The sequence below is a fragment of the Cryptomeria japonica genome, chromosome 1 (genome assembly GCF_030272615.1).
Source record: "Cryptomeria japonica chromosome 1, Sugi_1.0, whole genome shotgun sequence".
NCBI classification, from domain to species: Eukaryota; Viridiplantae; Streptophyta; class Pinopsida; order Cupressales; family Cupressaceae; genus Cryptomeria; species Cryptomeria japonica.
Genome location: NC_081405.1, coordinates 355233090 through 355305178, shown reverse-complemented (window position 1 = coordinate 355305178; position 72089 = coordinate 355233090). Strand labels below are relative to the sequence as shown.

The 72089-nt window shown below is 38.1% G+C and overlaps 1 protein-coding gene across 1 annotated transcript; it reads left to right on the top strand.

Annotated features, from left to right (window-relative positions):
* Positions 1-30731: 30731 nt before the first annotated feature.
* On the top strand, positions 30732-56637 carry LOC131069136 (cyclin-dependent kinases regulatory subunit 2). The gene is made up of 4 exons (XM_058004475.2): positions 30732-30899; positions 31359-31449; positions 55867-55927; positions 56125-56637. The coding sequence occupies exons 2-4, from the start codon at positions 31397-31399 to the stop codon at positions 56290-56292; spliced, it is 282 nt and encodes a 93-aa protein (XP_057860458.1). The 5' UTR covers positions 30732-30899; positions 31359-31396; the 3' UTR covers positions 56293-56637.
* The last annotated feature ends 15452 nt before the right edge of the window (positions 56638-72089 follow it).

Genomic DNA, 72089 nt, shown 5'->3' with positions numbered 1-72089 from the left:
AGATTGTGCTTAATTTGTTTAATCCGGTGAAAACTGATTCACCCCACCCCCCCTCTTAGGTTTCCTTCATTTTTGTTGCCAACAAGTGGTATCAGAGCTAAATCCTCCAGAAGAAGATTGACTGCTTGAGGAGATCCAAGATGGAAACCTATGTGTTCAAGAAGGAGATTCTAAGATTTGATGGAAGCAACTATACTGTATGGAAAGACCGGATGGAAGTTCACCTGAAGTGTCTTGGAGAATAATATTGGAAGATTACAAAGAATGTTTACAATGTTCCTCATAATGGACCAGTTTCTGTTGCTGAGATCAAGAATGTTGAACATAACATAAGAGACAAGGAAGCATTGTTGAGTGCCTTGACTGATTCAGAGATGATTGATGTGATGGGTTTGCAGACTGCACATAAAATCTGGAAAAAGTTAGAGACCTTATATGAAGGAGATGCATAAGTCAAAGTAGCTAAGTTGCAGATTTTCAAAGGGAAGTATGAGGCATTAAAAATAGGAGAAGATGAAAACATAACATCCTTTATGGCTAAGGTGAATTATCTTGTCATGAACATTAGATGTGCTAGTGGAACTCTTGAAGAAGATGAGATTGTTGCTAAGGTGTTGAGATCATTGCCTCCTTCTTACAAGCGTAAAGTAGTTGTTATTGATGAAATCCGGAGTGCGACCACTATGACAAGAGACATGTTAGCTAGTAAGATTGTTGCATTTGAGTTGAGTGAATTTGGAGAATTACATGGTAAATCTGAGACTGCATTTAAAGCATCTGTATCCGGGAAGTAGAAGTATGATCTGGGAGAAAGTTCATGTAGGGTTTCTAGATATGAAAGAGAAATGAGAGAGATGGAAGAACATGAAAGGGAATTGGATGAGCTTGAAGCACTTATTGCCTAGAGATGGCCTAAGGGAGACATTAAGTATGATGGTAAATTACCTTTGAAATGTTTCTATTGTAATAAGATAGGACATTTTGCTTCTAGGTGTCCTAAAAGAATGTCTAGATATGATAAGAATGACAAATTTGAAAGGCATGGTAGCTCTGACAAATATGATAGATATGAGAAGCATGAAAAAATGATAAGCACTACAAGCCTAACCAGAAGTTCAGATATCAAAAAAGATGTTACTATGATGTTGATGAAGGTGTAACAGATGAAGAATCAGAGAATGGAAATTCAGAAGATGAATTTGTATTTATTGCTATCAAGGAAGAAGATCTGGTACCAGTAAATTCTACAAGATGCATTGTTGAGGAGAAAGATTTGGCTGCTAAGATTGAAGAGAAAGATGAATGGGTAATTGACAACGGTTTTTCACATCATATGATAGGTGATAAAAGCAAATTTGTAAATATGAAAAGGTATGATGGTGGTATAGTGAGATTTGGAGATGATAAAGCTTGTGTGATCCATGTTAGGGGTTCAATTTCCTTTGATGGTAAGCATATTATTGATGATGTCTTGCATGTTGAAGGCTTGAAGAATAATCTCTTGAGTGTTGGGTAGATGGTTGACAAGGGATATGATTTGCAATTCAAGAATTGCAAGTGCAAGATCCTAAATGCCTCTGGTATAGAGATTGCATCAAGGACTAAGACTAAAGGTAATATATTTCACTTGAATCTCAATGAGAAAAGTTGTTTGGTTGCTCAGATTGATGAAAGTTGGTTGTGGTATAGAAGGATGTGTCATGTTAATTTTGACTGCATGATAATGATAAGTTCTACTCAGGCTGTTAGAGATTTGCCTAAAATTGTGAAGCCATCTAATCCAGTATGTAAAGAATGTCAAATGGGAAATAAAATAAGAACTACATTCAAAAGTAAGCTATATTCATCCAATGGATTATTAGATCTTGTGCATACTAACTTGTATGGTCCTACTAGAGTAAGAAGCATGCAGGGTAATATATATTTCAGGTTTCTGATTGATGACTGTTCTAGAATGATGTGGGTTACCTTCCTAGGGGAGAAATCAGAAGAGTTGGAGAAATTCAAGATATTCAAAGCTAGGGTGGAGACTGAGACAGGGTTGAAGTTGAACTGTCTGAGATCTAATCGAGGAGGAGAATTCACATCAGGTGAATTTGATACATTTTGTGAAAGGAATGGAATTAGAAGACAATTATCGGCTCCTAGAACCCCTCAGCAAAATGGAGTTGTTGAAAGGAAGAACAAAACAATTTTGGATGCTGCTAGGACTATGTTGATTGAAGGAAATGTTACACAAACCTTTTGGAGAGAAATTATTAGTATTGTTGTTTACACATTCAACTGGGTGCATATAAAAGGTGATTATGGTAAGACTCCTTATGAGCTATGGTTTGGTCATGTTCCTACAGTAAGATATTTTAGACTTTTTGGAAGTTAATGTTATATCAAAAGAGATGAAGATATAGGAAAGTTTGATGCAAGATGTGATGAAGGAAGTTTCTTGGGTTATTCTACTAAGAGCAAGACCTACCAATGTTACAATAAGAGGTTGACAAAGATAACGGAGAGTGAAAATGTGAAGGTTGATGAATGTCTTAGAAAGCAGATTAGATCATGCGGATATGAGTTTGATGATGAAGATGTTATTTCAAAGCCTATGCAGACTGAGATCTGCAAGTAGAATGCTTTGGTAGAGACAGTTAATCTGGATATTGCTGCTTCTGGTGAAGAAGTTCAAGAACTTGACAACCAGAACAATCAGAAGACTCTAAGGTATGTAAGATCGAATCATTCAGAAAATTAGATTATTGGTGATAAAAATAAAGGTGTGATGACTAGGAGAAGGATTGCTACTGAAGACATATATTTGATTTCCAAGATTGAACCTAAAGATGTTGCAGAAGCATGTAAAGATAAGAATTGGATAAAAGAAATGGAAGAAGATCTGAATTAGATTGAGAAGAATAACACTTGGCAACACAGCCAAGGAAAAGGTTTTATTTATCCCACGCGTTCCCATGGGGATAAGGAAAGGGCCGCGGGATAAGAAGAAGATAGAGGCAAAAGACAAAGGGCTTATCCCACGAAGGTAAAAAGATTGTTTTTGAGGGCCACAGGATAAGGAAACAAAGGAAAAACAAAGAAAGGGCTTATCTCACGGGGGTAAAGTGATGTCTCAAAGGAAGCGCTGGATAAGTAAAGACAAAGAAAATGATGTAGCTCGTTATCTTTGTCTAATACACATATTATGCGACCTGCAAAAAATACAAATCAATGGTCAAATTGTCCATGTGGAGGGTTGACGAAGGTTGACCAGAGGACGAAGGGGAATATTGTGAAAATGTGGTGTATGATGATTGGTCAAATTCCACTTGTCGGGCGAAGACGCTGCCGATAGAGAACTCTTGTGCCGATGTATTGCAGGTAGATTTTTGTGGCTAGATCAGATCGGATTGCGATGAGAAAGCCCAAGAGGGAGCTCACATTGAATGAAGATCGGATGGAGGATCAGTTCAGTGGCTCCATAAGATCTGATGATCTTCTGTAAGTAGGATTTTGCAACCTCGAGCACTCCAGAGGGACAGTAACCGAGAAGATGAAAGGACATAGGACAAGTGTGAATTACTAAAGGTAGTAATCCAGATTCAAAAGTCAGTCAAAGTGCAACAGGGGAAGAATTTAAGGCAAATTTTTGTGTGGCTCGAGACACCTCCCCCTATTGTTGTCCTCAAGCTCATGATCCCAGATCCCAGAGGCTATCTTCATGGCCGCTTGCTTTGATTACCTCAGGATGGATTGCGTGCAGAATAGGAAGAGGGACACATCATTGTGTATTTTGTCCCATGCAATTAGATTGTGACATGTGTGTCTCACCTGGCCTGTAGCTTATTTTTCTCCCTTGTGCTTATAAAAGGGAATCCAGGGCCAGTGTGAAGGGGCTGATTCTGAGGGCAATTTCTCTTAGGATTTTGAATGTAATTTCTCTTAGGATTCTGGAAGCAAGGCTTCCATGTGTATAGTACAAGTTTTCTCATGATAGATTAGTGTTAACTTTCATTTTGTAGTATTTTGGCATTTCAACAGTTTGCAATCTGAATACAAGCAGATTTAAAGGTTTCATTTTTAGTTGTCTTTGTTGTATGCACATTATTTTATGGAATGAAATGACCAAGGGTCTTTTGCTTTGTCTCTACAAGTCATATGTTTACTTTGTTGTTTGCTTCTCTTCAAGGAAGAGATTAATTTGCTTATCACAAGGTAAAGAAATAGTGTTGTGTATATGAGATTCTCAAGCATGGTTGTGGGTAGAATTCTAAAGGATAATGTTACCGTAATGAATTAGCAATTCAAACTCAAGGGTTGCATGTTATTCTATTTTACATATCAAATCTGCATATTGTGAAGTTGACTCTATTTCCCATACAAGGCACTGGTCATGGTTGTTGCTTTTAGTTTTCAAAATCTTTTCATAAAGAAGTCTCTTTTATTTCTGCATTTCCTTTCTGCATTAGGAGTAGGATTAGTGTAGAAACCCCCCTCCTCAACGAGTGCTTAGATGCTTACAAACTAAGGTTAAAGCCATAACTAGGAGTTTATCCATCTTCCTTAGTATCTTTCATTGGGATGATCTGTTGTAACATGTAATGTTAAGAGTGTTTCAAAGCTGAAAGTTATAGGACATTGCATAGGTTCACCCGCCTTGGTCTCGCAGAGCCAAAAGAGTAGGAGATCTTAGTCTTGTGACTGAATCTTGTTTAGTTGGCCAAAACCCTTCCTTGAGTTTGTCGATGAGTTAGTGGCAATTACTCTAGGATTCAGAGACTGTTGGTTTGGGAACCAACAAAATGGTGACTCTATTGAGGATAGTCTTAAATGAGAAGCTTGACAAAGCTTATTAAGTTACCCATGAGTTTTTGGTTAAAGAAAATTTCAAATTGGAAAAGGTTTTGTAGAAGCCTTTGTGAAGAAAAATGAAAATGATTTTGTTGGTGAAGAAAGGATCTAGAATGTTAAAAGACTTTGAATAGCTACCTGTTGTACAAAGAATGTTCCTCTACAAGGAGGTGGTGACTATGTATAAAATAACCTCACATAAAGTTGAAAAATTTGTTGGAAGAACACAAAAAGTGTATATCCCAAAAAAACTTCTCCATTCGAGGTTGTATCAACTAGAGGAGAAAAGGTACACATGTTTTTTCTTTTTCTTTCTTTTTGCCCCTGTAGTGTCATAAAATTATGACCCTTGCAGTTTTAACCATATTTGAGGTCCTCACCTTGGCGACAACATCTTCCTTCCCAACTGAGACCCCTTTTTGCACCTTCACCCTTGAATTTCTCCCGTTTGAGCCCTGAGATGGCCTCAAGACCATGTCTGGGCCCCAAGATAGGCCAAGATAGGGGCATGGCACCCTTGTCCCCGCCTCTTAGGGTGGCCCCAAGATAGGTCCCTCCAGTCCTATCTGCATTTTAGGATTCCAAATCCCCCCGATGTTGGCCTTTGGTGAGATAAATTAATCTTCCGAGGCATGTATAAAAGGAGAGTTGGTCCTCTCATTTGCACAGATACAATATACATGAAATACAGGATAGGTGAAATTCAAGAGAAAGGTCTTCATCAAGCATTCAAGTCTTCAAGCATCCATCAAGTCTTCTTCTTCATGTGTCTTCTTCATTCATCCATTGGAGCAACATTACAACATTCATTTGCAAGAATGTGTGTGTGTTAGGGTTTTGTCATGTTACATTCCATTTCATGCGACACTTGTGATTATATTCAAGAAGCAAAGAAACCATCATCAACAAATTGCAGATCTACAAGGTATACATTTCCATCATTTACATTTAAGTATTTTCAATTACTTTCTTTCAAGGTTGATTCCTCAACCGAGGTTTGACTAAGGCAAACCCCTATCCACAACCCTTCTTCCCTTCTTTTTTGTGTGTAGGTTACAAGTGTGCAGCTATAATTGCGGGTTTGGGCTTCATTTGCAAAGATGGAAAAACCCTTTTCATTTGGCGGATTTTCCAGAGGATCGTGCGCACTTTCAACACGGTCCCGATGACTTTTCTCCAAATTTGTAGGGCAGATCCTTATTAGTCTAAATACCTTAGATCCGAAGGTACAATGCGATCCCAAACCGGTCGCTCCTCATTTCACCCATTTTATCTCTCTTTTCTGCATAGTCAACAAGTCAACTCTTCTACTTACAAAAGAGGGCAAATTACATTCCAACACTTGCAATCCACTTAGAATTCACATCCTTGTTTCCCTTGGATTTGGATCTAGTGGATTCAACCCCTCTTTTGATTGTAAAGTATCTCCCAAGTGAAAATCATCCTAGTGATTTCCTTTCTCTCTCCTAGGTGGGGAATCACTAGGGTTCAATTTTCCACTTTACAATTTGGTGAACCCGATGTCTTACATCTTAATTCTGATTTCTTATTTGTTAGATATAAATAATTGCAATTTGAACTTTAAAATTTCATTTCCAAGTTTGATCTTTTTGCAAAATTTAGAGGTTAATTGCATAAAAACCCTAATTTTTCATTTTGAGGAAATTAAGCTTGTGAAGTGCAACATTTCGGTTGCATGTTTCAGCTCTGATTTCTATTTCAAAATTGCAATTCAAATCTATTTTTTTCATTCTAAAAATTAAGTGGTTAAACAGTAAAACCCTAATTTTTAAGAATCTCCTATTTCGACCTTTGACTGCTAATTTGGCCTATCTAGACATCTCCAAATCAACTATTTTTTTGGATTCTGCAATAAAATCATAATTTTTATCATCCCTGAAAATTTTGAAAAAAGTTGGTCGAACCGTGTTGAACTTGCACAGGGTCCCTATCTTTTTTCCCAAAATTTCGGGACTCGAAATTTACTATATTTTTCTACTTAAATTTAGGAAATCGACTGATTTTATCAATTTTTAAACCTCCTAAGGTCCAAAACAAATTCAAAATTGAATGTTTGATTTTCTTGAAATTTACAAAAATTTAGATTTGAAATTGAATTTGTGCATTACTTGGATCTTACTTCAATTTTCAAATTTATCATTGTTTTCAAACCTGTCTTCTTACTACAAAAATTCAAATTTTCAATTTCCCTCCTTTTTCCAAAATTCAAAATTTAAAAATTAAGTGGTTAGGTCCTAAAACCCTAATTTTCCAAATTAATTGGATTTTGTGCAAATCTCAATCATTTTTCCACAATTTCAGTTTTCTAAACATCATCTAAGGTGACCTTATCCATTAGGTGTGACCTTTTTCAAATTTGTAATTCAATTCCTCATTTTTCTCAAAACCCTAATAGGGTCCTATTTTCACATTCAAACCTTAATTTCACCTATCTAGAGATCATAAAATCAATCAATTTTTTGGGGTCCGCTCTCAAATCATCATAGCTTTCATCCCTGAAAATTTTTGAAAAAGTTGGGAGGACCGTGTGCACTTTCAACACGGTCCCTGACTTTTTTCCCAAAATTTTGGGAGACTGTTATGACTGTATTAAATTGCTTAAATCTAGAAATTTGGCTGATTTTGTTGAATTTTGATCCTCCTAAAATAAAAACAATCTCCACTTTCAACATTTCAATTTTCAAGATATAGTTTAAAATTAAGTGGTTAATTAAGAACAACCCTAATTTTAAATTTCAAAATTTCAATTCAACAACTTTCAATTTTTAAGAATGGATTTTCTGGATGGCGAAGTGGGATATGTTGTGTCGAGCTAGGGCTTTTGTTCCCTAGCCCATGATCATCCTTTGTTTGCAGGTGCATAGAGGGGGGGTGTGGTGGCTTTCGCACAGAGGAATGACGATATTTGAGCGGTTGGTGGCAGGTGGTTTGTTTGAGCAGCGACGATGGTGGTGTTTGGGTGGGTTGTGCAGGGTTCCTGGGGTCTGTGGTAGCGTCAGGGGGTTTGTAGTGTGAGGAGAGGGGGCTTTGATCCGTATTTCTCTTTGGTGGTGCTCAGGTGGGGTGGATGTTCGGTGTATTGTTGGGGTGTGCCGTTTCTCTTTCATTTCCCTTTGGGGTGTGTCGTTTCTCTTTCATTTCCCTTTGGGGTGTGGGTTTGTCATGAGGTGTGATGTCTAGATCTGGAGGAGAGGCCTTCAGGCATCACCTAACATGGATTTTCATGCAGTGTTGGGTTTGAAATCCCCATCTCAAGGTATTGAGACCTTTGATAATAATCTTTTTATTTCAAATTCGAGGTTTGGTAGTGCTAGTATGCCTGGTGCCCCTCGGATTAAGAAGATCAATGGCTGTCTGGAGAGATGTAGTGAGAGGCCAAAATTGGTAATTCCTCCGAAGATAATAGCCAAAGATGTTGAATACTTTTCAAAACACTCGTCATATTGCAAATTTGGGGATGAGGGTTTCTTTGCAGTTTTTGGAGAATTGGGCTCAGAGGAATTGGTCGCTAGAAGGGGAAATGGATATTATGTTGTTGGCTAACAATTATTTCATGATTACTTTTAATTGCATGGATGATAACAATATGGTCTTTGGAGGAGGCCTGTATTTTTATAACTAGGTGGGGTTGTTCATCAAACCTTGGCATGTGGGATTTAACCCTTCGGAGGAGCTCCTGAATCGGGTGCCAGTATGGGTTCGATTACCTTGTTTTCTAGTGGAATGTTGTCAGGAGGATGTGTTGTGAATGCTAGCTTCATTGCTTGGGAAGCTTGTTGGATCTTCAACACAAACCATGGGGAGAAAGGTAATGACTTTTTTGCGTATCTATGTTGAAATTGATCCTAGTAAGCCTTTGCCAGATGCTATAGATATGTGTGTGGGCTCTTACTCTTGGGTCCAACAGCTTGATTATGAGACTTTACCATTCTGGTGCCATCTATGTCATGAGTATGGTCATTTGCAACGCAAGTGCCCTAGGTCTAAACCGGTTGAGCATCAGTCTCAACTGCTTTCCTGTAACCTTGATGGGACCGATAAAGGCAAAGCTTCCATGTCTGGTGAGGCTATGGGTGTTGATGGTTTCGTCCTAGTTAAGACTAAGAATATGAACCGAGGTCAAAAGAGGTCTTTGCAAGAGAGATAGGAGGAGGATTCCTTTAACAGATTTGAAGCCTTGGATGGCCTTAGCCAGCAGGAGGTGAATATGGGGATGATTCCTTTGGATCATAGTGTAGTAGGGTTGATTCCTGATGGTGTGAACTTGGATCCTACCCAGGGTTTATAGGAGGTTGGAAGTCAACAGATGGAGATGGATTGACAGGTTTTGGCTCAAAAGGGACCCATCTCTAGTGCTGAAGTGAAGATGGTTGGTGGGGATGTTTCTCCTGCAACAAAAAAATTGGACTCTATTGGGGTCAAAAGTAATAAGATCTCTTTACATTTGGGTCTTCTTCAGAAAGACATTAAAAAAGGAGCAATGAAGAAGATTTCGAAGGTTGGCAGAAAGAAGGACTTGGATAAGATCAAATTGATGGGGGAGAATTTGGTTGAGTCAGGGTCAGTGACGACTCTGGATTCTCGTTTTTCTAATCTCCCGAAATGATTGTGCTTTCATGGAATGTGAGGGGCTTGAACAGTGGCCCTAGACAAAAAGTTTTTCGGGAATTGATAAGGAGTCATTCTCCTGATGTCCTTTTCTTGCAGGAAACTAAATTATCTGTGGAAAGTATGTTGGGTCTAGTGCCTAAGCTATGGGGGAGAGGCGAATGTCATTGTATTGGGGAATTTGGCTCCTCTGGAGGTGTGGCTTGTCTTTGGAATCCCTTGAGGATTCATCCTATATGGTGGGTTTCTTCCAGATCATCTTTATCCGGGGTTGCCTCTAGTCTTGAGACTGGGGAATATATCTTGCTTGCTAACATTTATGGCCCCATTGATCTTCAGGGTAAGTAGAATTTGTGGTCTCATATTATTTTTATGCATGGGTTTTTTCCTTTCCATCTATGGATTATGGCAGGTGATTTCAATGCCATCTTAGAGTTGAGTGAGAAGAAGGGTGGTGTTATGTGGTTGGAGCCTTCTTCCTTCCTTCTTTGGGATAGCATATCAACCTTGAATCTTGTTGACATCAAGCCTGGTAATGGTCCGTTCACTTGGAACAATAGGAGATTAGGGGAGTATTGGATTGCAGAGAGGCTGGATCGCTTTTTGTTTTCTAGTTTTTGGGTTAGTGGGGATGGTCCACATGCTCTGAGATTTTAGATTGGAAAGGTTTGGACCATTGGCCCATCAAATTCGTTTCCTCTTCTACTCGGGTCGCTCAAATTCCTTCATTCAAATTCCATCTTATATGGTTGCGAGGTTCTTATTTGCAGGTTCAAGTTGCAAAGTGGTGGAAGAAAGGGAGGCCAACCGTTGGCACTGCCATGTACACTTTTGCCAAGCTGCTGCAATTTGTTAAGTTTCAGCTTAAATGATGGAATCATCAGTTTTTTGGTAATATTTTTCATGCTAAGATAGATTCTCAATTAGATTTGAATGGCATTACTAGAGAGATAAGAGAGCATGGATTGTCAAAAGCCTTGCTTAGGGAGGAAGTTAGGGCAGTCAAGGTTTTAAAGGAGTGGGAGCTTAGGGAGGAAATCTACTAGAAACAAAGAGCTCGTATTGATTGGCTTCAAGCAGGGGATAAGAATACTGCGTTCTTTTTTAATTCAATGAAAGAAAGAAGACATTGCAATTCCATCCCTGTTCTGGTTAATGATAGAGGTGAGCAGTGTTTATCCTTGCTGGTGATTTCTAGGGAGTCTATGTAGTATTTCCAATCCCTTTTTAGTGAGGATTCTCGGGGGGAATCGAAAGAGGACAATTAGTTTCTTGCTTGTATTCCTTCTCTAGTTACTAGGGAGATGAATGAGCAGCTTATGGGACCTATTTTGTTGGACAAACTTGAGAGGATTGTTTTTCACATGAAGAAGGGGAAGGCTCCTAGACCAGATGGGTTTCCAATTGAGTTCTATCAAGAATTCTGGGATATTATCAAATTGGACTTATTGGAGGTGGTCCAAGAGTCCCAAAAGAGTAAACAAATGCTTCGGGCTTTGAATGCGACTTTCATTGTGCTCATCCCCAAGTGTGATGGGGTTGACTAGTTAGGCCAATTCCATCCTATTTCTCTTTATAATGTGATTTATAAGATTATTTCTAAGATGATAGCGGAAAGTTTGAAGAATTGGCTTGGGGAGGTCATTTTTGAAGAGCATAGTGAGTTTGTGGAGGGGCGTCAAATCTTGGATGGAGTGGTCATCGCTACTAAGACCATTCATTCTATGGTAACTTCCAAGGAAAAAGCTACATTTATCAAGCTGGACATGGCAAAGGCTTATGATAGAGTGTAATGTTCCTTTCTCAAGAAGATTCTTAGGACCTTTGGTTTTCTTGATGAATGGATCCAATGGGTTATGAGTTGTGTTTCGTCTACCTCATTCTCTGTGCTAATTAATAGAGATCATACTAAGTTGTTTGGTGCATCTAGGGGTCTTCATCAGGGGGGACCCTCTTTCCCCGTACTTATTCATTCTTCTGGCTGAGGGTCTGGGGAGATTGATTAAGTATAATGTGGGACTGGGTATTATTCATGGTTGGAGTTGGGGTAATGACATACCTCCTTAGTCCCATTTGCAGTTTGTGGATGATACGACCCTGATGGGATTGGCTAGGATTAGAGAAGCTATAAATTTGTGTAAAATTTTGGATGTCTATCTTGTTGCTTCTTGCTAGTTGATCAATGAGGCTAAATATTCCATTCTCTTCTTCAACACACCTGGAACTATTCAGTTAAGGATTTCTCATATCTTGAGATTCCAGGCCGATTCTCTTCCCTTGACTTACCTAGGTAGTCCAATCTTTGTTGGTAATCTTCCCGAGGACTCTTGGCAGGGTGTTCTGGACAAATTTCGCATGAAGGTTGAACATTGGACTCATAGATGGTTATCCTTTGCTAGGCGGGTTCAACTGATCCAGTCGGTGGTTCATGCTCTTCTGATTTATAGGTGTATGTTCCGAGTGGCCCCAAAGTGGTTTGTGAAGGAATTGGATTCTTTGGCAAGGCAATTATTATGGGAAGGCAACCTGTCTTCCTATAAATGGAGTCTTGTCAAATGGGGCTTGGTGTGCAGACTGAAATAGTTGGGTGGGCTTGGTTCAAGGCAGCCTTCTTTATTTGGGGAGGCTTTGGCAGCTAAATTGTATTGGAGGTGGTGTGTTGAATAGGATCGAGGTTGGGCTAGGATTTTGTCTTTCAAGTATATGCAGAGGATCCTGAAGGAGGAAATCCCAAGATATCCACTTGCGGGAAAAGGCTCTACGATTTGGAGTACTCTCAAGAAAGGGGTTGCACTGATAAAAGGACTTTTTTGGATCTGTAAGAGGGGGGAAGAGGTGTTTTTTTGGTTTGATTCTTAGGATGGCTATCCCCCCATTATTGATAAGTCTCCTAATTTAGTGAATCTTTGCTAGAGGTTCTTGGAGGCAGGGTGGTCTAGAGTGAGCGACTTTAAGTCTGTTTATAGGTGTGGGCAATTGGAGATGGTGTGGTGGAAGGTTCCTAATGAATGGTCGGTTGTTGATATGGAGGAAGACGGTGTTGAGCTTCATGGCATTTTGGCTAGTAGACACTGTAGTTCCATTAAGGATAGGGATAGACTTGCTTGGTCCCTAAATCCTAAGGGTGTTTTTATTGTTGCCAGTGGGTACCAGGAGCTGTTGTTCTGTAGCTTGGAGGGGAGGGAGGTGCATTGGTGGAAATATGTTTGGAACAATTTCTCTTGGCCAAAGTCTAACTGTTTTGCTTGGACTTTGGCTTTGAATAGATGTCTAACCTAGGACAATATTTGCAAGCGTGGGTTCCACGGGCCTTCCATCTGTGTTTTGTGTGGTAATGGAAAGGAGGATTCCTCACACATGTTCTTCAGATGCCCTTTCTCATTGTTTCTCTGGCATTACTAGCGGGGGGCATGGAAGCACCCCTGTGTTCACGTGGTTTCTTTGGTTGAGTTTTGGAGCAATTTGGGCAGGCCTCCTATTGAGTCCTCTTTTCTCTAGATTGTCTAGCACATTGGGCCCATTTTCATACTTTGGTAGATCTGGTTAGAGAGGAATAGGAGGATCTTTAGGGAAGTTAGATTTTTAGTTAAACAAGTGTGGAATAGAATCATTGGAATGATCCAGGAGATGGTGGAAGCTAAATGTGAGGTGAACTTTCCTTTGGATAGAGGAGAGGCTGATATTGTGAGTAGGTTGGGTTTGCAGGAGATGTCTCCTATCTCAACTTGTGTCAGGAGAGGTAGACGTGCTAAGAAGAAGGTTCAAAGGGTGGGAAGATCGTTGCCCCCTCAGGATGATTCCATTAAGATTAACACCAATGGCTCCTCTTGAGGTAATCTAGGTCCTTCTGGGATTGGGGGTGTTGGTAGGGATTGTATGGGGGATGTGGTTTTCTTCTTTTCAATTCATAAAGGGTAGCAGTCTAATAAATTTATGGAGGGACTAGTAATTTTCTATGCCTTGGAGCGTGTATATGAGCTGGGGTGGCATAAGGTTATCTGCGAATCAGATTTGTAGATTATTGTTAATCTGTTGATTGAGCATAAGGCAAGTGGGATTAATTGGCAACTAGCATGGATTGTGCACCAGATTTTTCAAATTAGTGCTATGATGGAGAGGAATTATTTCACCCACATTCCTCGTGAATGGAATAGAGCAACATATTGTTTGGCTAAGTGGGCTTCGAATCATGGTGATGATTGGAAAGTTGAGGGTTGGGAACATCTTTCCCCTGATTACTGTCAGAACTTGCATAAGATCTTTGCCGAGGATATGGATAGTTATGAAGCTGGATTGATCTCTAGTCGGGTTTGTTGTTCTCTTTTGGAGCGTTGTGGCTCTGGTTTTCTTGTGTAATGTTGTTTTCTGATTATTAATAAAGTTTTTACCCCTTTATTCAAAAAAACTTTCAATTTTAAAAATTAAGAGGTTTTTTTCAATAGGCCCTAATTTTAATCTCTTTTGGATAATTTTAAAATTAAGAGGTTTTTTTTTTACACAATCCTAATTTTAAATTTCAATTTTCTAGGAGGTTGCATTATTATTCTTTCAATCAATTTATTCATTTAATTGAATAATAATTTTTTCTATAATTTTGAATTATTAAATTATTTTACAAATTTCAAAATTCAAAATCCAAATTCCATTTTCCCTTCTTTATTCAATTTTCTATGCATGTATGGGGTGAACATTATTATGGTTAAATGACATATGAGTTTCTTGTTTGATCATAAGTGCATATGGAGTTATTATCTTATTTTGCTAATTCAATTTCAAGTTACATTAAAGATGTTCATGATGTTCCCTTTCATGCATATGATGATAATTTAGTTCTCCCTTTCATTCATACCTATGATTCACCCTCTCCCAAAATTTATCTCATTAATGAGGGCACATTGGTGCAAAAAGGGAATATGGACACTTCTTTCAAAGATCTCCCTCCTAAAGATGAATCTTTGGAGAATTGTGTTCCTTCTTCTCCTAAAAAGTACCTCCCTCATAAGGATTATCTAGTGCAAGAGGATGATATTATGGCTACTTATCCTAGTGATACCATACCTTGTTTTCATGATCTTCCCCCAAAAGATGAAGCATTAATTACATATGATAGTCCTTTTCCTAATGAGTGTCTTGAACATAAAGATACCTTAGACCAAGAGGATGATATTATCTCTCATCATAATTCTCTCTCTCCCAAAAATCAAGAGCCTAACAAAAATCAAATCAATTCCATTCATGTTCATAGGAAAACAATTATTCTTCCTGATTATCATGTTGTGCCTCACACATATACTAATGAGGTAGTTGATGAGAACATAAGTGAAGCATCATATGCTTCCTTAGTTCCTACAATCCTCTCTTAAATCCACTCAAATACACCATCTCCCACTAAATAAGTTCCTAAATAAAAACTCTTAGAGGATGTTTGGGGGTCCTTAGATTTCACTCCTACCTTTTCTACAAAGTATAAGATGCCTGAATTTCATATTCTAATTTTTTCTCTTAACACAAATCTTGAAATTGATTGGGTCTCTTTAAACTTCAATCCAATCCCCTAAGAGTGAACTCTCTTTTGAACATACACATAGATGCGATAGACAAATGCTTGAATGTGAGCTACAAAGTCGTGAGAAATAACACTTTCCTTTGTCCACATATTCTTCTCCATTGTCTTGTAAATCCACACCTTCTCATTCTATTTTTGAATCGCAACAATAAAATGTGTTGAACAAACTTCTAAATTCTAACTTAATATCTCATGTTTGTCCTAAACGAAGAAGAAAACATAAACAACATTCTCAAAATTCTTCTTTTTGTAAATATCATCAAACCCATGGCCATTCTACTAATGAGTGTCAAACTTTGAAAACACAAATACAACATTACATTAATTCAGACATGCTAGAAATAACATCTGACAATGAATAGCTTATTCATCATGATCATTTAAAATAACATTCAAGTTCCTATTATGTTTCTCCTCACTATGTGACATAGTTAGCCTACCTATTGGGGTCTCCTTGTCATTCATGGTGGTACAATTTCAGGTGCAATCATACTTAGTAAGCAACGTAATAGTCTATTTATTCTTGTCTCTATGCTTGGAGGGAAGAATATTCATTTTCATCTTTCTAAGGTTTCACTATTTTCTTTGTGGAGTACATTATTCATAAACTTGTTGTCCTTTCTTGCATGGATTTTTCCTTCATGCGAGCGCATGTCTATTCCGTGAGTGGGATCTTCTCCTTGCTTGAAACGGTACGTCTATTATGAACAATCTCTCCTTAGCAAAATTTTGTGAATCTTCTTCTCTCTCTCTCTTTGAAAATTACCTCTTCTATTGTGTTTTTCATAACTTGATGTCCTTTCTTGAATGGAGTTATCCTTCATGCGAGTGCATGTTTGTTCCTTGGTTAGGATGTATTCCTTGCTTGAAATGGTATGTCTCTTATGAGTAGTCTCTCTCTGGAATTTGTGTAATTCTTCTCATTTTCCTATATTTGGGGGGCAATGATCTCTCTCCCTCTCTCCTTATATAAGGATCCACTCTTTCCTATGTTGTGGATGGTGCAAGTTTTATTACTTGATGTCATTCCTTGTGTGGAATTATTGTTGTTCACTCAAGGGTTCTCTCTTATACAAGAGGTGCAAGTCCTTGAATACAACCTCTTCCATACTTGGTAATGTACATCTATAATAAGTTCACCCATCCCCATTGGGATAAAAGTGAGTCATCCTTCATCATTAATCCCTTTCACCTAGCCATAGGAGGAAGGATTGAATTGTTGCTCTCTTCTTTGCTCTATTCTAGAAGGTGTTATATTGTATAAGACAACTCCTCTTGCAGGTAGATGTCTTTTGAGCAAAGATCTCTTCTCCTCTAGGGATCTCCTTTACACTTACAACAAGATATCTCTTTTCAACTATCTTATCCTTGCTTGAAGAGTATTCCCTCTCTTGCTTGGATTTATGACATTGTTGCATAGCGGATATCTTCTTTGTGATGAAGGTAAGTATCCTTGTTCTAGTTTTATTAAGATATCAAAATCAACCTATGTTAACATCTTAAAGGGGGGGGGGGGACCCACACTGCTCCTTTGTACCATACTTCTCTCGTGCATTGTACAGTGGGACATTCTTGGAACCAGAGGGCAACCTCTTAGAGCAAGATGTATTCACTTTTCTCTTGTATAGTAGGTCATTCTTGAAACCAGAGCACAAACTCTTAGAGCGAGATGACATTGCTTTTTCCTGGTACAGTGGGTCATTCTCAGAACTAGAGAACAGACTCTTAGAGCGAGATGTCATCACTTTTTCCTTGTATAGTGGATCATTCTCAGAACCAGAGCACAAACTCTTAGAGTGAGATGATGTCACTTTTCTCTTATGTAGGGTGATTATTATCGAAACCAAAGCATAAACTCTTAGAGTGAGATGTCACACCTTTCTTGACATTTGTACTATACATCTTATATATGTTGTAGCATACTTGGTAATAGACTCATACGAGGCACTTCGAACCTCACTTGCACACATGCGCATGAGGTTGGGTGGAGCTAATGGTGTTCTCACTCTCCTCCCTTACATGGATCACCTAGAAAGACTCTGGGGGATAGATTTCCTTGTCCTTCTCTCCATGGATCACCTAGTTTTAGGGGTGAGATGTCCATGGTTTCTCTCTCGTTTTCCTTCCTTCTCATGGATCACCAAAGTGTATATTCATGTCCTCTATCTCCTTCCTCTCATGAACCCATAGTTTTACTATTGATGGTTCATGGATGATGTCAAATTTTCTCTTTTATGTGATCACTCATGTTTATGTGGTTGCATTTGTCTTTGTGTTTCAATTAGTTGTTGATACATTTGGATATTAAGGTCTCTTCGGCTAGTTGGTTTGTGGTCTTGTGTCTTGTCTTTGTTGTGTGTCTTTTGTGCTTGGGCTTGTTCTTGTTTGTCTTGTTCCTTTTTTGTTTTGTGTTCTCTTGCATATGTTTGAGTGAGTTAAGATCCTAGGATTGGGGGCTTTTGTTCCTCAAGATTAGTGACGTCTTATAGTCCTTGTGGTATTGCTCCACATATCTCATTTTCATCTTTATTTCTTCTACATTACCACCAGTATTGGCATAAGCCATACTCCTGCTAAAGTGGGGGCTAAATATAGTGTCATAAAATTGTGACCCTTGCAATTTTAACCATATTCGAGGTCCTCACCTTGGTGACAACATCTTCCTTCCCAACCGAGACCCCTTTCTGCACCTTCACCCTTGAATTTCTCCCGTTTGAGCCCTGAGATGGCCTCAAGACCCTATCCGGACCCCAAGATAGGGCAAGAAAAGGGCATGGCACCCCTGTCCCCCCCTCTTAGGGTGGCCCCAAGATAGGTCTCTCCAGTCCTATCTGCATTTCGAGATTCCAAATCCCCCTGATGTCAGCCTTTGGTGAGATGAATTAAATCTTTTGAGGCATGTATAAAAGGGGATTTGGTCCTCTCATTTGCACAGATACAATATACATGAAATACAGGACAGGCGAAATTCAAGCAAAAGGTCTCCATCAAGCATTCAAGTCTTCAAGCATCCATCAAGTCTTCTTCTTCATGTGTCTTCTTCATTCATCCATTGGAGAAAAATTACAACATTCATTTGCAAGCATGTGTGTGTGTTAGGGTTTTGTCACATTACATGCCATTTCATGTGACACTTGTGATTACATTCAAGAAGCAAAGCAACCATCGTCAACAAATTGCAGATCTACAAGGTATACATTTCCATCATTTACATTTAAGTATTTGCAATTACTTTCTTTCAAGGTTGATTCCTCAACCGGGATTTGACTAAGGAAAACCCCTATCCACAACCCTTCTTCCCTTCTTTTTTGTGTGTAGGTTGCAGGTGCGCAGGGAATATGAAGCAATGAAAAGGAAGACCTTTAAGCAATCTTAAGTTACCAAATAGAATTTCATTTTTAACAACCTTGTTATCACAAATGATAAGCCAACAATTGTTTCCAAGGTGAGAGATACTTACCTAGTCGGGAAATTTATTTTCCCACAACTCTGTAATTTCTGTCAGGGGGAGTATCGGTCCACACCAAACCACAATCACACCTCGCTCCTCAAATCAATTCCACTGGTGTTGCAAGAATTCTACTTTAATATCCAGTGAAGTCCCCATTTGTTTGCCGCTAGGGTTAGAGTTCACCCTTCTATTGATAGGAGCAGAACCATCTGATAGAGTTGTTCTATTTTTTGCTGCCCTAGACTGCACATTGGGATGACTTCGCCCTCCAAACTTTGGCAAATGGTGTCAGGATCTTCCCTTTGAGACAACCTTGTGATTACCAGGGATACTAGAGTTATAATTAAAGGCCACGAGTCTTGACCTATCAAGCTGAGGACAAGCTCTGATTGCTAAAAACATGATGCCTCAAGGGAAAGGACTTCGACTAGTAACCATTATGCGTCCCTCGACGAAGGGAGGAGGAGGGATGACTGTGGATTGATGAAGAGGAGATCAAATTAGGGTTAGTAGCAGACTGCTTCCTAATCCCAACCAAATCTAAATTTGCCCCTGATAAGATTGGTATGGAAGGGTAAAGATGAGTAGAGAATCTAGATCACCTTCTGGCCTTCCTTCCTGTGACCAATTGCCACTCCCCATCTTCGTCACTGGAAGTGGGTTGGGGTTTCTGAATATGGAACTACATTAGTCGCATGATAACGCTTCATAATTTCACTATGATTACTACAATTTTGATAATTATATTTTAATTATTTATTTACTTTTTTTTAAAGGAATATTGTATTATGAAATGATGGATTATTTTTAAATATATTTGTTTTTATTTGATATTTATATATCTATTTAAAACTTATAAAATGAGGGTATATTTTTGTTTTGTATGGTATTTATTTCAAAAAAAGAAGTTTATAATAAATATTAATTGTTTCTTAGGGGTAAATTCAATCATAAAAGATAATCAGATATGAAAGAGCGAATCACAACTCTAAATCCAATTACAATTTAATTCCTAAATGACAATGAAATAATGCTTAAATCAATTGAATAGCAAAAAATCTAATTAAACTCCCTCAATTGATTCAACAAAGCTTCCATTGCTCTTCTCCGAATTGTGTATGTAGGTGGCTTTGAGGTGTTGCACTGGGATTTCCTACATAAGATAGACAATTGTTTTGAAGATAGTGATTCTCTGATTCTAGATTGAAATTGGGAAATCAGCCTTGCTTTTATAGATTTTCAGGTGGGATGGGGTGAGAAATAGAACTAAAGTGTTGATTGATAGATAACCGATTTTGATTGATCGGTTAGGTGAATTGATTGATCTGTTAACATGATAAATTGATTTGTTAACTCATTAGATTGATTAGTAGACTGAATTGATTAGGGAGATGACTGAATAAATTAGCCAGTTGACTAGATTGATTGAGAAGACTGAATTGATTGATTAGTCAAAAAAAGTCATTTGGAATGAAAAGGGGAGATTGGAGAGTTAACTGTTTTGATGGGCCAATTAAGATTTTCAACATGTGTTGTAGGAGATTGAATTAAAATTCATTTTCATTTTGATTTGAATTTGAATTTTGATTTTTGAATGCTGAAATGCACATGAGATTAACTGAAGTTCATTGAAATTCAGATTTGGTGAAATGTGAATTTGGGAGAAATGAAATTAGATGGAATTAGTTGAAATTCGAATTTGGGGATTTGGAGGAATTAATTAATTGATTAAATAATTTAAATGAAATTATTTAATCATTGGAAATGGAATTAATTAAATAATAAAGATTATTTAATTACAGGGATTAATAGTAATTAATTAAATAATTAACATTTAATTAATATTTGAAAAGGGGGTAATGATGAATTAATTAAGAAATGGAAATTGAATAATTAGTAATGATTGATACTGATGATTGAATTAGTTTAGAATAACAAATTAGCTTAATTAAATAAGTAAAGAATTATTTAACTAATAAGACGATAAATTAGTACATGATTGACAAGACATTTTTAGGTGTCTACATTAATATTTTGACATGTGAATGATTGTCAAATTTAAATTAAAAGATAAAAGTTAACATTAACACGGTTACACAATTTCACTCCACCCTTGTTGCTATTGTAGAATGCCTATCAACATTAAAGAATGCCTATCAACATTAAAGAATGCCTATCGACATTAATAAAAGGTTTTTTTTTGCTTCTAGTTTTTATTAACACATATTTGTGCATCCATTGTGTGTGTGTAATATGCCTTCGACATAATGGATGTAAAATTTACAATAATTTTAACACCACTACAAATCCTTGTTGTCATCCTATGGTTGTTGGTGTGTATTTTGAAGATTTAATTAACTTAAATGTAGGGGGTGTGGATGAGTAGGCAGTGGAAAATTTACTAGCGTGAGACAATTTTGACGGGGGTTCTCCCTATAAAAGAGCCTATTGGCTAATAAGTCAATAATGCACAAATAGAAGTGACCTACCAAATATAATTTAATATTAGATAGACCACATTTGGAAATTCTAAAAAAGGATAAACCTTAGGACAAACTTTAAATCATCTAAAAAGGTTAGGTCCATCGAAAAATTAATAAATCAATCAATCAATACATAGTTAACTTAGATATGTGAGCTAACACTTGAAAAATATGGTGAATTAAATAAAATTGAACATGAGATAGAAGGTATTAGAATATTTTTTCATAATGTTGGATTTTAAAAGTAAGAAAATAAGGCAGAAGATGTCAGGAATAAATTTTCTGTAATATTAGATTTTATTGCTTGTTCAAATGTTTGTCTAACAATCTATAATTTTGTAATGTTTTACTTTGGTTTACATTCGTTCTCATGGAAATGATCTAGTATGCATGTCTAAATTGCATCTATGAAAATGAACTAGTAGAAAATTGATTATTGGATGTAACACACCTCAATTTTCTAATATTTGATATTCTGAAAGGACTAGTAGTATCTGTTAGAGTTATCTTGTATTAGCTAATAATTATTTATTTAATTATTAGTCTATTATACTCTACGCTTAAGCTAAACTTAGGCATTTTTTATTTATTTATAATGGTAAGTGCTATTGTTAATGGGGATAGCACACTATATTAATATATAAAGATTACAAAAATTGGCATCAAAGCCTGATAGTAAAAACACAACAAACACCATTACCCATCCACCACCCTGTATACATAAGCCCGAGGCCTAAATCAACACACCAAAAGGCAGAACCAGACTCAGTCTAAGTACAAATCATGCACCACCATTAAAGGTCTGCATGATGACCCCAGGAAATTCTCCAACATTAATCACCGTTTCAGTAGCCCCAACCGAAAACCACCATCCCTCTGAGTTTGTAATCCTGTGAAATGGAGCCATATTCCCATTCTGCACAACACACCTAAAAACTTCCCAAGCATTCTCACTGAATGTTTTCATCATCTCCCTTAACTCTTCCTTCTCTAAACATCTGCGTTTGGCCCTGCTCCTTTCACTATCGTCTGAATCATCACTCCCTTCATTCTCAATCTCCTCCCCATCGTCTTTAGAATCAGAGGGCAAAAATACATCCGGTTGGAAGTAGGTCTTCGGGATACTAATCCATTCATTCTTTGACAAGCTTAAAATGGAGTTGGCGATGCTATTCCCATTGACGAGTTTGACAAATCCGACAAAAACTCCACGGCTCGTTCCCTAGACTCAATGACGTCCACAAGAGGCATAAGAACAACTTCATACACAGTGGAATCACACCAGTGGCGGTCAAAATTGAGTACGATTCCAACAAGACCCTTTATCATGTTGTAGGCATGTTCCTCTGAGATAAACAAGCTGTGGAGTTGAGCATCCAACATCTCCTCATAGTTCATGCATCCAATGTTGCCGAAGTGTGCCATAGGCGAGACCTAAATCAAGCACAACCAGAAGCTTGTGACCCAACTAGCAACCTTTCCAAACAATGAGGCCAAGACTTGAAGAAATCCAATTAATAGGCACTCAGATATCTAGAAGATTCCATATGGATTAGCACATGCCAAATCAACCAAGATCACATAAATTGCAAAAATTTGTCCTTCTATCCCTCTTGTCTATCACATGTTTGCTCAGAACACCGTCAATGCGAGTATGAGTAGCCAGCCTACCAAAATTGTGTGAATCCTCTGCCACCTATCCTAAATTCGCAGGCCTAGCTACAAGGAACATTATCCAACCCCATCACATTTCTTTTCCAATAAGTCTTTTCTGCTCAGATTCGTAATCTCCATACTTATTGATGTAGAATCCACTGACACTTCTTGACACCAAGATTAGCAAAGAGATCTGCCAATCGATTACCTTCACGATGGATGTGAGATATTTTGTATGGTCTAATTGCTTGGAGTAGAGTGAATATGCGTGGAATCCATTTACCTAGCTTCCAATTTAGTAATTTGGAGTTAATCACACCATTTATAATTATCAGAGAATCACCCTCAATTTGCACATTAGATAAACCTTTCTGTTTGCATAGCAGCAGACCAGCCTCAAGGGCTCTTATTTTTGCTTCATTATTTGTAGCACAGCCAATATGTCCATAGGTATCAAACAAAATATTCCCTTCATCGTCCCGAATGACTGCTCCATAACCAGCTTGCCCGGGATTGCCTCTGCAAGCCCCATCAAAGTTTAGTTTTACCCAGTTGCTATGAGGTTTTTCCCACTTGACTTCTTTCCCATTTATTTTCTTTTTGGGGTAATGGAATATAGCATTTTTGAAGGACCAATTCTTTTCCATTTCCAAGTTCCAATCATTGAACCTGAATTTCCTGACATTCCTTGATTTGCTACAAATAACTTCTTCTATAGCTGTCTTAAGGTTTTCAATGACTAATTCAATTGGTCTAGATGTTTCTTTGAATATTAGTTTGTTTCTTTCTTTCCAAATGAGCCAAACAACCATTCCAGGACCAACCAACCACATAGAACCCCACTTTGTCTGACTAAACATAGGCCAAGAGGCAAGGAATTCTTTTAGAGACACATTTCTAACTGTGTACAAATTAACCATATTTAAGAACCAATCCCAACACCTTCAAGCAAAAGTACAATTGAAGAGTAAATGATCCACCGATTCTTCCCCATCTTTGCATAACACACACCAACTTGGTCCATGAATACCTATGGATTTAAGTCTGTCGCCAGTGAGGATTCTCCCATTTAGAGCTGTCCATAAAAAAACCCCTGCTTTAGGCATCACCCTGTTATTCCAACACAACTTGCTAGGCCAATTCGGGTTGATAACTCTATGTATTTGAACTTCATAGTCCAACTTAGCACTGTACTCCCCAGACTTAGATGCACACCAGAATATACAATCTTCTTCATCTAAGGCTAAAATCGTTCTGTTTCTCTGAATACCTTCAAGCCTTTTACATAACTCTGGGTTGCCAGTTGTTATCTATTTCCAAGACCTCTTTCCATGTTGATCTACATCCTATAAATAATTAACAACCTGCACTCCTATAGCAGATTCGATCGTATTAATCCAATCCTAATCATCAAATACTTCTGTCAGAGGTAGTTCCCCATCCCATTAGTCCCGCCAGAATTTTGCCCTACACCCGTTACCTACTTTCCAAGAAATATGGTTCGTGATGATATGCCTGCTTTTCCAAAGGAATTTCCAGGTAGAAGATCCCTTATCTGCATCTGCAATTCTACTTTTTCTGGAAAATTCTGCACCATAGTTTATTGGGATTTTTATACATTTTCCAAGACAGTTTCACGCCAAGGGCCAAGTTTTGAGCATTCATTTTTCTCAGCTTCGCTCCCCCATCCTCTTTCAACATGCACATGGTGTCCCATTTTATCAGTGGAATCTTCCTTTGGTCTTTAGCCCCATCCCAAACAATTTTTTTTAGAAGACCGTCTAATTTTGCACCAACCAAATTTGACATTTGAAAGCATTGCATGCTATATATTGGAACCGCCGATAACACAGATTTTATCATTAATAGTTGACCAACCTGAGTAAGCCATCTATTCTTCCATTGCTCCAATTTTGCCTTGCATGAGTTTAGAACATCTTCCCATATTTGGGTTTGTCTATTGCCCATATTAATTTTGATCCCAAGATATTTAAGGGGAAGTTCAGCAATACTGAAGCCAAGTAGATGAGCAATGCGATTCTAATAAATTTTGCCTGTATTGAAAAAGAATAAATGCGATTTATCCTTATTCATATCCTGACCCGACAACAAAGAGTATTCATCTAAAACTTCCATAATTCCTTTAGCTTCCATTAACGAAGCTTCTCCAAATAGAATTGTGTTGTCAACGAATTGTGAATGGGTAATGGGCTCCAACATATTGTGGACTCGAATACCATTCCATTGCCTAACTTCTTGCTTTGTTTTAATTAGATTCCTAAGTACCTCTTCCATGAGAACAAAGAGGGCAGGGGATAGGGGATCCCCTTGCCTCAACCCATTCATAGCTTTGAATAAACCACATACTGCACCATTTACAAGCACAGAAAAATTAACTATGGAAATGCAAAAACTAATACAGTCTATCCAGTCTTTTGGAAAGCCGTAGCATTTTAGTACCTTAATAAAAAATTGCCAAACCACCTTATCATAAGCTTTTGCAACATCTAGCTTTATGACCATACCTTTGATTTTCTCCTTGTGTATGGAGTGCATGACTTCAGACACAAGGATAATGCTATCTGCTAATTCTCTTCTAGGAGTAAATCCATTATGGTTCTCTGAGATGAGGTGAGGTAAAATATTCTTCAATCTAATGGCCATTGCCTTCGAGATAATTTTGTATACAGTATTGCATAACGATATGGGCCTGCAATCATGCATTGAAATACACTCCCCTTTTTTGGGAATTAAGGCAATGAGTGTATTGTTAAATTCTTTTACAAATTTTCCTTTTTTCCTGAACTCTTCCACGACCAACCAGATGTCATAACCCAGAAATTCCCAACATTTCTGGTAAAATTCAGCAGTCATCCCATCCAAACCCGGGGCCTTATATGGATGAAGTTTGAATGTAGCTCTCTTAACCTCCTCCAATGTATAAGGCTCGCTTAACATTTTTGCCTCTTCCTCAGAGACCAACTTATGCAAAATTTTGGATAGCCTACCATCTGATGCATTACATGTCTGATTGTAGTTCCCCAAAATTCTCTCGAAATGTTCAAGTGCAGTTTGCTCAATCTTGGCCTCAGTGATTCTCGACGCCCCATTGTTATCTAAAATTGAAGTGATTTTATTTCTAGCTCTTTTGACTTTTGAAGAAGCATGGAAGAACTTTGTATTTTGATTTCCCTCTGCAATCCATAACGCTCTCGACTTATCATGCCAATAAACTTCTTCTCTATTTAGCAGCTCAACATATTGTTCCTTAAGTAGTTTTTCTTTTAGATAATCTTCCCTGCCCATCCCCACAAGCATAACTCTATTATTGATATCTTCCAATTCCTCTTCAATTTTGAGTTTTTCTGTGAAGATATTTTTTCCAATGTTTGATTTTGTTCTTAATAAATTGGATTCTCTTAACAAATCAGAAGCTAGGGGAACCTGAAAATGCGTTGCTCTCCAGCCACCAATTCTTAAGAAGGTCAATGAATTTAGGTTCCCGCCACCACATGCTCTGAAATTTAAAATAATTTCTGTTATTGGGAGACTCATGATTGATAGACAAAGAAACAAGTAAATGATCTGACCCAGCTTGTGGAATAATGTTAGTGTCAATGGAGAAATTGCTATTAATCCACCATTCCCCCATAAAAAAATGATCCAATCTTTTAGAAATTTTTGAGAAATTAAGTCTTCTGTTAGTCCAAGTGAGCTTACCATTTTTGGGAATGACATCCACCACTTGACAGTTCGAAATGAATTCTCTAAAGTCTTCCATTACTTTTGTGCTCTTTTTGAGGCCTCCTTCTTTATCATCAATATCTAGTATTGCGTTGAAGTCCCCAGCCAAGATCACTTTGTGCATCTCCAGGGATAGTAATTGGTCATATATCTCCGACCACACTCTTAATTTTTCATCAGTCTTAATCGACCCATAGATGTTAAACAGGAGAAAACCAATACCTCCGGGTTTACATATAATGTTGCAGGCCATCCAAAACTCGTTGTATGCAATTGGAACAACCTCGAAGACCTCAGAGTTCCACAAAATTCCAAGACCCCCATAGGTACCTCTAGCATCTTGAAACAATCCCTCCCATTTGTAACAATACTTAATGAATTCAGATACCTTCTCACCACTCAATTTTGTTTCCTGTAGTAAAAACATATCAGACCCAAGCTTGCTCAAAGTTCTTTTGACCAAGCGTCTCTTGTCAGGGGCAAATAAGCCCCCGTCATTCCATGATGTGATTCCCATTTCTTCCCAAGAGAGGGGCTGCCTCCCTTGGAGCTCTTCATGTAGTCCAGAACACTGACAATACCTTTTTCCATTGCTTTTTCTTCTCTGATCTTCCTGTTGCTCTTTCTTCCTTTAACCCCTTTTGCTCTTCCCAAAAGAGTATTAGTAGACTGACTAATGCATCTGGGATCGAGGTTGTTTAAAACATCTTCCGGGTCTGAATTGCTTGTATCAGTTACAACTGCGCAATCACCAATGGATTTTTTAGTCTATGAACCTTCCAGTGATGACAAGATCAGGTTCAGATTAGCCATTCTTTTTGGATTGTCCAATACTGGATCCATCTGATGGGGCTGGGAGTTAGGATCAGATTGTGTCCTGACAATCGACTGCGTATCTTTTGTCTCCGAAGGCAACCAGGTCACCCCATTCATTTTCTTCAACCAAACCATTTTTTCTTTCCTCTGTTCATTATTATATGCCCTACGCACAAAGATTCTGCAATTTTTGGTTTGATGAGTTTTGCTTCCACATTTTTGGCATACATGGATTTCTTTCTCAATTTCAATGCTTTGCTTCCATACCCCATTTGCCGTTATTAAATTTATATGTGAAGGAATTTGCTCGACTGCAGCAATTTTCATCCTCACGTACACATATGAGTCATTTTCAATTATATCCTCATCAATCTCCAAAAGGGTTCCAAGTGATCTACCAATTTTTTCTAGACTTGGGTCCCCCCAATACTCGATCGGAAGATTAAACAATCTAATCCACATGGGGTTATCATATATCGCAAGTTTTAACGGATCAAAATTAGGAGTCCAGGGCTGAATATATAGCAGAAGACTATCAAAAAACTAGTTTTTCAAATTTAGGGCTTGATCCCTTTCTTCTTTTTCCGCAAAAATTGCAACAAAGAAACCCTTTGGTAGGAATTTCACCGCTATATGACTTCCCCAATTTTCCTCCACCCAAGGAGTGATACATCATCTGGGTTTCTTCGGACCAACAATTTTGGCAATAATCGTGAGATCTTCCCAAATACATTTTTCATCCACCACTTCCTTCGTTAAATCAATGGATACCTGTCCCGAAATGTTGTTCTCTTCAATGGTTTTTGATTGTGGACCTACAACCTCATCCACTGAAATTCTTTCATTACTTCGAATCTTATGCGTCAGACTACAGTCATCCTAATCGAGATCCAGAATACGCCATTTTGCTTGTTTTTCTGATGGTTGCTCCTTCCTTCGATCACTGGTAAGTCCATCGCTGTGGTTATGGTAACTCTCAACATTAAACCGAAGATGATCCTGTACCTTTTGTTGGGTTTCGCCTTTCAGAGAACGCCCTTCGTGTACTGCCCTCTGATCTTCGCACTCTACCTCCTGCGCCTCGCATGCCATTTTTATGCTTAAATCTAAATCATATATTTAAACTTAGGCATTTAATAATATGGTAGGTATTTAATAATTATTCTAATTATTAAATACACATTATCCCTCTAGGGTTTCTTTAGGGTTGCATATTCTCCTTTTATAAGGATTGTATTGTACTTTTTAATTTGATTCCCTCTTTGAATGATAATCTTCTTCTTCAGATCCATTATTGGTTTTTGCCTCCATTCTTCTCTTGTGATTGGTACTTTGCTTGCAAGTGTTCTTGGGATCTCTGAAATTGTATTTTCTCAACTTCTTCAGTATCTATAAAGGGTTTTTCTCAATCGTAAGGATCATTTTCTCTAGGGTTAGATTGATAGTTAGATCAATTTAATGACTTAGACACAAGGATCGAGGATAAAAAACAAGCATATAATAACCTATTATGATGCATGTTGATCCACATGATTTGATAATGCTAATATAATGTTCATCTAAACATCTTCAATGATTACCAAGTTATCTTTTGTTGATGCCTATATCAATTTTAAATGAACAAATGAGTGTCTTTAAATACAACAAAACAAATATGTGTTATATTAATTCATGACTATTAGTAGAAGGGATTAAGTGAGATTTAATTTAAATTTTTAAAGCTGAAGGTCCATATCCATGACTTCATAAATAGTCTGAATAAATTATGCACTTATAGATCCAAATTGGGGTGATGAATGAGGAATCTAAAGATTGAAACTAATCTATAAAGATAATTAGTAATGACATGTACCAAATTCACACAAAAAATTACCATTTATATATTTATTATTCTACTAAAGGCATTCTAATCAAATTGAATCCAAAACATAAAGCAAAGGGGCATGACACACAATTTTCACCATTACACTTGAAAAGTTAAATGACTTAATATAGACATTTCTTATTTTATTGAAATGTGATATCTTAATTTAAATCATGAAATTTCTATGGTACATAATTAAAGTCAGTTTGACAAAAAAAAAATCATATTTGATTATGTAATTTTTTCATTGATTTTTCAAATCATACTCCATGATCTGTCGTCAAGATAAGATAGATAAATAAATTAAATCTATAAATATTACATAATCAAATCCATAAATATTGCTAAACCAATGATATCTTAATGCCAATGATAGTTAATATCCATTATTTTAATTGAAAAATTTAGTTTTAGGCCGGGGTCTAATGAAGGGGGCTTCCTAAAAAATAGAGCTGGAGCTTATAAGATTTTTTAGGAATATTTTTCAAGTTGGCAGTCCCATGAATATTGTATTGCACTTCAACTTAAAAATTTGAGCTCCTAAATTAAAGGATGTTGAGAGTGTCATCTTAAGTTTAAATGCTTAGATTTAAGCAAGCTCGTTGTAAATAGATTTAGTTTCCCTCTAAAATTCGGATGATTAACAAGTGACATAAAATATTCCTAAGGTTGGGTTCCCATGGAGGGGGGGCTTCCTAAAAAAATAGAATGGGTGTAGCACAAAATTTTTAGGAATTTTTTAAAGCGGGTGGTCTCATGAAATTTGTAGCATAGTCCTGCTTAAAAAATTAAGCTCCTAAATTGAAGGATGCCGGTGGTCCCATGAGCACCAGTGAAAAATGAAATAAATTATTTTTTCTATTTTCCCTCTAATTTTTTTGGCAAAACTCATCTCAACTCTTTTTTGACTGCCAAGTGGCAAATAAAATTCCTAAGCTGGTGGGGCAATTTCTAGCCCCACCCCATTTTCACCCGCTCAAAAATGGAAGCCTAAAAACTAAGAGCTTCTATTTTTCAGGAGCGAATTCCAAATAATCCTGTAGGCCCCCCCCCCAAATCTCCATGGGACCACCTCTTCCTTAAAAATAGAGCTTAAGCTCCTCTCATGGGACCCCTTCGTAAGCTGGTGGGGCAATTTCTAACTCCAAAAATTATAGGCCTAAAAAGTAGGGGCTCCTATTTTTTGGCAAACGTAGCAAAAAAAACAATTTCTTCATAAGACCACCTCTTCCTTAAAAATAGAGCTTAAGCCCCCTCCATAAGACCCCTGTCTTAGATAGTGGTCCTCTCAAAGAGCTTTCTTCTAAAATATTTTAAAATGTATTATTAAAAATATATAAGAGCTATCACAAATAGGGGTCTTTTGGGTTTTGTAGAATGGATAAACTTAAAACTTTAAAATTTTATATTTTATATAGTTGGTGAGTCTTATGACTTTTTGAAACTTTGGTAAATATTGAAAATAATAATCTTCTTTTAAATTAATTGATTGAAATTTTAAAATTGCAAATGAATGACACGTAACATCAAAATAGGAATTTTGAATAGTTTCTAAAAATACTCACTAAAAATAAAAAATAAAAATAAATACTCCTATTTCCTTGAAGACGATTCTAATCTATTGAAAACGTATTTTTTTTAGCTCCTCATATCCAAAAAAATTGACGAAACGGGTGCCATTGAACCGCGTCCTGAAATATTTATTGACGTTTTCTTTAAATAAAATTGACGTCACCGTTTTGAATTGATTTACCGCGTGCCTTCCACATTAACACTATTAAGTAGTGCATTTGTCAGTTTCAATTCATGGTGGCGCGCATTTGGAGCAGAATTCGATCCATATTCTCTCTTCAGGTAGCCATTAGCAACTCCATTCCCCAGTTTTCTTAAACCATTTTTAATTGTTCTTAATCTAATTGGATTTATGATTTCTATTACGAAATTGAAATTTTCTTCTTTTCTTTAGAAAATCCAGAGGGGTTTTTAGATCCGGAAATTTCTTAAAAAGCATGTTTTTCTTGTTTTCCATTTGGGTCTGCATTGTGCGTTTAAATGCACAAAGCTGTAATCGGGATGAATGGTTTTGAGATCCGTTGTTTTAAGAGGATGTCATTTTCGTTCAAAGGAAGGGTTTTTTGATTATGTCTTAATTTGATAATTAGGGTGGTTAGGATTGAAAGTTATAGCTGGTTATGGTTGTTTTGTTGTCTTTTTGCAAATGTAGTTGTTGGTCTCTGCCATATTCCGTTTCTTGATTAATGTTGGCAATGCGGGTTTTAATGTGTTTTCCGCTTTTTCTGTTCTTGGTTCCAGCTTTTGATAGTTTTTGAGTCTCTTAGCACCTCATCAATATGCCTCAGATTCAATATTCCGAGAAGTACAATGATGATGTTTATGAGTACAGGTTTGTATCTAGTCCAGCTGCCATGTATGTAAGATTTTGTAAGTTCATTTCTTTGTTTTCACTGATTATTGAGGTGCTACATTCAGTCCAGCCTAGTGGCTGGATGTAAATTTAACAGTGTATTAGGGGTTGTCCTCGATTGCCTTTAAACTTTGTACCAGGGTTGAATTGGGTGAAGCTAAAAGTTGGTATAATGTACTAGCCATTTCATCAGATCGAAGGTTTGTAGTTCGGATTGCCTTGAATATCAATTCTAATCATGAGTGGAGCCTTTTTAATTAGGTTATTTTGAAGAAAAGTTGAAGCCATTTCCAGGAACATGGTTCAATGAAACAGTAGAACATCCCGGTATTTTAACTTCTCGATTTAGCATTTTTCTCTGAAGACCAATTACTCTTACTTTGCCATTTGGAAAACAATGCCCAAAAGATTCTGAGTTGGCTTTATAAATTTCGAAGCTCTCTAGCACCTTCTCAAATTCCTCCAGAAAAATACAATTGCTCTGAGTTTAAGGGTAAATATTATTTTTTGTTTAAAGGATATTTTCTTTTTGTTTTATTGTCTTGAATGTCTCATGGGGTCACCTGTCTAAAAACAATGAATCTTGTCTTTTTGTTTTCTTTTCTTGAATGTCTCATGGGGTCAACCGTCTAAAGACAATCAGAGCACTACCTCCTTCTCCATGGGACTGGGCTGCATCCTTAGCATTTGAGAGACGAAGCTTATTTAGACTGCCCTTCATCTTCCAGATGAAATCATCAAGAGGTTCTCTTCTTTATGGGTTCTATTCTCCTACTGTTAATTAGAAAGAGAGACAGGAAGAAGGCATTTTTACGACATCACTTCTTTTTCCTCCCCATGTACTCATCACAAACCTCTTTTTATAACGTGCTGTTTACATGCCTATGTTGGTTTACTGAAAAGACTCTTACCCAGCTATCAAGTTGATGCAAACAATCAGGAATGAAGGACCTGATGGCATCTTTGAAAATATTTTATTTTATTTTAACTAGATGAGATGCTGTTGTACAATTATGTTGAAAGTGTGCAGAAGCAGACATGTGCCCACATGATGTAACACAATTACGAACATATTTTACATGACTTCTTTTTTGCTTACCAGGCAGCCATCTGATTTGGCATACTGTCAAATATATAACTTTTCTAAATGTTGGTGCTATAAATTTTAGAATGCAATTTTACCTTCAAGGCCAAGGGGTGTCTTTAGGAAGGTAAACTGAGGTTCATCAACAAACTATAGGGGGTTAAAGGCCAAATGAACGAGAGTGGATAGGCTCTTCTGCACTTTGCACTTAGCTTAAACCCAAGAGAGTGTTTCTAGAGGCATCCTATATAGGATTGAAGGTACCATAGTTAAGGTAGTATGAGAAATTTTGCAATTGTATTTAATGTAATTTTAACCCCAAAAATTGTCATTAGGTTAAAAGCAAACCAATTGTGGTTATGATCTTTCTATATAGTTGATAATGGCATCACTACAAGAAATGCAAGATCAAGACAGGTATACAAGATTCACAAAATGATCAATTGGTAAGGCTCACAAATAGTATTCTCTCTAGTTAAATTGCGAAATCATGAATTGTAATTATATTGAAACTTGTTCTAACTAATGATTAAGATTTTGTCCTTTTAAAAGAGTGATTGCATCATGCGTTTCTTGGATGGTTGCCTATCCAAGCAGTCGCAAAGTCACAGTTCGCAGGAGGAGACAAATAGATAGTAGAAGTAAAGAGGAATCAATCTAAGTGTATGTAATGTCCCCTACTAGGGCATGCCTGTTTCCCAAAAAATTTACATACATCATTATACATTATTATGCCTTAAATCAGATTATTAAAACTATTACTATAAGTATTCATAATACAATTGATAATTGCCATATTTAAGCTCTCAAGCCTTCTTTCCTAATCATCAACACTAACGAAGGATGGGGAATTACTATGTTAGGGCGCTAGAAAACCATTCTCCAAAAATAGGCCCAAGGGTTTCAGGAACACCTGTCCATACCACCTCTTGGGGCTCACCTATTTTGTGAGATATTAATACCGCCTTTCCCTAACAAAACCGACCTATCCTCATGAGTGGCAATAGAGAATGATTAAGGATTAAGTCATTAATATGCTAATCTCTCATGCATTATGAATGTATATGTAAATAAGTGAAATTAAGCGTAATTATCATATAAATCTGATTTCCCTATTATTAACAAATGCAAATCTTAACACAAGACTATAATTAACAATCTCTACAACTTCCCACCCAAGAATTTCAAATTTCAAACTCTTGCCCTGCACATGGTCATTGACAATGGAGGGGGCTCCACCCCTCCGCTTACTGACCCTCCACCCCATGCGGTTGTCGTGCCTCCTGTGAAACCTGCTACGGTTTCAGAGAAGAATGTCCCCACGGTCACCCCAGTGGATGAGTCCCAGAAGAATGTTCCCACATATATCCAGATGGAAAAAGATGGGTTTCCAAGGGAATCATCATGTAGCAAGGAAAAAGGCGCTGATAAAGGAGAAACGTCAAAAGCAAACCGGAAAGGTGCGTTGATCAAGGGGACCCATGAGGTTGGGACTCAAAATATTAATCCAGAATACATTCAAACGGAGGATGGAATGGAGATTCGACTCTCGGACTCTATTATGGATAGAATAATGTCCTCTATGTGCAACACGTTGGTGGGGAAATTTTTCTCCTTCAAACCAATCATTGAAATGGTCCAAAGATGGGTGGCTGCTTGTTGGAATGTTAAGGGTAGCGTATCAACAAGTGCTATGTCGGGAGGGTTGTTCTTGTTAAATTTTACAGCGAAAGAAGATTTGATTAAAGTGCTTGCAAGATCTTGGGCGTATGACAAACATCACTTGTCCCTATGCAAATGGAAATTGGGATTTGACCTGGCGACTGATCTTAATTGTACGGCTTTGGTGTGGGTTTGTTTGCCTGGTCTATCCCTGGAATTCTGGGATGATCAAATCTTCAGATAAATTGGCAACACATTTGGGATCTATGTGGCTTTTGATGTTGCGACACAGGCTAAAACCAGGTTAGTCTTTGCTAGATTCTGTCTCAATGTTGCTATTAATAAAACATTGTTGAACTTATTACCTTACAATCTAAGTGGGGTAAATGGATGCAAGCTTTGGTCTATGAAAATGCTATTGTTTTCAGCCAAAGATTCTCGAAACCGGGTCATGTTATAGCTAACTGTAAGTGGGGGTGGAGGAACCTAAATTGAAAGGTATTTGCTCTTCCCCCCTTCAAAGGAGGTGGATAAGCCAGGAGAAGAGGAATCTCAAAGCGAAGATGGGTATCCCTTCACGGAGGGATTACTGAACCTATTAAAATCCTTGGGGAGTCCTCCTTCGAATGATCAAAGTGTTGTTAGTCTGGCCTTGAAAGCTAATGACAAGAGTAATTAGACTCAATCACAGAAAGAGTTTGAGGAAGGGGAAATCCCCCACACCCCAAAACAAGTTGTACTGTGAGGGATCCCCTTTTAGAGGAAACTTCTTATCCAAGTGGAAACTGAGTGTGTGCAGAAGACTGACAGCTAGACAAAGGTTAGTCCTACAGTGAAACCTGTGGACAGGGAGGTCCAAGGGAGGGTGTCTAAGATGAATGAGACTTCGGTCCTAAAGGAAGAAAAGAGTAGAGAATCAAAACAAGGGGCTCCCAAGAATTTGGAGTAGACTACCTGTTGTGACCTTTTCACACATCGTCCCATTGCAAACGGGGACCCCCTCTTTTCCTGCTTTCCGCGTTGGTTAGTTTAGGGTTTTGGTAGTAGAGTGGGCAATTTTGAGTTTCTCATGCCCGAGTCTCGGAATTTTAATTATGCCTATTGTCCTTTAGGGTTTTTGAAGTTATAGGATCAAGCACGTAAAGTTGAGATTTTAAATGATCCTAATTTTGTCCGAGTGTAAACCTTTTGAGAGTTAACATGTTTTTGAACGTCCTCGTTGGTGATTTTTAAGTGCAAAGGTATTTTAGAACCTTTTAGAGTGGTTTTCTCGCTCCTTGGAAGTTATTCAAGTTGATTTTGCACTTTATCCCAATAGCTTTCCTTGTGTTTCGCTCAAATTTTTGGCAAATTTGCTCGTCCAGATGATTTTTATTGAGTTTTGAAGTTTCCTAGTGATTTTGAGTGGAAAAATCATCATTTTCCGGATGAAAATCCATATTCTAAGGGTTAAAAGGTCAAAATTCCACACTAGAGGTGTTTTTCCCCTCATATTCTTGACTACCCATGATTTTCCCCACTCAAAATCCAAACTGGACATGGATCTCCCTTGGAATTCAGACATGCCTTGTTTTTCCCCACTCAAAATCCATACTAGGATTGATTTTCCACCAGATGACTGAGAATTTGATTAAGTGTTGGGATTTCTCTTGACTACCTTTGTTTTTCCACTGGGAGTGTGGATAAGGTTACGAATGACTTTTATGATGATTCCTAACATGGATCGATTTTCCACCAGGACTTTTGTGACGAGATTTTGTAGATTTTTATGCGGATATTCATTCCAGACCCTAGGCGAATTTTCATTGGGAATGATTTTGATGTTTTTTGTGTCTGGATGAATGTCCAAACAGGGGTTGATTTTCCCCTAGGAGGATTTTTGTGCTAAGTGATGAAGTTTAAGTTGGAATTTTCATTCTAGACCCAAATCAATTTTCCCCTAGACCCATTTTTGTGCAAGTTGGTGAAATTTTGATAGGGATTTTTATCCCTACTTGGATCGATTTTCCCCCAAAGGGGATGTTTAATGATGTTTAATGAATTTTGTTGGGATTTTAATCCCAATTAAAATCGATTTTCCTCTATTGGTCATTTTTGATCTAAATTTTAAAATCTTCCAATAAAGTGACCCACATTTAATTGTTTTTTTTAAAGTGCAATGATTATTTAAAAATAAAAAATAATTAATAAATGATTTGCAATGAGCATTTAATGATTCTACCTTCTAGAAGCAAATCAGTTTTTTGCCAGGCAAGTATAAGTACAAGTTTTTTTATCCCACATTGCTTGTGTGGTGAAAGTTCAAGGTGAAGACAAGTTTTAAAAGGAGGAGGCCAGCATTATTATATTATTATATTTGCCAAGTGTGTGCTTGCTAAAGCGATTTTTCTCCCAGCTCGCAAATTTTGATGAAGTGTCAAGTTGACACATTGGGTTGAAGATTGTTTTGTTGCTCATTTTTCCTCATTTCCAGCCCAAGGCAATTTTTATTGGCTGCCATTGGAGTGTGTTGAAGCTTCATTTTTCAGACTTTGGCGATTTTCCTAGAGCTGGCGCCATTTTTGGAGGAGGGGCGATTTTGGTTTGGAGGAGATTTGCCTTCATTTTTGAGTGAATTTCTTCATCATTTGTGACGTCTTGGTTGGGAGATTGCTGTCAGACACTTTCAGACCTGAGTTGTGACGCCATTATTGAGATTTCTTACCTCCATTGCTGGTTGGAAAATCGATTTTTAGACATACATTTTATTTCCAGCTCAATTCCAACCTAGGCGATTTTGTCCGAAGGCTGATTGGAGGCATTTTCAGAGCTTTTTAAGTTGTTACAGCTCTGAAACGCCATTGATAGGCGGCTGTCCTCAGAAATACTTCATTTCCAGCCACTTGTCATTTTAGGCGATCTTGTTTGGAAGACATTTTTTGATCATTTTTCAGGGTTTTACTACTTTGCAAGGTGTTGGTAAGTCTGAAACAATTCATTTTCAGACTTGTCCTCAGAAAATATTCTTTTTACATACTTACATTCCCGGGATTGATTGTTTTCACCATTGAAATCGATTTTCATCAAATTTGTGCATTTGGGTGATTGCAGCGTGTTTTTTAGAGATTAATTTGTGAAGTTGCAGGTTGTCTTCAGATTTTTTGGCAGCCATTGTTGACCTCAAAAGGTGTCTTCAGACATAGTTTTGTGTGAAAACATAACCTTTTACACCTTTCCATAGTCATTGTTTGATCTGGTATACTCCTTTGCACTTTAATTTGAATAAATTTCCTAAGTAAAAGGAGGCGTTTTTAGACTTTGGTCTGAAACTTATTAATTTTAATGAATTTCATGAGGGTTTTATACCCCAACCTTGTCACATTTTTGCATTCTATTGTTGAAATCTATTGAGAGTGTGGATTATTTTCCTGATTTCCATACTTAAGTTTGTCTAAATCATTAAGAAATCAGAATTTTTGTCAGGAATGTTTTTCTTAAGTTCTAACTTCTAGCTTCGTACAGGTACGATGTCGAAGTTCGGACTCAAGGAAAAGAGAGAACAACAGAAGATTGTTGAGACTAGATTCTATCTAGAATCCAAGATGTTATCCAGATAGAAGGAGGTTATAGACACGAATATGCATTTCCTGAACAATGAGCCAGATGCGGCAGCGGATGTTCGGAATTGGGAGCCAGATTCCTTTCCCAACTTATGTGAACATTATGAAGAGTGCCATTTATCAGGCCGCTGGATTTCCACAATCTATACAATGTAGTGAGCTTATCCTGGAGTGTGCAAGATGTTATGATCCTCACTCCCAAATGATCAAGACTCCTAAGTGTGCCATCATTGCCTACCTTGTTGAGGATGCGATTGCTGAGGTGTTTGGAATTCCATGTGAAGCGGACATGAAAAATGTAACTAAGGATGAATATGAAGATCGATATAAGAAGATGATGGATGCGTGCAAAACTGTAGTGAACAAGGAATGGATGATCGAGCCTAGGACTCATCATTCCAAGGCTCCCAAGACACTCATGTGCACAAACTTCAAAGAGGAATATAGTGATTTAGTATTCCTGCTTAACTGAGTGATGGGGATGCCGCAGGCTGCAATATATGATGTATGGATGTTCTATTTCATCTAGGATTGTCTGAAAGGAACATTGATAAATTGGTCTAGAATCATAAGTGACAATCTGGATTTTCAACTAAGGAATGTGGAGCGATCCTAGTCATTCGCCATGACTTCCTATTTGGTGTACCTGCTAGCACAATTTGTTTTTTACAAGGGATTGATATGCAGAGGTGAAGTTGGGAATGGACAAGGACAATTCAAGAGTTATGAGTGCTATCCACAACTAAACATGTATCGAATTGAAGATTATAAGAGAGTGAATGATGTATTCACAATGTACATAACGCGAATGTTGCAAGGTGGAGTCCATAGGAGGTTGTCCAAGGAGGCAAACAGAGCTGATAGAGAAATATGGATCGTGGTATATACAATTTCCCACTTTCATGTACCTTAGGATTCATGGGTTTCAATCCGAACCATACAGGCTTCCTAGGTATCCTTTTGATGGAGTGATCTTGTTGGAAGTGGTGAGACAGCTTCTGGAGTTTGATTCTATCCAAGAGGAAAAGCACAGAATGGGCATGCCATTTCCTATTTCAGTTGGTAAGACATTGGAGGTTTGCCAATCTGTCTTAGCAGCCAACACAACAAGTGAGGAACTTGCATTCTATCGATTTGCAACATACAAGAGAAGAGAAAAGTTTGATCCAGATAAGAAAGTTGGAAGGATTAGGGGAGAAAAGCTCATCCATAAGGTAGACATAGAAGATTATTGGGCCAACCTGATGGACGAGCAGGCAGTAAAGAGAAGAATGTGGTCCAGAATGTCAGTGGATTTCATGAGGAAGTGTGGACTTTTCCTCATTCCATACCAAGTGTTAGATGACAGGGATCATACACATCCACGATATGAAAATGAAATGAAGAAGGCAATTCTATTGCCTAATTGGTCGGAACTAGAAGAAATAGATTTGAATATATTGATGAGAGAGGTCTTGAGTTTCTTTTGAGCATGGGTGGATATTCAGATGAACAGATTAGTTGATATGGGTGTTACCTTCACTTATGAAAAGATGAAACTAGAGGAATCCTCTTCCGAAGATGATCAGAGGACTATTAGTGATATCGGGATTCATGCGGATGAGGAGAGTCAAGCTCCCAAGAGAAGGAAGAGCACGCCAGGAGAAGTCAAGGCTAGAGGGAAGAAGATTGAGGAGGTTAAGAAGAAGAAGAAGCAAAAGACTGTCATTCCTTCACCACCCCTCAGTGTCTCATTAATCAAGGAAGCTGAAGTACCAGAACAAAACAAGGGGATTGAGCAATGTTCCAACACAGTGATACTACCAGAGAATATTCAGGATTTACTTGCCACAACGACATCTACTCCACCAAATGAGGATGATGATCAGCTAGGATCCCCTACTGCCTTTTTGGAGGTTAGTTTGGGAAAGAATGTATACGATTTGACCAGGGATAATCCTGATGATGATGATGATGTTATCTCGACATTGAGAGGGCTTGATCTAGAGATGTGTCTCGATGATGGTATGGAGATGGCCGCTATTCCTGATTGACTGATGAAGAGTATGGAGAAAAATAAGAAGATGATAGAGGCACAACCTATTGATGACATTGATAACTACTTAGCTAGGAGCAATAAGGAGAGAGAACCTAAGAGAGATGAGATTTTGTCACACGTAGCTAGAGATGAGACAGGAATGCGGATTGTGCAGGTGGTTGTTCTTATTGGAGGTGTGACGGCGGACATTGCTACTCCCATGGATTTCTAGATTACTTTAGTTGCCCTTGGCCGTACTACAAGAGAGCAGGAATTTCAAGAGGTTGGTGATAACCTCAGGGCAATCGGTGCGAGATTGGATAGAGAGATGGAGAAAAGAGAGAAGTACGAAGAAGAGAATATCAGACTTAGAGAGTACATTGCAGGGATAAGGCGTGAGAATCCCACCCTTATTTCCCCTATTGCAATTGATCGTGGACTACATTCACATTATGAGGCAGTGAGAGATACACTCTCGGAGGTGGAGAAATGGATTGAAAATACAAAGAGACAGGTGGATGATTTCCTTACTTAGTTTGTCCAGGCATTTGACAGGACAACCGGGCTCATATTCAGAATACAGTATTTGGAGGGAGTTTGGGAAGAATTCCGACCTATTCTGGAGAAGACTATTCCACACCTCTAAGCTTTGAAGAAGTTCCCTAAGTCCACATTGGTCAGGGAGAATGTTGTGCACAATGGAGATAGATATGATTTGCATGGTTGGTATTGTTCATTAGCCATGAATAAATCAACTTATGAGAGTGCACAACTGAGTTGTGCAAAGATGGAAGGATCAATTCATGATATTCAGTTGAAGATCCTTGCCTCAATTGAGGAGTTATTGGGGGTTGATGTCAGTGAAGCCAATGGTTTACACTTAGCAGAATTAAGAGACAAAATGAAATTCATGTATTTCAATCAGTTGGACTCTTTGAAGAAGAGTTAGATAGATGATTTGGTCTCTTTGTTAATTCATGTTCATAATTCACAGAAGCTTATGCCAAATTGGGAGAACACTTTGGATGCTTGCTCGGATGCTTTGGACGTGATTGATTTACAACAGGATACCTTACCCAACATTTCCATGGAGGAGTTAGATTTTGTATTGGCTAGATTCTTGGAGTATGCTAGGAGAGAGAGAGAGATGCAAGACAAAATCTTTTAGAAGATTCCCTATTTGATGACTAGGTATCTTTCTATTGAGCCATATGTTGGTGGCTCCATTTTTTATGTAAACCCTAATTAGGGCAACTCTAGGGTTTTGTTGGCATGATCTTGTCCCTTGATTTTGTTTGAATCTTGGCTGTCCATTTTGTATGAGACTCTATATATACCTCATTGCCTCTCATTTGTAAGAGAGTTTTTGTAGAATTGTTGGTATATGTTGCAGCTTTTGAATATAAATCATTGTTCGACTTGATGGTGATTTTGTTTTTCAAGTGTTGTTTTGCATTCAAGGTTCTCAATTCCTCCAAGTTAGATTAGAATTTTCTTTCATGTTTGTTAGATTGAATGAAAGAATTGTTGAGTATATTTGTGTGGAATCTATTAATCCATACCACTAGCCTCTTGCCGATTGTATGTGCGCCGTGCGTGGAACCGGAAATTTATGCAAACTTAACTTCGATTATTACATATCCATTGTTATGCATCAACTTGGATGGTCTCAATGCTTGATGGTAATTGTTTGAAAAATCTATGAAGTATACCCTAGATGATTGCACTAAGCTCGTGTCAAAATCTATTCGATTTGATGGTGAGACCTTGCCTAGTTTGATTCCACTAAATTTGTTCATCATTTCCTACATTCCTAGGCTTAGAATAGATTTCCCGAACCCTATTCCCTTTTGCCATTTTTTAGTGAGTCTCGAGTCCAAAACTACATTGCCATATCTGAAGTTATCAGCACACCCATTCCATATCATGATAAATGAAGTTAATTCGAACAATTGTGTAAGTCCCTAAGTGAAAACAACAATTCACATCGACCATTGAGTTACCCACTCATCAAGACCTGACTGTAGAAACCTTGGAATCATTTTAGTTGATCTTATCCTTAGCATCTGAGGTGATTTTGTTCAAGAGAGGGTAAAGTGCTTTGGTATTTTATTCTGAATGTTATGTGCATAAAACACACATCAACACTACCCTTGAGCCCAAGAAAGTTGACCCCACCCCAATGTATAAAGGAGACCCATTAGGAGAGGAAGAGGAAGAATGGACTACTTGTTGACATGTTTTTTTGACAGCGTCGAACACAGAATAAAGTTGCCTAATGGTCACTTCACTCTCTCTTGATCAAAGTGCGATTGCATGCTAAGATTGCAAGAAGTTCAAACAATTGACTCCAAGGTTCCTTTATGCTACGGACGTGACTCAATTGGCTGATATGATTGCTAGTAATCTAAGGGGCCTTACGTTTGCATCATTCTTTCACTTCTTTGTTGTGGTTGAAACTCCATCATCGGATATGGCAATTCTGCGATGCTGCTGCTTCGAACGGACTAAAATGAACTGAAAGTAAAAGGGAAAGGGTTTAGAAGGATCTAAATCTACTCCTAAGGGCAATGATAACAATGAATAGTGCTCTGGTGGACAAATTCCAAATAAACCAAGCTTTGCTTCGCCAAGATCAACTACAACTCCGCAAGAACTGGTGCAATCTTCTGGGGATGCTAGAGGATTTTCAAATCGAGAAAGTACATTTGAATACCCAAAAACGACGCAATCCAAATGACCATCCACAATCGAACTTAGCACAAATTTAGGGGGTTCAGGGTAACTTTACACTGCAACTTACAATCAACAAGATGCAAAAAGTATGAACCATGGAAATTCATTAGACACCATTACATTCTCTATTGAAATCAAAGCACTTTACTACTTCTAATCTAAGTGAGGAAGATGAAACCATGCAAGCTTTGAAAAAATAACTTAAGTGGACACCATCAAAGAACAACGTTTCACTGTTATTATCTCAAAACTTATCGCAACAATTTCATACAAAGCTCCCTCCTTTTACAAATGAGGGGGGTCACCCCTTTATATAGGCTTCAAGCCCTGGCTACATGCAAAACCCTAATTAGGGTTTGCCCAAAAGATTCTCCACTCAAGATGCAACAAGGTGGGAATCATCAATAAATACCCCATAAAGCCCATATACAATTAATTACAATCTTTCCAAAAATGGCACCCATAAAGCATTAATTAACCATTACATTCAAAAGGTGCCCACTATGCAATGAATGTACCCTCACGCAAAAATCGCCCATGATGCTATAAATGCACCATTATCTCTTGAACGTGATGGCTGCATGTAGAATGAATATGTCATAATGCCATAAATGTGACGGCTGCATGCAAAGAGATGCTTCATTAATTCAGTGTGCGTTGACTTGGTTGCCACTTGGCGAGAAAACCTTGGAGAGAGAAAACTTCAGGAGAGAAGAATTTGATCCATGAAGAATTTTCTTGAAGTTTCTCGAACTTTCCTTGCTCTGGAGGAGATTTTTAATGATTTTCCACCATCTCCTATTTTTTAGGAATTTTCCACAAATTAGGGTTGCAAGTCCAGGAGGGAGAGAATTCTCCTACGAATCCAAATCTATGAAAATTTTGAATTTTGGATGTGATTTGATGCCCGAGAATGGATTTTTCAAAAATTTTCTCGAGGGGAAATTTATTATTCAGTTCAACCCTGATTCCTTCCTTGCCTTAGAAATTGTTTTTTTTTTACCTTCAATTCATCCCGACGTGGAATTCATGTTGTTAAGGAATTCTCCTTTGGAAAGAAATTTGTTCCTTACCTTGAGGAAGGAAATTCTTCATGCCTTAGCCAATTTTCATGATTTCCAAGAACTATGTCTTGAAGGAAGAAATTTCAAACACTTAGTCAATTTTTCACCTTTCCTGGAATTCTGTCCTGAAGTAATTTTCGACACAGCGCCAAATTTTCACCTTTCCTGGAATTTCTTCTTCTTGGGCACAATTCTTCCTCGAGGAAGGAATTTTTGTGCTCTTTGAATTCATCATGTTTGCAGGGAGCTTTTCGATCAATTTGCCACATTTCCTATTTTTTTGGAATTTTCCTAAAATTTAGGACCCGGGTTCAGGAGATAGCGAATTCTCTCATAATTCCAAAACTGCAAGAATATTTGGATTCTGATAAGATTTGGTGTCCAAAAATGGAAATTTCAAAATTTTTCCTGAGGGGATTTTTGCTTCTCCATTCCTCCTTGAACCTTGGATTTTCATGCCTTAGACAAATTTTCAATCTTCAAGCTTAAGCATGGAATTCACCATATCTTGGAATTTGATCATTTTCCATGCCTCCAAGCACCCCTCAATTTGGTGCTTTCCATTAGTCTAGGGTGCTATTTCCATGTGCAGAGGAATTCACACTTTGTTTGGAATCTTCCATTACTTCCTTGTTTTGGCGCCTTCACCATGCATTGGGCGGAATTTCATTGTGGAGGAGGAATTTCATCAAATGTTGAATCCTCCATGACCCCTCCATTTTTGCGCCCTGCTGAGTGTTTGGGCGGAATTTCACTGTGGAGGAGGAATTTCATCAAATGTTGAATCCTCCATGACCCCTCCATTTTGGTGCCCTGCTGAGTGTTTGGGCGGAATTTCACTATGGAGGAGGAATTTCATCTTTTCATGCTTCTCCTTGATACCTTGACTTGGGCACCTGCCTTTGAACTTGGGCAATGATTCTACATTGGTAAGGAATTTTGTGATTTTGAAGCTTTCCATGACCATCAAGTTTTGGCGCCCTGGTACCTTCCTTAGGCGCAATTCTCCCCAAGGCAAGGGATTCTTAACTTCAACATTTTTCCATGCATCATCCACTTTGGTGCCCTTCTATGTCTTAGGGTGGAATTTTGCTAAGAAGAAGGAATTTCATCACATTGAAGGTTTTCCAGTATAACACCTCTTTGGCGCCTTCATCATGGCTTGGGCGTTAATCTCCTTTAGGCGTGGAATTCTAAACTTTCTCCATTCTCCTTGAGCACTCCAGTTTGGCGCCCTCCCTTGGAGTAGGGCGGAATTTTCACTAAGTGGTGGAATTCACAATTTTCCATGCTTCCCATGTCAACTTCACTTTGGCACCCTTGGCGAAGTATGGGCACTATAACCACCTAGGCAAGGATTTTCACATTCTCCACGTTCTCCATGGACTCCTTTGTTTGGCGCCCTTGGCCAAACTTGGGTGCTGAATTGACTTGGGGAAGGATTTTCATGATTTTTCCTCATTCTCTTCATCAGGATATATATGAAATATAACATTTAAGTATAAGTGGCACTTATACTTTAAGTTATATTTCATATATATTGTCAGGATGTTTGAGAGTGGTTTCAGGTCTGGAGGAATCATAACGCAAATTTTGGATTTTGGAAGATCTTTCAAATTTTCAGACTTAGTCAAATTTTAGGCCATTTTCGGATCAGGACGACATTGGTGGATTGATGTGAATTTGCAGACTTGGATGATTTTGCATGCTTTCCTCTTTTGGAATAGGAATTCCAAACTTAACCATTTTTTTGATCCAACTTGTTTGCCTTCTGACTCTTCCGGATTTAGAAATGATCTTCAGGAGCGTTCAGTCTTCAGCGTCTTCAGGGATGTTCAGTTTTCAGTGTTTTCCTATGAAGAACTTGCCAAAAATAGATTTTCCCAAATAGTATGTGTTTCAAAATGTCAAGGTTTGGGCAAAATAGGTCAGGAAAGCACTTACTAAAAATAGAAATTACTAAAAATAGTAAGTTTGATTTTTGGCAAAATTAGACCAATCTGGGGGGCAGTGAAACTTACTAAAAATAGTAAGTTCTCTTAATTCGCTCAAATTTTATTGGGAGGTCCCTTGAAGGGTCCCGATTCCAGTTCTAAGTTCATTTTTTCCAAAACCCTAAAAGAAACCCCTAAAATCTAGGATTGAAGGCAGAAACCCTAAAATTAACAAAACGAGTCCTAGACTTAACCAAATTTGCTCAAACGAAAAGAAGACTTAATCAATATGACCCCCAAACACTTGCAAAGCAGAGAGACTGATGAGACTGCTGTGAAAAAGACCCAAAAAACAAAGCCAAAAGACCGGAAGGGCCTAAAAAGTAGGGGGTCTCCATTTGCAATGGGGCAATGTGTGAAAACGTCACAACACCACCCCAAAGAGAAAGCCTAGAAACAAGAAGGTGGATGTGGGATCAGAAAGTAAGGCTAAGACTATTAAGAGTACTATTAGCCATGTTAGTATGCTGTGGAAGTGTTTTTATGGTTAGTCTCTTTTTGTTTGCTGTTGGTGCTTCTCTGGTTTTGGTTTTGATGTTCATAGTTGGCGATTAATGTGCTACTACTGGTTATCTAGCTGACTTTACGCCCTTTGGGCTATTGTATTTTGGGGACAGCACCCCTGTTTTGCTGCTATTAATATAAAAAACAAATATAAATCTTATTGGCATTATTTCTGCTATATGTATATATAAGAATAAATGGAACAGCTTATATTATAGGCAATATATCTGCCCCTTATTCCTAATAGAATTCAAATATAACATTACTGTCATAAGCATTTAGTTCACAAGAGAGATACAGCATACCAATCTGTTGTTACACAATGATTGCTAGTAATATAAATGATCTGCTCCTTCGATATATATTTATATGTCTACTGTTATGTATATCCCAGTCCTTGGGGGTCAAACTGTATTTGTATCCCTTTGTTGCCTAAAGAGTTATGTCTTTTCTTGTTAGTAATGGCATGTCTCTTGCAATCGCGTCCCTTGACTCTTCATCTACTGACCCTTTTGAGATTACATTTTCTTAACTAATCTCTTATGATCTCTTGGCCCTTGATTACTTCACATTAATTGCAACCTTCAAAGAATAAATTATTCTGCCCGACGCTTGCTGAAACTCATTCGATCATTGGCGGATTTGTTTGCTGGTGTAGAATTACAAGTTTGCGCCCAGGTAATGGGAAATTGTGAGGTCTTATTCTAAGACGATTTTCCAGGAGTGTGTTAGTGTGGGGTTGTGACAGATTGTAATGTCCCCTACTAGGGTCTGCCTGTTTCCCAATAATTAACATACATCATTATACATTATTATGCCTTAAATCAGATTATTAAAACTAGGGAACAATTAGTATTCATAATACAATTGATAATTACCATATTTAAGCTCCCAATTCTCACTTCTTCCCTAATCATCAACCCTAATGGAGGATGGGGAATTACTATGTTAGGCTGCTAGAAAACCATTCTCCACAATTAGGCCCAAGGGTTTCAGGAACACCCGTCCATACCACCTCTTGGGGCTTACCTATTTTTTGAGATATTAATACCGCCTTTCCCTAATAAAACCGACCTATACTCATGAGGGGCAATAGAGAATGATCAAGGATTAGGTCATATGCTAATCTCTCATGTATTATGAATGTATATGTAAATAAATGAAATTAAGCATAATTATCATATAAATCTGATTTCCCTATTATTAGCAAATATAAATCTTATTGGCATTATTTCTGCTATATGTATATATAAGAATAAATGAAACAGCTTATATTATAGGCCATATATCTTCCCCTTGTTCCTAATAGAATTCAAATATAGAATTACTGTCATAAGCATTTAGTTCTTAAGAGAGATACAGCATACCAATTTGCCGTCACACAATGATTGCCAGTAATATAAATGATCTGCTCCTTCGATATATATTTATGTATATCCCACTCCTCGGGGGTCGAACTGTATTTATATCCCTTTATCGCCTAAAGTGTCACGTCTTTTCTTGTTAGTAGTGGTATGTCTCTTGCAATCGTGTCCCTTCCCCCTTCATCTACCGAACCTTTTGAGATTACGTTTCCTTAACTAATCTCTTACGATCTCTTGGCCCTTGATTACTCCACATTAATCACACCCTTTGTAGATTAAATTATTCTGCCCAATGGTTGCTGCTCTCATTCAATCATTGGTGGATTTGTTTGCTGGTGTAGAATCACAAGTTTGTACCCAGGTAATGGGAAAATCGTGAGGTCTTATCTAAGACGTTTTTCGAGGAGTGCATTAGTGTGGAGTTGTGATAGTCCGACCTTCCCGAGATTGCTTGTCCTTGAGCAGTGTGGGTTTCTATTTCTTGAACTTGATTTTGTGGGTGTGTTATGCTTCTACAACTTTTGCCAACATTTGTTTTATGTAATGAGTTGTGCCAACATTTGTGTTACGCAATGAGTTGTGACGTCAAGCCTACTATTGAGTTGCAATTGTATTACACCAATTTACCTATGCGATGTGGTGAAGGTGCTCTTTTACTAATTATAATCATGCTGCAACTATATCGCAATGATGCTCTAAGACCTGACCAAGGCATCTCCAAATCACTATGATTATTTGAGCTCAATGTCTCATAGTTCTATCGTGGGTATTCATACTATGTGATCTCATTCCTATCTGTGCTCTATGGGATACTACCCATGGAGGATACAAGCATGGATGATGTGCAAGGGGTTTGCTAGGCTAAGCATTTGTGGTTAAATGTCTGCACGATGGCCTCACATTTGGAGATTATGCTAGATGATTGGTGATCTGGAGTGGAACAGGCTGATAAGAATCTCTTGACTTGTTCTCATCCTTGTGGACCATGTTCTACTCGTACAAAACCATTTGTACCAAAAAGTTATAATGATATTGTTGAAAATTTATATCTTGCCATAATTGGCTGTGGTTAATATATTTTATTATAACAAGAGGAATAAGATGAGGATGGCACGAAGTTCAGGATACCCTTATGGACTACCATCAATTTGAGAGCAGAGTGTTGTGCCTTGAATGATACTGATGGACTTCTTGATAGTTCGTATCCTCTGGGGATACTTTGTAGAGGTTCTCTAATACAGGCTTTTATTACTAAGGGCGGTATTTCCTTTACTACGCATAGTTTAACTAAGAATCGTTTCCGTAGAATTTGATCACCAGATCTAGATTTCTTTAGTATTGAAAGACACTAGATCATGGGGCTAGTCTTGCTTAAAAGGGTGTAAAACAGGCTTGGAAAATAAAAATAAAAATGTATAGATATATGTAAAGCATACACATAAGGTATAGAGCATATGCAGATACGTACATGTGAGTACACTCAATGAATGAAGTAACACATAAATACATGTAATGTATGACACATACACAAATTTATGCAAAACACAAAGCATATATGAGAATAGTACTCGTGGAGTAGTCATGCTGAGAACACCAGTCATGAAAAACACATAAATATGAGCACACACAAGAAAGGTATTCACGCTGATAATCATATTAGGCATAAATCAATCATGTGAGCATTAAGTATACACATGAATCATACACACGAATATACATAGAACATGAAGTATGCACCCAAATACACACAAGGTACATGAATACACATAAGTCATGAGTCATACGTAAGTCATGAATACTGTAAGGCATGGATGATATACACGTGATGCATAAAGCGTGAAGTATACAAATGAATACACTTAAGGTGTGAAGCATATACATAAATACATGTAGCACATAAGAATGAATTCACTTAAGTCATGAAGCATGTACGTGAATACACATACCACATCAAGCATGAAGTATACACATGAATTCACTTAAGGCATGGAGCATACATGTAGTGTATAAAGCATGAAGTATACACATGAAATTTTTTAACACATGAAGTATACACCTGAAATAAGGCATGAAGCATACATGTAGTGCATAAAGCATGAAGTATACACATAGAACACTTAAGGCATACATGTGGCACATGAATCATGAAGCATGAAGGGACAAACATGTAACGTAGAGAAATATACATAGACACACACAAGGTATGAAGCATAAGTGCATGTAAGGCCTGAAACAATATGTAAGGCATAAAGATTCCACATAAGGCATGAAGTAGTACACATGGGGCATTGTTGTGACGTTTTCACACATCGCCCCATTGCAAATGGGGACCCTTGCTTTTTTGCTTTTTAGGGTTTGTTTTTTGGTCTTTTAGGGTTTTGTTAGTTAGCCTTTGCATTTTTGAGTGTTGTCGGGGAGATCAATAGGATAGCAAGTCCGGCTTGAGTGAAGTCCTGATCCTGAAATTTGGCTAAGTCTGAAAGTCCTGATCCTGAAATTTGGCTAAGTCTGAAAGTCCTGATCCTGAAATTTGGCTAAGTCTGGAATGTCCTGATCCTGAAATTTGACTAAGTCTGGAAACTGAAAAACCTCAAAAAACTAGATTTTGCAATATAACTCCTGGAGGTCTGAAACCACTCTCAAACATCCTGAAAGTATATATGGAATATAACTTAAAGTATCCTTCTTTCTTATACTTAAATGTTATATTCCATAAAAATTATCCTGATAGAGAGTTCAAAAAGTCAAATTTCGCTCCCGTCCTTCACTGAGGATCCAGAGCGAATTTCGCTCCTGTCCCTCTCCAAGGGACCAAGGCGAAGCGCTCCTGTCCCTCACCAAGGGTCCAGGGCGAAAAGGCTTATTTGAGTCATTCCTGACCTTGTTTGGTCAAATTGGAACATCAAAGGCATGGTGAAGGACGAAATGAGCATGATAGAGCATCGAGACAAGACAATGAAATGATGAAGTTTTTGCCTAGAAGGTCAAATTCGCTCCTGTCCCTCACTGAAGGACCGGAGCGCTTTTCTTTATATGCACATTTTTAGACATTTCTTAGACTTTAACTTTTATTCATAGCATGAAGTAAGATGATATCTTCCTTAGCCAAAGAAATTTGAGATGAAAATTGTAGTGACTTGGCCTTGAGGACAAAAATCGCTCCTGTCCCTCACTGAAGGACCGGAGCTTGAATTCCGAATTTGCATTATCCTCGCAAGATTTAAGTGATTTCGCAATTTGAAGAGGTCAAAAGAAGTATGTTTTGCCCGTTGAATATAACTTGAATAGGCCACAAAGGAGAGAATCAACCCAACTTGCACTAGGCGCTCCTGTCCCTCACCAAGGAACCACAACGATTTTCTCACAAGACAAACTTCGGGCAAAGTCAAAGCAAGTTTTATGTTTGAAATGAATGAAAAGGGGCGTGATTGGTACAATGAAGATAATTTCGAAGGCTAGCAAAACACAAGTAAGCTCATAGTTGCAAAATCGCTCCTGTCCCTCTCCAAGGGACCAGGGCGAAAAACACATTAGCCAGCCTTCCTCTCCAAATTGGGACGAGTCCAGGCCAAGGCACAAGTTTGGAATGATATTTAAAGTGCTTCAAGATGGAATGAAGTTGCAAGGACCGCAAAATTCAAAGAAAATGGGCTAGGGCGCTCCTGTCCCTCTCCAAGGGACCAGAGCGAAATCTTCAAAATGCCTAAGTGCCTAACATTTTGAAATGCTATTTCTTGTTGCCAGGACTCAAGATGAAGTGGGGAGTGATGTTCTACGTCTAGGAAGTAATTCGAGGTTGATATGATCAAGAGTTTGTGCAATAAACCAAAAGTCGCTCCTGTCCCTCACCAAGGGACCAGGGCGAAAATGTCCTAAGGAACACTCCTTCCAAAGATCGAATAGGTTAAACTCAAAGTTCCAAACAAGAATCCCATTTTGGACGTCCAGGAAGAGATTTTGAGCGTGAAAGCAAGGAATACAAGGCCAAAATGAAAAAGCGCTCCTGTCCCTCTCCCAGGGACCAGAGCGAGGTTATTAACAAATTGATATTTTTACTATGCCTAAACGCTAATGTCCTTCAAAACACATTAAATGCCAATTTCGCTAAAACTCCAAAATATTTTAAAAATCAAACTGACATTTAATAAAGGCGCATAGCATTTAATAATTAATTTTGAGCCTTGGAAAATCGTTTTTTTTTTATTATTAATTGAGGCATTTCGAAGTTAATTATAATTATTATTAAATTAAAAGATGAAGCGCTTGAGGTATTATTTTTACTCATTTTATCAAGTTGGCCTCTTCTTTTTTTAATTTTATTTATTTTTTTGCCTTTATTTGCAAGGTCGGCCTCATGGGTAAGTGGAAGGTGAACGCTCTATATATTGGAGGTGTTTTTTCATTATTCAAATCATTCACTCATTGTTTCAAGTGCGATTTGGAGAAGCAAGGAAGGAAGTGCGAAATCCAGAGGAGTGGAGCGAATTTCTACTAAGTGTCGAGAAGCTAGTGGAGGGCGAAATTCATCTTGAAGGCTATTGGAGAGGCGTATTTCTTGCTAGATTGGAGGATAAATTCCAGATGTTTTGAAGGTATTTGAAGGCGAATTTCTAGATTTTTGAAGAGGAAGGTGGAGTTCTTTTCCAAGCTAAAGGGGGCGCATTTTGCTAAAGGGAGTCTTGATCTGCATTTTACCTAGCGAATTCTCTTATTTTTGCATCTTTTCTTAGATTTAGTTCTCAAGTGGAGGTATGGCGAGATTCTCCTAGTCTCAATTTTGAATTTTGAATTTTCAATTTCAAGTGGCTTAGTTAAATTTAGGAAATGATAATTCAAAGATTTATCATGAGGTTTCCTAATTTAAAACTTAAATCCTCTTTCTAGTCTATATTTCCACGTTGCAAAACATGTTACTAATTTTGAAATGTTGTGTAGGTATCAAGATGGCGACTCCCAAACTCGAAGGATCTACAAGTCGGAAGGCTCTCATCAAGGAAAATCAAGCTAGATCAAGGACGGTCTCCTCCAGGACGATCAAGCAAAGACAAGGGCGACCTCCTCCAGCCTAGCATCGACAAGGACAACTTTCTTCGATCCAGCATCATCAAGATAAGGGCGACCTCTTCCAATCCAGCATTCCAAGGCGAGGTACATCATCATCCTGCAAATCAAGGACACAGAAGTCAGAGCAAAGGGTTCGATTAAAGAAGCAGATAGTTCTAGATGAATTAATTAAAGCTAGCTTCTCAACAACATCAAGTTGAATATCTACCAAGTTACAAGTGTCAGACGAGGTGGCATCCTAGTCATCACTTCTCCAGTCAGTGTGGTCCACCTCAGCATGTCCAGATTCAATGTACCTAACTCATGGAAGGTGGCACAAACTCCGATGTACCTACCCCAGCTATCCATTGGTGGAATTTTCTAGAGAGGACATGTGTCCAAGCAATACAATTTTATCATTGGTCAAGCATTAAATGTTATGTAATGGTTGTAACAAACCCTAATTAGGGTTTTCATTGTTGAATCTTGGCCATTGATTTCAAATCGATCTAAGCCATCGAATTGTATTGAGGGCACTATATAAGCCCTGGCCTTTCATTTTGTCAAGGCAGTTAGAGGATAGTTAGAGTTAGAGTATAGTTGGAAGCAGTTAGAAGACATATAGAGAGTAGTTAAGAGGTGATTAGAATAGCAATTAGAGTAGAGTAGAGAGAGAAGGCAAAGATTGTTGCCAAGATGTTGTTGTAAAAGACTTGTAACTTCATTGAAGAAATGGTGAAATTTATGGGTCGATTCGACAATTTGCATGGTCTTTATACTTCTCATGTTTGATTTTATTATTTGATGAGTGGAAGAAATGTGCTTGATTGATGGTGGAATTCATATATCCAAACTACTAGCAGTTTGTTGATTGCAGACTTGCCTTGTGTAGTCAACTGGAATCATTCAGCTTAAGCCTAACTTCAATTATCGCTTCTTCATTGATATGCATCAGCGTGATGGTGTCTATGCCTGCAGTGATGATTTGAACATCATAAAGCTTTCCTTCGAAGATCGCACTAGCCTTGTGGAGATGGTCCTGCGATGTCAAAACAAGACCTAGTTAGAATTTCATCAAAGATCAATCATTGCTCCTACATTCCTTAGTATTAGGATTAGATTCTCTCCTTGCCCTCGTCTTTTTTCCTTTTTTTGCAAATCAAAGCTAGTGAAATCCTGTGTTCCAGCAATATTCAAAGCAGATCAGACGTTCAATCATCAAATGTAAGTCCCCTTGTGATTCCAGCAAATCACATCATACCACAAAGAGCTTATCCACACGTAGAGACCCTACATAAAAGAACATTGGAGTCACCCTGATTGATCCTTTTTTGCGACATCTTCAACAATCAGAGGCTTTATTCAAGAGAGGATAAGGTACCCTTGGGTATTTTATTCTGTGTATGATTGTGTACAAAATACACGTCAACAGGCATGAAGCCATATAAATACACGCCAGGCATAAGCAAACATTTGAAAGGCACATACATAGAAGTGCAATGTTGGCCTATTTGTTTTTAATCCACTTAGGAATAGTTACCCCTAATTGTATGGCAGTTAGGTAGGTTCGTCCCGCAGATTGGCAGGGGTGGTGCTCTGATACCATTTGTAATGTCCCCTACTAGGAGTATGCCTGTTTTCCATAATTAAATATACTTCATCATACTTTATTCTAAGATGATTTTCCAGGAGTGCGTTAGTGTGGGGTTGTGACAGCATAAAATGCATGAGGAATAGATATCAACACAGAACATACTTAATCTTCCAACATTATACTGCATAAATCCACATGTAAGGAAGAAATGATCATCACAAGTTTGCAATGTTTTAAAAATGCTGTTATGTTTCTCAAATCTGTATTACACTCATATCAGCAAGAGTGATAAGATGGAACCTTAACAGAATGCTATAAATTCCCCAAAAAGGATACGCATATTTTTGGAGACTCTCAATATTTGACACCCATTACGATCCTCTAGATCGCAGATGCTTAAAAAATCCACCGACTTCTTGAAACTGGAAATTTGGTGATTGAACCCCTAAAATTCACTTGACACTGATATAAATATGCTGGAAACAACAATAACAAATCATTGTGATGAAGAAAGAACTTGCATTTAGAGCACATGAGAAAATCATGCCCTTGTTGCCTGCAGGAACTAGTATCAGACTAGGCATTTTAAAATAACCTACTGCATTAAAGGTAGTTTGTAGGGTTTGCCATCTGTTGCTGAGAAATCCATCCAAAAGTGTGCTTAAGAGATTAGATCTTGTTCATGGGCAAGAAAAATAAATTTAGAATGTTGTAGAAGTTGAATTGGAGCCTTAAATGGTGATATGGAAGTTATTGGTGCAGTTGAATTTGATTGTCGAGGGTTTTCAGAGCATGGCAAAACTTGGTGCAAATTTTTTTAATGTTTGGGTGCTAGGAGGGACCATGGAAATATAACTAAAGAGGGTTGGGGATGAAGAGAGGTTGAGGATTGGGAATTGGGATGGAGCAGGGACTTGGGACTTGAGGAAGCACAAGGGAGGAAATTGCAGGAATGGGGGGTGGAGAGAATTGGGGACCAGGGAGGAAATGACTTACGGGATGGAGTGGGGGGGAATAGAAGAAAAAGGGGACTTGGGATGTGAGGTAGCACAAGAGAGGAAATTGTGGGGTGGAGAGGATTGGGGATCAGGGAAGAAAGGACTCATGAGAAGAATGAAGTGGTGGGGAGTGGAAGAAAAAGGGGACAAAGGATTGGGAGTGGAGACAGAATTGGAACCAGGATAGTGCAAAAGTTCTAGCGTGCAAGGTTTGTGCAAGCCCTTGAAATTCGAGAGGAGGTAAAATGTCACAAGATGGGTTTGGGAGGTAAAGGCTTGGGAAACCACACAAAATTGAAATTAGTCATTGAATACTTGACTTCCTTAACACATGGGGGTCTAGAAAGGGAACATCACAAGCCACAATTGGGCAAAATTGGAAGGACTCAGCTTAATTTTTGCAATTTAGAAATTTTCTGATGGGGTCGTAACAGTTAGGACTTAGGACTATATTTGGCCTAGATTAACCACTTGTGACCTAATAGATAGTGATTTATTTGTATTTGGAATTTCTTTCTCACATTCATTAACTTGCATCTAGGCTCAAGCACATGCACTCACACACATACTCGTTGTTTCAAAGTTGATTACTCTTATAAATGCGTGCATTGGACTCAAAATATAGCCTAAAAATTGATACAATTATAATTTTACCTCTAATATCTGTGAGTTGCTTCCGATTTCCTGGTGACTAATTGCTGTTTTTCCTTGTATTCCTTGATGAATTATGTTATCAGGCATGTGGTTCTTCCCCCAGATGTTGCTAAATTGCTTCCAAAGAATCAGCTGCTTTCAGAGGTAAAATGGCATAAGATTTTATGCAATTTTTATGTTTCTTTACTCTTATCTTTGGTGCAATGTATTATCTTTATTTTATAATGCATTCTGATATTTTATTGTTAAAGAGTTCTTTTTAAATTTATTTATTTATTTATTTTTATTGGACTATTGTATCAATGTTAAAGAGGTAAAAATGTTTCTTGATTATTTTTTAGACTGAATGGCGAGCTATCGGAGTGCAGCAGTCTCGGGGTTGGGTGCACTATGCCATTCATCGTCCTGAGCCTCACATTATGTTATTTCGGAGGCCCTTGAATTATCAGCAAAATCAACAGCAACAGAATGGTGTTCAGTCTCAACCAATGGGCATGAAGGCTCAGTAAGTCTCACAAGGAGTGTTAAAACATCTCGAAGAGGCTTCTTTTTAAGCGAGGATAATGATATGCCTAGGACTGAGTGTATGAGTAATTTTCTAGAAACCTTGATGACAGATAAAGGCAAATAATGCTGTTCTTGAAGTTCCCATTTTCTATGTTAGTTATAACCATCTAGGTAAGCTTGTGAGAGGTTTCATTTCTGTAGTTGACAGTGATTGTCTAGCTTTCATTCCTCAGTTTAGTGGTTATTGTTGCTTGTAAACTGGTAAAGTATATTCTGGCTTTGTGAAATATTTGGAAAACTTATTGTAAACATTTGCACACGAACTATTAAGTTTGACACTTCTATCATGTACTCAGTTTAGATCTCCATTTTTTTTTGAATTGTTTTAGATTCAAGGATCAACATATACATTAGCCAGGGATATCGAATCATGGCATAGAGTTAATTATAGTTTGCATTTGAACCACAAAATTCTTGTCTCCTTGTAAAAATTTCTGAACCATGTTATAAATCCTTGCCTGGTATGAGCTCATCACCTGGTCTTCAACTTTTTAAATTTTAAATCTTTGTTCAAGTCGTTTAAGTTCATACTGTGGACCAGTTTCATACAGTTCCCTTGGAGGGCTTTCAAGTAGAATGATTGATGTTTGAGTTTTAGATAATGTGAAATAAAAATGCTATATTCTTTTTTATTTGTGTGCTTTTTAAGCTCACTTTGTGGTATATTTTTCCTAAATGAAGTTTGTTTTTGTTGGCAATGTTGTGAAGGCCTTTCACTGTGATACATATCAAAGTTTTTGTTTTGGGTTTAGCTTGAATAGTTTTCCTTAACGATCAAGCATAGCTTTTGCAATCCATTTATGAAATCTGTAGGTAGACTTTTAACATGAATTCTTCCTTATTAAATTATCTAAGTTGCCAGTTCGGGATCAGGTACATGGGTTTGGGTAGATGTGTTCAGGACCCAGGTACATGGCTCAGGGAAAATTTTGGAATTCATGTATGGAACCTCTCCAGGAGTCCAATAAAGTATTTCTCCAACTTGGATTTAATTTGGATTTATACAGCTTAGTCTCAGGTTATTCCCATAATATTGCATAGGCTTCAAAGCTGTGTGGTGCCCTGCTGAACATTGAGCAGGCCAAAATTAATAATCGCAGTGTCAATCACATTCTGGATTGCACACCTTCTACAGTTGACTTCACAAGTGAGCATTGGCATCTCCATGGAAGAGCTCTAGCTGTTCATGAAAGGAGGCAATCCCTTCGCTGATCAACAGCACACAACCTTCCAGGCAGGATATTCATTACTCCAATGATTCCATACTCAAATGCTCCCAAATACAGTGGAAAAAAATCCAGAGATCTTCAATGACAAAAAAATAGAAATAAAAAATAAGAAAAAGTTGTTTTCTGATCGGGATTGCTCTGGGTAATGACAAATTTGCCTGGGTTTATCATAGGTTTGTCCCAGTCTGTCCAGGATGAATCTATAGTTCTCTCTTCATCTCCTTGCAGAATCTCCTGGTTTACAGAATTGAAATCCGGAGTGGGTACAAACCGGACCTGGATCCGTCTAAGGCAGGCGACAAATTGGTAAATATAGAATCTTATAATTTAATTATTCTTATTCATCTGCTTTGTAGTCTGCTAAAATTTGGAGAAGCATAATTGTCTTTATCCTACCTTTGTTTCATAGTTTTTATAGAATCAGTTTTTGATTAAGGAACATACAGGTTTTGAGGGGAATGAAAACCTTTTACAACAAGTTTTGAAGGGACCTGAAACCCTCAGATTTTTCACGGATCTGGAACCCTTAGAAGAACGCTGCAATAGGATACAACATAGCTAATCAGCAGCCCAACCAGAACCTAACAAAGAAGATTAAACATTAAAGATCTGGTTGTAAAAGAAAAAGGCCGAAACCGACCTCCAAATAACTTACACAAACATGAGCATAGGGAACAAGGCTTCTTCAACCTTAACCATGGGTTTTATCATGGTTCCCATAACAATATCCTTGAAAATGTGCAACACTGAGAAAAACTTGCTTGACCAGATCTCCACCTCTATAGGAGAAAAATGAAAGTCAGCAAGAAGGCCAATATCATCAACGTTACAACCAAGAGATAGGGCACCATCAGCCCCCCAACAACACTTCCAGGCACCACCAGTAGCATCAAATTCCTTTTCAATAGAAAAAAGGTCAACTCCAGCGACATCCATCTCCCCCTCAATAGAAGATAGGACCACTTCTATAGGAAAAACCAGAGTAACCCAAAGATGTAGAAAATGAAGCACAAAGGCCAAGGCCTGGAAAACAAAACCCCCATCGAAGAGAGATCTAGGAGTTGCAAGAGATAAACAGAGAAATCCAGACCCTGTCATATTAGAAAACACTAACTGAAGAGGTTTTGAAGAAACCCAAAGCAAAAAAACCTCTCCCAAAAGATCAAGATAAACAGATGTGATGAACCCTTGTTGGTTCAATCCTTCAACTTGTTGTGATTTATTATTCTTTATTTTGTGTTTTAAATATTAGAGATGGTCTTTCAGAAATAGACAGAAGTTGTAGAATGGTTTCTTTAATTCTCAACACATAATGAAAGAATACATGAAATTAATCAATTGAAGCAATAAATTGGAGAATTTAGAAGCATACCTGTAGGTCCTTAGCCAATTTATTGAATTAAAAGAATTCAATCAGCAACTTACAAAGTTATGATTTTTTATTCTAAAACAATTCAGATCTGCTCTTATTTAATACTAAGGCACCCAAACAGTGGAAGATGGTGCCAATAAATGAGCAAGTTTTGTGTTTGGGAAAAGAAACTTCGAAACCATAGAAAAAATAACAACAAAACAATAAATAGGAAACCTACAACAAATCTGCCTTGTAAGAAGCCAAATCTGCTCCAATTTAATTCAATTTGACTTTTGAATGAAACCAACCAAGTTGCAACAATTCGATTGATCTTTCACAATCTCAAAGCTACTGAATCCCGAAGAATGCACACTCTCCAAAACAAGTCCAAACCCTAGCCGCCATAGCCAAGTGCTCAAAAGAAATGTCAAATGCTCAATATCAATGAATGAGGTTTAATTTCATCTTGCTTGCCTACATACCCAAAAAGTATGATTTTTGGCAATTAGGTTTTTAAAAATCATAACTTGCTTTTAGGGTTCCCAACTTAACCCTAAAAGCAATGCCCAACTTAAGAGATATTAAATTTTCAGTTAAATAAATTTAAGTGATGCACTTTGTGGTTTTATTTAAATATTTCATTAAAACTTTAATTGCTTGTGGGAATCACTTAAAAAATTCATATCTCCCTCATTATTGCTCAGAAACTGAATCTGTTAGAAGCTAGGGTCACAGTTCACCATGCCAATGGAATAGGACCATGCCAATGGAATAGGACCATGCCAATTTTTAGTAGTTTTTCCCTAAAAATTTGGAAATCCTCATATAATGTCAGAAAGTGATGAAACGAAGACCAAAACTGAATTCAACAGTGAACTAGAACAAATAGACAAACCACTCCTCAAGATACAACATCACTGACCCCCTTATCTATACCTTGTTAGCCTACAAGGGTCCCAAAATAGGCTAACTCCTCAAACCATTGTCCCTGACTAGGATGGGGACATTACAGTCCGCCCTCCCAGAATTTGCTTGTCCTCAAGCAAACTCAATGTTGGATGCTGTAAAATGCTATCACACTCCCAAGTAGCATCCTCTATCGGCAAATCCTTCTGTTTAATAAAAAATTCCCTGATGACACTTCTCCGCAAATAATGCTCTCTGAACTCCAGAATGGCCTCAGGTACTAGCACTAACTTCCCTTCATCATCTAGGGTTGGTAAAACTACAGAAGGAACTATCTGTTGTCCCAATGCCTTCTTAAGGCGTGACACATAGAACACATTATGAACCTTACTATCAGTTGGTAAATCTAACTCATAAGCCACCTGACCAACTTGCCTGGTAATCCTGAAAGGACCATAATAATGTGGCTTGAGTTTCTCTGAGCCCTTCTTCCTAAGAGAGGACTGTTTATAGGGTTGTAGCATCAGATACACCATATCCCCAATCTCAAAAGATCGCTCAACCCTCTTCAGATCATCATATTGCTTTTGCTAATTCTGAGCTTTCTGAATATTATCATGAAGTGCTCTCATAATATCCTGGTTCTCTTGTAATAGATTCCCAGCACTCGGTACTCTGCAATTGTTGATCAATAAATCAAAAAAACTAGGAGCATCATATCCATACAAAGCTCTGAAGGGTGTCATCTGAATAGTCATGTGGTGAGTGGAATTATAACAATACTCGCACAAATGTAACCACTTCACCGAAGCCTTCTGCTGCCCTGAAATGTAGTTTTGCAGGTATCCTTCCACCCATTTGTTGACAATCTTTGTCTGTCCATCAGTCTGGGGGTGGTAATTGGTACTCGAAGTGAGCTCTGTCCCGCAAAGTCTGAATAACTCCTGTCAGAAGTGACCCATGAACCTGCTGTCCCTATCACTGACAATACTCTGAGGTAAACCATGCAATTTGAATACCTCATGAAAGAAAAGATCAGCCACATGTTCAGTTGAATAAGTAGTCGTGATCAGGAAGAAATGTGCATACTTAATCAACCGATCAACTACCACATAAATGCTGTCTCTCCCTTGAGCTTTCGACAAGCCCGTAATAAAGTCCATAGACACACATTCCCACTTCCTGTCAGGAATAGGAAGTGACTGAAGTAACCTTGTAGGAAAGCTGTGCTCCTGCTTGTTTTGTTGTCAGCTTCCACTAAAGCAATCCCTCCTGGTGACTACACCCTGCATAAGAAATCAGGTTACAGTGTGCTGGTGCCTACAACAGGGGAGCCCTCTTCATCCAAAGGAAAGAGGAAGGTGCAAGATGTCATTGACATCCAGGACAGCCCAAAGAAGCAAAGGGTGGGGAAGGAAGTGCAATCAGATACACCCTTGTATTCCCCATCCCAATCCCCTATCCACATAGGAGATGAACAAGCAGCAACTGAATACCTCTCGCAGTTGGGCAGCTTGGGGGAAATTGCATACACTTATGATGAAGTGGAAGAAGGGATGCCAGAAGAGCCCACTGAAGCACAAATGGACATCACCTCAACTGAACTTAAGGGCCAGGAGTGGGATCCTGAGATAAAGAAGGCCAGTAGTGCCTTTTTAGCTGATGATAACTTTGTCACATCTGAAGCATTCATGCAATTTGTCTGGAAGCAGCATATAGATACATATAATGCTAGATGTGAAACAAGAAAGGCAGAGCAGCCTAACAAAGATCCAGCCTCAGTGGAAGAAGAAATAAAACAGGAGATGATGGAAGAATTCAAAACCATCACTCCTGAACAAGGAAGGGATCTAGTAGCACAAGCCGAAGTGCTCATTTTACCAGAATGGAATATTGCTGATGCTCTGGTGCTAGATGCAGTAAGAAAAGAGACTAAACCCATGGAAGGGGTTACATTCAGTAAGGACAATGCTGCACTAGTTATGTGGTCCCTCAAAAGAAATGAGGACAAGAAAGGTAAAGACACTTCAGGGTCAAGTCACCTTGGTGGATTGATGGTTAAAAGAGTAGAGAGTACAGGGATAGTAGAGGCTGCTAGCACTGTGTTAGAAACTGCAAAATTTAGTGTTGCAGTGGCTGAGAAGAAAGCCAAAGAAAAGGAGGCCCTCCAGATTAAATTGGAAACAGTTTTGAAGGCCTATGACAGTGCCAAGGAGGAGGTAAGAGGCAAAGATAGCATCATTGCCAAATTGCAGAGCTAGCTGATGGGACAACACCAACAAGGTGAGTCTTCAACATTGATGATTGCCTCTTCTCCTGCAAGACCTCCACCTACTAGCCCCATTATTGAGCTCCCACCATCTCCTGTGTCTTCCAGCTCCCAAATGATTGAGATAACTCCCCAAGAATTAGAGAACCTAAAGCAAGCTCAGGCCTTTTATGCAGGGAAGTATGAGAAGAAAATAAAAGTCACAATCTCCAGTTTTGCAGATACTATAAATGCCTCACTGCTTCACAATAGTGTGGGAAAGGTCATGGAGATATGGAATGAATTAAGGAGAGATAAGGCCATTTTGACACCCATTTTTGACAGATGGAGGCCTAGGGAGCAAGATTTAGAGTTCATGTGTGTTTCCTGTGATGAAGCAAGGGCCAATCCCATTATAAAATCTACCTTTGATGTTGCTAAAGTTTTAATGCAATTGGCTGCAGATGTAGACAATGTGGATAGGAAGGTCAATTTATGTAAGAAGGAATACACTGATCAGGTTTTTGAGTTGCTCCCAGGAATTTTTGCCAATCCAGATTAGCTGAAAGATAAGCAAATATGGCTCAATGAGATAAAAGCCAAGTTGTCAGCAAGGGTCAAGGGAATCATTGATCTTGATGATACCTCTTTCTTTGTTATAACCATACAGGAAATAGAAAGAATTAAATCACATTATAGTTTTCTTAACTCAGAAGTCAACAAACTGAGAAATTCTTGGAAAAGGTTGACTAAAGTTAAAAATGATGTGATTAGTTTTTCATGGCCGACAGAAGAGACATATAATGAGTGGGGAGTTAAATATTCCACCCATGATCCGGAGCAGTTGGAGAGCGCCCCTGAAAAGCCAGAAGAGGTTGCAACTGAACAACCTGTTGAACAGACTGCAGAGGCTGAAAAGAGCGCATAACTGTTTCACGTAAAAATTGTAACCTCATCAATTTAAGAAATAATTGTAACAAACTCTCCTCGAGAAGTCCGAAGCTTTGTGCATCCATGTTGTTATAAATGGATACCAGGATTAGAGGGAAAGGGATCACAAAATTTTGTAAGAAAACGCTGCAGAAAATTATCTGAGCTTTTCAAAGTTTAATGGAGAAATAGAATTTTTGTAAAATCTCTTCAAATGAATATCAATATACAAGCCATCGGTTTTGAGTAGAACTCTGTGTTGTCTTCAAGTTTGTTCACAATTTGATTTACTGATTTCATTCTGAACAATCCAGGATTTTTCTGTTTGATTGAAATTGCAAAGCAATCTCAGTATGAGTGTTTTTTAGCTTTTCTTTTTAGGAAGGAAATTAAATATGCAGGATCACTCACACCAGTGAATTCTTTGGAATGAACTTTGAATTTTGAGGACCATAGTTTAGTTTGAAGTGATTGAATTCTTGTAAGTGTTAGGCATATGCAAGGATTAGCGGAAACCAAGCTGATGGGAGGCATAAAGATATTCTGTTTCAGGAGTTTTATTTGAGTTTAAATGACTCTGTAGCCTTGGATAAAGCACTGGTATTAATCGAAGCTGTTTGTTGCATGCTTTGTTGATCAAAAATGCTGAAGTTCAGTATTGTTCCATTCTTTGTTTTCAGCTGATTTCAAGGTGAATAAATTCACTGGTTTTCTGGACTTGTTTGTTGTGGATTTATTGTTTAAATGGTGAAGTTACTTCACAAAGGTATACCCGCCTGGGCTCCAAGGATGCCTGAAGTGTAGAAGGTTTAATCAAACCTTGTCATATGTTGTCTCTGAGATTTCCTTATCTTTTGATGTCTCTTCTGCACCCAGTTTAAATCATAATACTCTAAGGACATTGAAGGGAATCAGATTTTGAGGACAACAAAAGTGGCGACTCTACTGGGGACCAGTTATAACAAAGATAAAGATACAGATCTGCGCCGAGACTTGTGGAGAGTATTGTTGTGTTGTGAGTAAGACTGCTTGTTTTTGTTTTTCCCATAGTTTTGTGGGTGGCGACTCTGTTACTTTTCAACCAGTCCTTGTGAGACATATATTTTCTAAAAGAAAGACAAGCAAGATGCAAGGAAATAAGAACACAAGATCATTCATGAAGAAACATCCTCGTGAAACCTTGCAAGAAGGTCTGCCAGAGCAGTCACGAAGAGGCCAGAAGAGATCTGTGATGCATGAGCCATCAAATGCTGCGTGGGTGCAGAAAAGCAACAATACTGGTAAGATGCCTGATCGACCTGTCTATGCAAAGTCAAATTCATCTTCTAGAGATTCAGAGCATGATATTTTAGGTTTCCATTCAGGATTGTTTGGAAATATTGATGATGCACCTATTTTAAGTCGAGACCTATCTCATGTTAGTGTTTCTGCAAAAGATAGAACCAGTTCAAATGCAATTAGGCACTCTGTTCCTAGGACAGTAGATGGGAACATTAGTCTGATTGACATAGATCAAATTAATGCATCAGACTCTGAAGAAAATTATCCTGATGAGGATAAAATGTCTCAAGAGATTGAAGAGTTAAACAAAAGAGTTCATCATTTAATATCCCTGAGAGCCCAAAAAGAGGCAAATAAGGAAAAGGAAGTTAAAGCCAAGATAATGGAGAGAGATAGGCTTCTTAGACAGATAGCTGATCTTGAAGTGCTTGCTAAGAAAAAAAAAAAAGGTGATGAGGAAGGCCCAGTGATTAGGGAGATCCTAATCCCTAAGATTAGACCAGCTTCTAAGTCAGTAGCCCAGCCAAGTAAGGAAGTATCTAATGACTCCCAACTTCCTAAAGTTAGTTTAGACAAAGGGAAACAGATGTGGGTAGATGATGAAGTAGAGTCTGAAACTGCAGAAGGGATTTCTCATAGGATCCTAGCACATGAGAGAGAGATGGAAAGGATGAGAAAGGAAAAGGAAGACCTCCAAATGGAATTGGAAAAGGCTGAGTTAGAAGCAGCAAATCAGGAAGTTAAAAGAAAGATAAATTACTTAAAAGCTCCCCCTATTACATTCCCATCGGAAGATCTTAGCAAGCCTAATCCCCAACACATCTCTTTTCCTCAGGTCAATACTCAACCTGCAGTACATACTAACATTGCCTCAGCTAGTCAGATACCTTCAAATAAACAATACACCCAAACATCTCAATCCCCAATCCCAAAAGCTAAAATGATCATGGGAAATAATAATACTGTTTCCCCTTTTCAAAGAAGGCCAATTAATCTAGAACAATATAGGCAATTGTTTTTTGATGGGATCCCAGGGTATCCAAATCATGTTCCCACTGAGCTAAGAGACAAACTCCATAAGTTTGCTGGGAACAATGCAGTCAGTGCTGAGGAACATCTGAAATCTTTTGGGGATCTGATAAATGATTATGAGATAGCAGATGAAGATGTCATTATGAAACTGTTTGTTCAATCCCTGGTTGATGATGCAAGAGATTGGTACAGAGGTCTTCCAGTAGCTAGTATAGGTTCATGGGAAGAGTTCAAAAATTGCTTTCAAGAACAGTACGGTGATAAGACTAATGTGAGTTTCATGCTGAATGAGTTCAATAACATTAGAAAATCTGAAAATGAAATAGTCACTGATTTCAATGCTAGATTCCAGAAAGCTATGCATAGATTGTATCAGGTAATGAGGCTAGATGACAATATGTGCCTTAATACATATTATAATGCATTTGATTCCAAGATGGCTTATATCTTGAGAGATAAAAATCCTCATAACCTGAGGGATGCCTTTAGAATTGCCATAAATGTAGAAAGTAACAGAAAGACATCTGGAAAATTAGGAAGAAGAACAGATGGAAGATTATGGCATGAAACCAAACAGCAACCTAACAAAGTTGCTAAAGAGGAGGATAAAATAGAAAAACTGGTTACTGCTATGAAAGATTTGACTGCTAAGGTCAACAAAAATGATAAGCCCCACTATAACTAGCAAGATAGACCTCCTAGATTACATGATATGCCATACAATACAAATTGGAAGGATGGTAAGCCCCAAGTTGAGAAGCCTAAAATCGCCCAAAGTCAAGATACACCAGATCCTTTAAAAGGAAAAACTATTAATAATATAGAAAATACTCCTTGGTGTATTGCTTGTGATGGACCACATTCTCCCCATCAGTGTGCAGTGGTTCAAGCTCTGGAAGAATCCATGAGACCAGAAGCAAAGCCTGACATTAATATGTTTGAAGCTATCATAGAAAGTGATGAGGAATCTGTGCAAAGTGAATACAGTGATGTGCTGGATAATGAAAGGTTAGTGCAAGGACAATTAGCCTTAGGTTGGCATCCTACATTGAATGTGGTAACAATTGAAGATGAAGAAGTTTATCTTAGGAGGCCTAGTGAAGAAGAAGTTAAAAATCTCACTAAGGCTGCAATCGCCAAAGCAAAACATAACTACAATTTGAGAAACACCAAGAGAGACACTGATCAAGGTGAACCAGGTTCTATGTTTGTAAAAGAAGTCACAAAGAAAGGGGCATCAAGCAATGTTACTGCTACTCTTAGAGCTGGTCAAGAAAAAGAGGAACAAGTTAAAGATTTACCTAAAAGCATAGATGCCAAAAATGCTGGTGACGTACAAAAGGCAGAAATAGTGAAAAAGGCCAGTCAACTCAAAGCAGAAAAGGTTAAGGTTAATACTGAAAAATGTAATAATTCTACATTTAATATGGCCCAAGCTTTAACTCAAATGAAAGTCACTGTCCCATTAATAGAATTACTAAAGATTAAAGAACACAAAGATGCAGCTTTGTCTTTATTCTCTGGTATATCTGATGGTGACTCAGTATTACCCACTGGTTCAGATAGAGTTGGAAAGGGTCAAGAGTTCCAAACCCCAAAGGTATATGTTGGAACCACTATCACTCAGGAGCCTTCTCAGGTGGATCCCTTCTATGTTACTTTGCTAGTCAATAACCGGTTAATTAAAAATTGCATGATAGATTCAGGAGCAGCTGCTAATGTAATGCCCTATGGTGTTATGAAAGAATTAGGATTGTCAGTAACTACTGTGTATGGGAAATGTTATGCCATGGATAACAGAGAAGTGCCTGTGATAGGTACAATGAAAGATGTAGAAGTAAAAATAGCTGCATTTCCTGAAGCTACTTATAAAATGGATGTTATTGTCACTGATACTAAACCCCACTATGGCATGTTGCTTTCTAGGCAGTGGGCAGCAGCAGTGGGGGGAAATGTTCAACTGGACTTGTCTTATGCTACTATTCCTATTGGTGGCAATCAGGTCAAACTATACAGGGAGCCACGAGCTCCTAAGGTAATTGAAAATGTGGACCCTAGTATGCTTAATTGTATGATTGATGTGGATTTAGATAACTTCAGACTTCAACCAGTATCACCTCAGTTGAAGAACACTGACCCAATTGTAGTCGAGCTACAAGCACAACAATATGGGTTTTGGCAGATGTATTTTGATGGAGCTTGCTCCAAAGAAGGATCTGGAGCAGGGGTTCTTTTTGTATCCCCATCAGGTATAACTTTTAAATATTCATTCTTATTGGCATTCCAGTGCACAAATAATACTGCAGAGTATGAAGCCCTGTTATTAGGACTTGAGGTTGCAAAAAAGCATGGAATCCGGCTGTTGAAAGTGATGGGCGATTCAGAGCTAGTTGTCTCTCAGGTAAGATCTAAATATGCATCCAAGAATGATAAATTGAAGCAATATAAGCATGCTGTTTGGGATGTTATTGAATATTTTGATGCCTTTTCTATCAATTGGATAGAGCGAACAAAAAATATTATGGCAGATTTCCTAGCTAATGTTGCTTTAAAAAATGATGATGCAACACTAACTGGTATTTCCACTGTGGAAATAAAAGCTAGGCCCGCTATCCCTGATAATGTATATAATTGGCAAGTTTTTGTTGATGATGAAGATATTCTTAGGTTCATCCAATGTGTTGATGATTATGATGGACAAAAAATTGATTGCAATGCATTGGTGGAAGTGGTGGATGATAGAGAGACAGTGTTTGGAAATGATATTGTCCAATTGGAGACTAACGAGATACCTAAAGGGTTGGTGGAGTTAGAAAGTATGTTTAGTTATAATGACAGTCATTTACACCAGCAATCTACCACCAAGTTAGAAGAGTTGGAGGAGGTCAACCTGGGGACAGAATCATCCCCCAAGTTGGTATATATTGGAAAGAAGCTACCCCCTCATGTTAGGACTAACCTTATCAATTTACTGAAAAGGTATAAGCATGTTTTTGCTTGGTCTTATGAAGACCTAAAGGCGTATAGACAAGACCTTTTTCAGCATGAAGTTCCCTTACTTCCAGATGCTAAGCCTTTTAGACAGAAACAGAGACCTATTAACCCCTTGTTAGAAACTAAAATGCAACAAGAGTTGACTAAATTGAGAGAAGGGGGGATTATCAAACCAATAAGACATTCTTCATGGGTCTCTAATCTGGTCCTAGTAAGAAAGAAGAACGGAGACATCAGATTGTGTGTTGATTTTAGGAATCTTAATGTTGCTTCTTTAAAAGATAATTATTCATCCCCGAATATGGAAGCAATGCTACAAAGAGTGACAGGATGTGATCTTTTATCCATGATGGATGGTTTCTCAGGATATAATCAAGTGTTGGTAAAGGAGTCTGAACAGTTTAAAACAGCTTTCACTACTCCCTGGGGAACCTATGTATATGTGAGAATGCCATTTGGATTAAAAAATGCAGGAGCTACATTTCAGAGAGCTATGGATGTGGCTTTTAAGGAATTCATAAATATCATTATGGTGGTTTACCAAGATGATTTAACTTGTTTCTCAAAGAAAGCTGATGATCATTGTGGACATCTAGAGAAGGTGTTTGATAAAGCTTTGGAATTTGGTGTATCATTGAATCCCAAGAAATGTCATTTTGGGGTCACCGAAGGAAAGTTATTGGGCCACATAGTTTCTAAGGAAGGGATAAGAATAGACCCTGAAAGAATTGAAGCAATCAATAGAGTGTCTGAACCTAGAAATGTGAAAGGAATCCAGTCTTTTTTAGGCAAAGTGAATTTTGTCAGGAGGTTTATTGCAAACTTTGCGGAGATAGTGAAGCCTATTGTCAAGTTGCTCAAGAAGGACGCAAAGTTTCATTGGGATCAAGAAGCTTCAAAAGCTTTTGATGAAATTAAGAAGGCAATCCAGGAAGCACCAGTGTTGAAATCCCCGGATTATGGTAAGCCTTTTTCTCTGTTTTCCTTTGCCTCATATCACACGGTGGCTGCAGTATTAGTACAAAAGGACAATGAAGGATATGAACATCCCATAGCTTTCTATAGTAAATCTTTGCAAGCGACAGAACTAAAATATGAAACCATGGAGAAACAAGCTTATGCCTTGGTTAAAGCTGTTAAAGCTTTTAGGCCATATCTAGTGAATGCAAATGTTATTGCCTATGTTTCACATGCTGCAGTTAAAGATATTTTGTCTCAGTCTGAGGTTACTGGGAAGAGATGTAGATGGATCAATAGAATTTAAGAGTTCAATTTGGAAATAAAGATCACTAAATTGGTGAGAGGGTTAGGTTTGGCTAAGCTCATGACTGAGTCAAATCTCATGAATGTAGAGGTACACAATGTTGAGGTTAAAGATACTTTGGTTACTAGTATTGAGAAACAACCATAGTACACAGAGATAATCCAAGTATTGAAAGGTAACATACTGCCAGAAGAAATGACACACAACCAGAAGAGAACTTTAAAGCTCAAGTCTCAAAAGTATGTGCTCATCCAGGGTGATCTTTTCTGGAGAAAAAGAGATGGAGAATTGCTAATGTGTTTGGATGATTTCCAAGCTAAACAGGTGTTGATTGAAATGCATGATGGAGTATGTGGAGGTCACTATTCTGCTAAGACTACTGCTGGTAAGATAATACGAGCTAGGTATTATTGGCCTACCTTATTTAAAGATACCCATGCATATGTTCAAAGATGTGATCCATGTCAAAGATTTTCTTCTAAGCTCAAGTATGAAGGAGCCTTACCCCTAAATCCAGTCTCTGTAGAAGCTCCTTTTGTCCAATGGGGCATTGATTTTATTGGAGAAATTGCTGAGAAGTCAGGAAGAGGTCATGGATGGATTATAGTGGCCACAGATTATTTTACCAAATGGATAGAAGCTATTCCTACAAGAAGAGCTACTAGTAAAATTGTCATTGATTTCCTGATGGATAATATTGTGACTAGATTTGGAACACCTGCAAAATTGGTAATGGATAATGCTATGTGTTTTAAATCAGAAGAATTTGTAGGTTTTTGCAATAGTCATGGTATACTCATGTCATACTCATCACCTTATCACCCTCAGGGGAATGGACAAGCAGAATCCAGCAACAAAAGCTTGTTAAATATCATCAAGAAAATCTTAGAAGAAAACAAGAGGTCTTGGGATCAAAAGTTGAAGTTAGCCTTGTGGGCAGATAGAATAACAGTTAAAAAATCCATTGGAATGTCACCTTTTGAGTTGGTTTATGGTACCCAAGCCAGACTACCAATAAATAACTTTCTTCCAGTGTATAAGTTTTTGCAGGAAGAGAACATGGAAATATCTGAACCAATGGAGAATAGAATGATCGAAATCGTAGAAATGGATGAGCTTAGGACCTCCGCCCATAAGAAAAATAAGAAGCTCCAGTTACAGTCAAAATATCTTTTTGATAAAAGGACATCATTAAGGAAGTTTCAAATTGATGGCATGGTTCTTCAGTGGAATGCAAAAGGGCAGGATAAAGGAAAGCATAAGAAATTTGAATCACTTTGGATTGGCCCTTTTATAGTTTGTGACCTGAATGGTAAGGATTCATATTTTTTGAAGAATATGAATGATGAAATGTAGGAATTTCCAGTGCATGGACAATTCCTGAAGCATTATTTCTCTTAATGTCCATGCACGGTAGGTCCTTTGTTTGTATATATTTTGTTTTCTTTCCTGCTTTCCCGGTTTTGGTCTGTGTTTTGGTCTGTTTCTCCAGAGTTTCTGAGTTTTCTTATGTTGATCTCGCAATCAACCATCCCCAGTTAGAGCCGTTGTTATCACTGTTTTAAAATTGGGTTCTTCTTTCCCCATAATTGGCTGTGGTACTTTGAAAATTTTCGAATAGGGTGTAGTCCCAAGTGCTTCAGCTTTATTCTAAACCTAGAGGGTTTAAGGGTTTTTTAAGTTTTAGACCTTATCTTTTTATTTTAAACCCTCTGGTTTCTATTTTGCCGTTACTTTATTTCACTTAGGTCATGGGTCGTGGGGTCGTAGGAAGTGTCCCCCCTTGTTATTAACCTAGGCGGTTACGTTGATTATTTGAAAAATTTTCGCCTTGTATTATTTCGTTCTAAAGTGTCGGGCCCAGTAAACGTCGATCAACTTGAGAAAGGATCCGACGGTTGGCGCTATTTCGCAAGGGTAAAATGCTTCCCCTTTAAGGCCGCGAAATAGCGAGAATGAATGTCAGCCGTCCATGTGTCATGACGGAGGAAGTAAAGGATGTGGCTGTCAAAGAAAGTGGGGCCCCCGTGGTTTTCTTCTGGCGTATTAAAAGGTAGCACGTGGCACAAGTCACCACAGTCAGCGGGTCAGGATTAAAGGTTCAAAAGTGGGCCCCAAAGATGAGTCGGGTCGCAGGTGGAGATGACCTGGCAGGGACAGCTCTTAACAATTTATTGAGACCCCGTGGCTCCTTCGAGCAAATGAGAAATTGACAAGTCAGCTCCGAAAGTGACAAGGCGCCATATGTCCGTGACGTGTCCGTGGGCCCACCATTTCTGAGAGCCTTTTCGAAGGGTTAAATACCGGTCGACTGCAGAGATGATCTGACGGTCGACACTATTTCGCAAGGGTAAAGTGCTCACCCTTTAAGCCCGCGAAATAGCGAGAATGAGTGTCAGCCGTCCACGTGTCTTGATGATGACGTGGGAGATAGACCTGTTGAAATGAAAGTGGGGCCCCCATGGTTTTTCTTCTGGCAAGTGATAGAGTGACAAATCAGC

What these genes read in the sequence shown, in the direction of transcription:
- LOC131069136 (XM_058004475.2), top strand. Translation starts at nt 31,397, where the DNA reads ATGCCTCAGATTCAATATTCCGAGAAGTACAATGATGATGTTTATGAG. An exon ending in GATGATGTTTATGAGTACAG is followed by an intron (nt 31,450 to 55,866) that starts GTTTGTATCTAG and finishes TTATGTTATCAG; the next exon opens with GCATGTGGTTCTTCCCCCAG. An exon ending in AGAATCAGCTGCTTTCAGAG is followed by an intron (nt 55,928 to 56,124) that starts GTAAAATGGCAT and finishes ATTATTTTTTAG; the next exon opens with ACTGAATGGCGAGCTATCGG.